Here is a 61,605-nt window from a genome sequence, read left to right on the forward strand (position 1 = left end):
CAAATTCTCAGTGTGTGTTTTTCAGTTTATTTCATCTCAGTGTGTCTTTTTGAAATCTCAGTGTGTAATTTTCAATTCTCAGTGTGTGTTTTTCATTTTTCGTAATCTCAGTGCGTTTTTATGAAATCTCAGTGTGTAATTCCTTATTCTCAGTGTGTGTTTTTCATTTTTCGTAATCTCAGTGCGTTTTTATGAAATATCAGTGTGTAATTCCTTATTCTCAGTGTGTGTTTTTAGTTTTTTAATCTCAGTGTGTTTTTTTTTTGAATTCTCAGTGTGTAAAATTTTCGAAAAATGTTTTAAACATAGTTTTGACGAGAACGGCTTGCCATAACATGGTGCACATATGGAATTACAAATGTAGCAAACTCTAATGTCTAAGCGTATCAGTTTATTTAGGAAGTAGTTAAATGATATGTGTTTGAACGTGACACTTGGCGAAAGACTATTATAGTATCAGACGTTTGAATGAACGGATTGGGTTGGACCAAGTTAAAGGGAACTTTTTATTGCAAATTTTTCAAGATCCAGATTATTTGTTTTCAAAGATAACGTAACCAAGCAATCCGAGTTGACTATGTATTAATTATTTATTCACCAAATGCAAACAAACAGACAATCATCAACAATAGATGTCGCAAGGGATCATGTACGTCAGGAAACTATTCCTGTCATACTCGACACAGAAATTCATTTTTTTTATCTTTACCGGATTTATACATTGTTTTACATCCCACGCCATTTTATTCTCTTCCACGCTGCCAACAGAATGATGGCGTTAGGGTTTACTACTACATTAAAATACAAACGAATTACAGATAGATAGCTTAGGCCGATACCCGAACATAATACTTTAAAATCAAATCATTATAGTGCTTTGCAATCAATGAAAACTCATAGAAATAATTATACCCTTAATACATAAGAACAATTCTATCTTTTTTTTTTTTTATTGCAGGTCAACCCGGTAGCACCACTGGAGAAAATATGTTTACTTAGTTGTGGTATACCTACTGGATATGGTACTGCTGTTAACACAGCCCCGGTAATATATCATTGTTTAACTAAATGCATTCAAATTTATACAAAAGTACAATAAAAATCAACTAATTTATTTACTCATTTGGTAAACATCAGAATTTGGAATGAGGTAAAAGGTTGTTGGTTTATTTTTCATTTTTACTATACCTTATGCATTAAAGACACACTTACGCAGATCTACTTTTTTTTTAAATTTAAGTTTCTGACGTCAGACACGCGAAGCAATGAACGTGTTTTTTTAATTTGATAGATGCCTTTGTGCGTTTTTGTAAAATTGTTTGTTTTAAAATTGCAACACAGTGATGAATGTTGTACCCCTATTTTGACTATTTTATTTATTATGTCTATTTTGTTCATGCATCGTTGTAAATATAACAGAATTTGATGAGACTGTCGTACAAGTGAGAGGTTTAGCGCTATAAAACCAGGTTCAATCCACCATTTTCTACATTTGAAAATGCCTGTACCAAGTCAGGAATATGACAGTTGTTGTCCATTCGTTTGATGTGTTTTGTCATTTGATTTTGCCATGTGATAAGGGACTTACCGATTGAATTTTCCTCAGAGTTCAATATTTTTGTGTTTTTACTTTTTTCCCACAGATATAACAAATGACCTACAAAAAGATCAATTGACTGACGTATCATCTACTTAAACAAATATCTTGTCTATTTACATTAGGTAAAACAAGGATCCGTCTGTGCTGTCTGGGGACTAGGATGTATTGGATTGGCAACTGTTATGGGCTGTAAGACTGCAGGAGCCGCCCGTGTCATCGGAATAGATATCAATGCAGATAAGTTTGAATTATGTATGTTGTTTTTAAAATATAAGAACAAAAATTAATCAGAAATTAGATATGTCATAACATCAGAAAAATAATGCTGTATACAAAAAAAAAAATAAAAAAAATACCAGGTGTTATTTCTAAGATTCATAATGGTAAATGTAAATATCAAAATGTATTGAATACTCCGGGAAAATAAAAAAACACTTAAAACAAACTTTTTAAAAAGTTGATACAATTATATCAATTTAATGCTAAGATTTGTTTCGCAGCTAAAAAGTTTGGAGTTACAGAATCACTCAATCCTTTGGACTACGATAAACCAATCAACGAGGTACTTAAAGAAAAGACCAACGGAGGGTTAGACTTTGCCTTCGAATGTGTTGGGACCACTAAAACAATGGTTAGTTGTGTGATCATTTCACTAATTGGGAGTTAGACTTTGCCTTCGAATGTGTTCGGAGCACTTAAACATTTGTCTACAGATAATTTAAATTTCTAAAGCTAACGAAAATTCCTATACTAAGTATTCTATCTAAGTGGAAGCATCCTCGCCCAGTACAAAGAATTTTTATATCATATTAACATATGATCTCAATTTGCCATTCTTGTATTATCACCATCTGATTTGGATTTAGGCGGACAAGGGGTCCTTGTATCCAGATAGAGAGCATCTGACCATCGTTATCATAATCAATCATATCACATGCATTTACTCATTGGTTATTCCAGATATTTAAAGAATAGCTAGAAGTATTTTTAAAATTATGACCAAATCATTGTGTTTTAGGAGCAAGCATTTATGTCCTTGCATAAAGGTTGGGGTAAACTGTTAGTAGTCGGATTGGCCCCCGATGGAGATACCATTAAAGTACCACCTTTTGAACTGTTATATGGAAAGACTATTACTGGCGCACTGTATGGAGGTAACTTTTGATTTATTTTGACAACTTTTTAATTACAGAAACTGTAAGAATTTGTATTCGTTGACGTAAAATATAGGGTACACGCGCTAGCGCCGGTAGTGAATGACATCTATCGCGAGAGCAACCTGAATAACATTAACTACTAGTATATCGTTTTGTTTGAAGCATGCGTTTTCTTTTAAACTCGGCAAAGTGGTTCCTTTAGTATAATAGAATCTTCGAAACACCACTGCAATAAAACGTGTACTATCAATATGTATAACAGTGGGTTAAAAGAGTTATTAATAAAACCAAACAAATCCTTGTGATATACACATGGAAAAAAGTATTGCAACACCTTGATTTTTTATAATTCGAAAAATCAGTCTCTTATTTTGGATGGAATATGATAAAATATTTGTAAAATAATATTGAAACGTAGTTAATGATGACATTGGCATTAAAACGAACAAAAAATTAATGAAAAAAAAAGTTTTATCTAACCAAAATTCTTAAAACAAAATGAAGTGTTTTTGGTACAAAAAAATGCATTTTACAACTTTTGCTGTAGTCGAACTTTACAATGTCAGACATTTCAAAATTAATCTTTAGATGATTGTTCACATCATGGTTGATCGTTATACGCCAAAGATTCCTGCCATATGTCGACTAATTTGTTGCTAAGGTAGCAGCAACCATTCTTGACGAAGGGTATTGTTTATTTCATGACGTGCACTTTACGGCCAATAGTGTACCATATTTGCTCGATATGGTTCAAATTCGGACTACGATTGGGCCAAGGAAGATAAACCGAATTCCATTGGAACAATGGATCTGCCTCCACGACGCTAATTTCGAACTTTGGCGAGCTCTGCGCTATATTGGATACGCGAATCTGTGTGTCTGTTCGTAGGCAAAGGTCCCCGAAATTGTATTATCGCACGATAACCAGTAGCGATGAGCCAATCTCGAACAGTTCTTGTTTAAAGGCTCCTGTATGGTCATCACTCTCTTTTTATGATTGTATTGTTTGCAATGGGTTTCCTTCTGACCAACCTTCATTATGCTTGATTTTCACTAGCAGATGTTATAGGGGGTCTTCTTGACCTCGGAAGGTCTTTAACATCGTTTCTTGGCTGATTTTTATTCTCAAAACGACTTATAGTGGAATGGTGATGACCAACAATACGTGCAATTGTGACAGCGACATACCTGCTTCCCTCATGCTGATTATCTGCCATCTTGCTGCAGTTATGAGTTGTGGATGACCAATTACAAGGTCTCATTCACATAAATTTATAAACTTGGTTATTTTAAGTGTTGAAAACAATGAGAATAAAAACAGCTGTTTTAGTGTTTACGAGTACAGTAGCTGCATGTGCAGATAAGAACTGATAGAGTCGATATTTATTGATTAAACTCAGGTGATATTTAAATAATGTTTAATTAGTTCTATTTTAACAAATTATTTAACAAAAAAATTAAAAGTGTTTTTTTAATTTGAATTTCAATTTGGTGTTGCAATACTTTTTTCTATGTGTATATATTTATGCCCGCGTCACACTGTCCCGATTTTTATATACGATGGACACCCGAATGCGAAAATTGTAAGTTCGTACGAAGTTGGTCCCGATCTCGTTAAAATACCAAAAAGTGACCGAAGCAAGTACGATGAATAACGGAGTCTATACGATGGTGCCGAAATTATATACGATAGCAAAAGATGGATATACGAAGGTTAACCGAAGACGGGTATTTAAAATTCATATCTCAGCCGAAGCCTACACGATGGATCACGAAGGCTACACAATGGATTACGAAGGCTACACGATGGATTACGATGATGGCACGATGGCCATACGATGTCTAAAAGACGTCGTGTACAGCTTACGATCAGTGGCGTAGCCAGGCTACTTTTGAGTGTACGCCCTAACCTCGGCGAGAAGTTTGAAGGCCCCAATCGAATCCAAGTTCTAACATCTACTAGTAGTGGGTTCGAGGGGAAGCACTTTTCTGACATAAAAAAAACCCAATCAATAGCAAGTTGAACATACTTTAGAGACAATCTTTTTAATCTTTTATGTTTAAATTAATGCATTGACCATTGTGTTGATTTAGAATCCAATGGTCATTGGTGTTAGAGAAAATATCCAAACCAGTTACTTTAAAATAACGTTTATAAGGAACCGTAGCGCAAAGCAGTAACTCAAACAAAACCCCTTTTGTGCAAATGACGTTAATGAATATGAAATGATTAATTTTTATAGATGTTCAGGTGCATTATGAAAATTCATAAAGGGTTCCGTGGGACTGTGGTGTTTGTCTGGATTACCGCTTCCTAGCGAAAATTGAATCCATTTATCAGCCCATTGCAGGGGTTTAAATAATCAAAAATTTTCTGTAGATTTTTTTCGTGAGATGGAATATGACAATATCAGAAAAATTATTACAAATTTATCATGTAAAAAATAATAATCACAGACCGTCGATTAATTGCTAAAAGGTAAGTCCGTATGTCAATGGAAAAAGATATATATAACTTTATATTCTTAAAATTTTGCTTCATACATTAATTTCTTTGCTTATTTTGTATGTCACAAACTTTATGGTTAAAGTTATATGGCAATAATTTAATTTTGGATGTAACGCGTCTTCTGATTGGCTGACGTTATTTTGTTATCAGCCCATAGACATAATTTAGTCATGTGACCGTGACGTTATCAACGTTTCTTTTTATGGTTTTCTACGGTTTAAAATGGAATTTAGAATTAAATTATAAGAAATGATTGAAATATTTTTTCTGTCTATTCGAAATAACATTAAAAATGTGGTGCCTGTAATAGCTGCTCTTCTTGTTCCATTTGAATTAATAGAAACAACGCTGTCGCCTTTCTTGTTCTCATAGAATATGATATGAGCTCCATGTTTTGTGAATGTCTTTCTTAACTGTCGTATTAGACTGACCAGTGCATATCGCGCATGGCACTTTAAATGTATTTTAGAGCGAAAATTAACTTACATTTAGCTGGATTTATTGCCGTCGTAGGTCCATCTTGTCGCCTTCGTACTTTTATTCGATGGCAACACGACGGGATTACGAGGTCTTCATGAAGTCGTGTTGTCATCGTAAGACCTTCGGGTAGCTTCGTGATTCATTCGTGTAGACATCGTAATGTCAAAACTGCCCGATGGAAACGATGGAAACACGAATGCAATACGATGTTCAAAGATGCATTCCCGGTGATACGAACTCAATACGAACCATCAACATCGGACGTACCTTCGGGGATTTTTTAACATGTTAAAAAATTTAGAACCCTTCCCGAAGTTGTCCCCGAAGGCTAGAAAAAGTGGCCGATGGTTCTACGATGGTTAAAGATGGCACTACGAATAGCCCGATCTGGATACGATCAGTCCCGATTTTGAAAATTTCCATAATCGTGTTGCCATCGGCGTAAAAATCGGGACAGTGTGACGCGGGCATTATCGGAGAGCATCTGTGAACTGTGAGAACATTTTTCTTTTTTTCTTATGCTAACGTTTGCAATATAAAGTTTGAAATAATATGTATGTTTTAATAGATCACAGACGTGCAAAGCAAGTCCCTGAGCTTGTAAACAAATACATGAGAGGGGAAATCTTAATTGATGAGTTTATTACCCACACTATGCCTCTTGATAGAATAAATGAAGCTTTTGACCTCCAGAGAGACGGAAAGAGGTAAAACTTTACGATCAGATAATGAAAACTCCGATTTTGAAAGGAAATATACTTCTACCCTTTGTTTATAAAATAAGGAGGTGTTGTCTGCATATACAACATTTTACACAACTAAAGTCGTAAAGCATCAATTTATGTTTTCAAAAACGACATAAAATAAATCAATCAATCTAAATTCAAAAGTGCACATTAATATTTGGCCTTGTACTAAAATTTCGATTTATAAATTTATTTCTCTCTCCTCTAAAATGTGAACAATTAATAATGTAATGAAATTCATCTCCAATATCTAGCTTACATAAATTACACTTTCTTTTTCCCTTTCTATATTGTACCATCTTCCAAGTTCGACTGGAAGTTTATGGTTACATATTCTAAATTTACATAATGTCAAAAAATCTTTTTCGTCTAAAATATTAAAATATTCCTCAAAACACAATAAATTCTTAAAAATACGATAATTCAAGGCTTTGGAACAGTTTTGAATAGTCTCATTACAGCTATAACCATATCAATAACTAAATAAGCTATATGAAACTCATGTTTCAACATATGCTTACCTTTATCAGAATTGGAGCAAATGGAAACATTTCCCGAAAATGAAATAAAAATATTTTGTAGCAAATACAAAACGCAGCATGGAACAATTTATGTGCTTTAAATATGTCACTATTTCGACATAAGTCATACTTCAAATGATGATTCGATAAAGCGAGAACAAAGTAAGGTCTACAAATAACAACACAAAATGCAAGTCGAGCAAGACAAAAAAAAAATCACTGAAAATGCATGTGAAGCGTTGTTACAATGTGTTTTCTCTGGTTTTTTTTCCAATTTTATTCCATTAGACATTGTTAAGCATTATAATATGTCACTTTTTTTATTTTCAGTCTCAGATCTGTAGTTACAATGTAGAAGCAGTTTACCAACACAATGACGCTGTGAACTTATATATATAGACGATGTATTACTGATTTCATATATATGTGTGTTGAGTTAGAATTAGCAAAAGAACTTGTAGTGCAGCTCAAATTCATTTTCATTATCGAAACTCACTCTACGAATACCAGTTTTGGATTTATCCCAAAGTGTTGCATTTTATAAGAAACTACCGGGTAGTTGTTTTCTTTAACTCAATTTACTTTTGACATAAAATCATGGATCACAAGAATTTTAAACTTAAGAGTCAATCAAAGAGTCAAAATTAAAGCTATATATGTGGCATTGTAAGCTTTATACTAGTATTAATGTTATATATTCGTATATTATACATGATTTATTTGTAATAAAGTTAGTTGTGTAGCTTTTAGTAATGCGGAAAATTAATAAATACGAAATGAGAACTCTATCTATAACAAACTCTTATACACAGTAACACGAAGGAACCAAAAATCAGCTCAACTCAACCTATAAGGAGATGTGGAATATGACTGCAATTTAGACTATATCATGTGGTATGCCGACCCATTCAAGTTCAAATAAAGTGGATGTATGCAATTATAGGCAACAGTACCGCCTTCAACAATTAGAAACCCCCTCACTGTATAGTTAGCCATTATAATTAACCCGAGGTGAAAAGTATGAAACAATTCAATTGAGAATAAGAAAATGGAAACTAGCATCATTTTATGTTTCAACCATTCATTGGCTTCCATTGAGCTAGTGACCCCGGCCAGATACCTTTTTTTTTTACAAAGAACAAAATTGTTGGAGAAATATAACATTTACAATTTTTATTCAAGCGTACAAGATAAAGATGGTTCCATGATTTTATTTCTAATCTCTGTATGTGCAAGTACTACCGAAAGCATTAGCCAAACTTTGTTTCAATCGAAATTTAGACAAAGAGATGCCCCAGCTCTAGCTCCACTTTAAAGTAACTGTATTATAACAAAGTAAAAGTCAATGTAGGACTTATTTTGGGATATTATAATGTCTTTTGGACACAATTAATGCCGCCGCAGATGCAAAGTGATATTATAAAATAAACAATGTTACGCATGGAAGCACATAGGTCTATATATAGTTCACTGTAGGATGAGTTATCCTGAAACGCAAAACCCTGACAACATGACCACCTTCGATATATGGGTCATTTTCAAAAAATGTCGAATTTTGAAATTGAAAAATTTATTAAAAGTTACTTATTCAAACAACCCTCTACATAAGCAAATCAAAACAAACAGTACTTTAAGAACAACATATTAAAGATGCAATCTTAATGATGTCATACAAGAATATCTAGAAACATTTTTTGGTCGGTGGTACAATATTTTGTCTATCCTGTTACTATTTTCAAAAGAAATTTTGGGTTATTAAGAAAAGGTTTAGATAAAATGTTAAGCTTGTTTTACGTTACCAATTAGATGGTTTTCAAGAGAATAAACTTCTATATATATTCATTCTGTAAAATAATAGATTATTTGCCAATTTTCTAGGTTGTACTTAAAAATGGCTCTAAAAATTGGTTTTCAAAGGTTGTAAAAATTACCACCAGTAATGCAAGTCTAAGATAGCAATTTATATTGTTCGGCCTTTTTCACCCTTTCAAATAAACCCAACATCAAGTAAATCCCTCATAAGTTAATTTACTTTTCTCTTTATTTCTTTGGTAACAGGAACGTACGTTTCTGATATATCACTATATACAAGTCTATCCTGTTACCTTTTTGTCTATCCTGTTACCGATATCAGTATTGCACCTGCAAATGATTAATTGGGAAGATTAAGACGTTATAACCTTAAGATGTGTTCAAACAATGAAATATTTCATTCGTTTTCCACCTACGTGCTAAGATAAAAAATTTAACGACGTTTTTGTCTATAATTGTCTATCCTGTTACTGTAACCATAGCAACCATAGTAACAGGATAGACAAAACAGGATAGACAAATTTCTTCGTTTTTGATTGCTGTTGTGAAATAACTACTCCCTTTGGTGAAGTGATTATGGTTTTCTATTGTGAATTTGGTTTCCAACACGTTATTGCACTTTTTACAACCATACTGTTAGTGTAATTAATCAAAATGGTTGGTAACAGCATAGACATGAAAAAAAGTACGCTCTATTTTTTTCACTAAATGTCTTGAAATTTCTTTTCTCTGCACTGTCGTTCAAGAAACGGGGCGTTTTAAATGTAAAGATTACTTTGCATTTTTGAAATTAACACTGACTGATTCAACATTCATAGGGAGAATAATTTAACGACTGATTTAAGTAGCGGTAACAGGATAGACATGAACCTCCTGTACGCTGATTGAATTTAGTTTGTAGATAATCTGTTACATACAATGATAAAGAAGCTACGATTTTTCGTTAGAATTATAATTAACGGTCTTAAAAAGTCCCTTTTGCAGATATCAAGGCGATCAGAAAATCGGAAAAAAATCATTTGAAATGTGTTTTTCTGCCAATGTACGCACACAAATACCCCCAAAATCGGACTTAAATGCAGTTTAATCTTATCAAAATAGATGTAAGGTGTGTTAATTATTAATGTTCTGAATCACAAATACGACAAGCTTTCAATTAAACCATTACAACTGAAATTTCCATTAGAAATACAAATTTTAGCATGGGTGTACTGAAAATTCGACATTTTTTGAAAATGACCCGTATATTTGCCCAATCATGTACAGCCAGCAAAGCGAAACTTTCTAGCATTAAAACTGTAGGAGTTATCTGGAATAACTATATATACTCACAGCTGGACGGAAGGGCAAAAAACAATTTGCTCCCCAAATTTCAGATGCAGGGACATGAAAACAATTTGAACGTACAATGAAAATACACATATCTTAACAGTTCATTCAGACAAAATTTATATTTTGTAAAAAACAGTCTTTCTCATCCGTTAGTTTTTTCCGTTGGAATTGTTTTACATTGTCATTTCGGGGCCTTTTATAACTGACTATTGCGGTATGGGCTTTGTTCATTATTGTAGTCCGTACAGTGACCTTTAGTTGTTAATTTCTGTGTCATTTTGGCCTCTTGTGGAGAGTTGTCTCATGGGCAATGATACCCTGCACATCTTTTTTTTTATACTTCTCGATGAAGATTTGTTAAACTGGCATCATGATGATGCTGAATTCATTTATTGACAACATGTGTGTGACGATAGATCAGTTTTGAGTTTTTCCGAATCTACGGTTCATCTTTTATCGTAACTTTTTTTTATATTATTCATAAAAGATTGGCTGTGATTGCTAACGCTAAAAAAAAATAAAACGATTGGAAAAAGCTACAAAGCACAATTCTTTAACTTCACATTTATCAAGAAAGATAATGTTCTACGTATACTGAATATCTAAAATTGAGAGGCCTTTTTCATTGCATCTTATTATAATAGATGTTTAAGCCGAAATTGCTCATGTGGCTTGTGTCTGAGGTCCCACAGCCCTAGCAAGTCCCACAAAGGACCAATCAGAGAAATCGATAATGTAAAGATCTATATAATAGATACAGTTAAATCTCAGTACAATGTCAATGCATCTTGGTTTACATCTAGAAATTGAAAGTGGGGTCGAAGTGTACGACATAGATGCTTTTGTTTTACCATCGTCGACTTTCCCTTTTCACTTATGCAGGAACATTATAGTTGCACTTACACCAGGATTATAAATGCAGTTTTTCATTTCTTATGGTTATTTTTTGATAAGAAAACAGTTGAAAAGGGATTCGTTATTTTAAAGTTAAGGACATCCCTTTAAAATCTGAAACTTGATAGATTCATCAACTGTCATTTTGTCCTTTATTTCACTTGTGTCTCTTTCCTCATCAATAAAATATATATACATGTATCCATAATGCACATTGACTGTAAAACTTGCTCAGGTCAGCAAATGTCTATTTCTCCTTCCTTATACAAGGGCTGGGGCAATACCTTTTTGTGTTAACCTGTTATGGCCCTTTTCAAAGTGTAACAGTTGTTTACTGTTATCTGAGATCAATTTAAGCTGTTAACTGTTTTCAATCCACTTTGTTAACTGTTATCAGCATTTTTGCATTTTTTGTTAACTGTTTTTGCCAAAATCAAGGTGTTGTTAACATGTTAACGGACCCCCTCTTACACTTAAATACATGCTCATACAATGCAAACTGAAAGTCCTAACCCATGTTCTTACATGTAGTATACCCCTATCAAGAGAGCCTTCTTACAGAATTATTAATTCTTAAACTTAAGGTACTGAATAATTTCACTGTTAACTGAACTTATGACTTAGCGACAAGTAAACATTTAGAATCTAAAAAGAAGGTGTAAAATTATCACCTATTATATAAGCTTTAATAAGACCACCTAACTGATTTGTTTAAAAAATTAAAAACTAACAATCAGTTTAAATCTCAAAATGTCATCATTATATAAACCACACTAAAAAAATGAAATATTGCACTATATGTCTCTTTTAACATGGAAAACTATATGAACAGTCTTTATATCATGTTTATAGTAATAAACAAGTTCTCTTCTGATGTAGACCAAAACATAAGCTGCTTGACAGGCGCTCAATATTTATCCATTATTGTTTTAAAAACTGGAATTTTGTACAGTCCACTATTAATTGTAATAGATTATCTTCGAAGTTAAATAATTCTTCCACTAGTATCTAGCATTAATCTTATCATCTAGTAGATTTCTTAGTAGTATAATCAATTTCCTTCTCACTCCTTCCAATGATTTACATTTTATTAGAAAGTGCATTAAGTCTTCAGATTGTTTGAAACACAGAGGGCATAAGAACTTGTTCTGTTTCCACTAAATTTAACTCGATCAGCTTGAAGAATGTAAGTTCAGCTTATTATTTTTGCTTTGACACAGGCTCTTTTAACAGATAACAGTTCTGACCCACTACTCTCCCAGATATTATGAACTACACCAACTTTAAAATTTTTAAAATTTAGAATTTTCATAGATACTTTTGTCCTAGCCTCAAGAATTAAGTTGTTTTTTCTATAGTCATTCACTGCGTTATAAACCAATACTTTTATAAATTGTGACTAGGATTGAGAGTTGTCTTATTGGCACTCATACCACATCTTCCTACATGTATATCTATGTATAGTTACACAATGTATTTCTGTTATTCTACCTAGTTTATGACATCGCTTTAAGATACTTATAAACATTACCATATATATTATTTAATACACTTGCTATGATGAACAAAATGGGTATCACAAATGTCCCACTGGTTAATAATCAATTTTTTACATAAATAAGACTGTTTGTTTTCTCGTTTGAATTGTTTTACATTGTGATTTAGGGGACTTTTATAGCTAACTAATGCAGTATGGGCTTTGCTTATTGTTTTAGGCCGTACAGTATCCTATAGTTGTTTATTTCTGTGTCATTTTGGCCTCTTGTGGAGAGTTGTCTCATTGGCAATCATACCACATCTTCTTTTTTTATATGTAATATTTTAATTTATGAATTTGGTGCGTCAGAAGCTCTTTTCTGGATTTATTTATGCAGTGTTCACAGATTTAATCTCAGTAGCATATACAGCTTGATTCTTGGAAATGACCATTTGATTTTCTAGGAGGGGGTGCATTGTAATAAGAGCTGAAAATAAATAACCTTGGCTGCATAAAAAATATGAAAATGAATATTCTGCAACACAACATGTATGAAACAGTTGTGTATGAAAGTTCTGTTATTGAAGGTGCTATGGAATTTCACATGTCAAGATGAAAGATGTAACTTCCATGCATGATTGTGTGTTTAATGTTCAGTGGAAAATATTTCATGCATATTCAGTAAAAGAATTAATCTACTAGTAATTCCGGATGTAGAATCTACAAACAGTTTTACCTGGAATAAGGAAGGGAAATTATGACCAACACTTGAAAAAGATTGTCCAAGAAAGCAGTAATATATTGTACATTGCATATATTACTCATTGTTTAAGGCAGTACCGTTGCCTATAACCATGATAACTGCTTTAGTACATCATTAATCATGTTAATTCATTTGAACTTTGTTGGATAAGTAAAACATTGGCAGCTCCTTTTTTGTATATTTTCTCTGATATACATCATGTACATGTACATGATATAACAATACTAGATATATTTTTTATTTGTATAATAATACACAAAAGAATCACAGACATTTTAACATGCATGTAGCAAAGAAGCTTTCTTTTCAAGCATCTCATCTTCCGATAGGAATGTCCAGTTAAGGCCAAGAAACGATGATACTTCCGAGGACAAAAACTCCTTTGTCATACCCCCTCTCTTCATGGAAGCAGGGAATGGTAGACAAACATTATAATTGAATAACAAATTATTTCCCGTTACACAAAGAGATTTAAGACAGTTTCCTTTCATAGCTAAACACCACACAGCTTCTGACGGTAAAGGCACACTTGAAATGAATGTTTGAAGTTTAACACACTGACTGGCAAAGTAATAATAATCACAAGGCAAACTCTCCATATCTTCATAAGGGTGGAGTGTCACATACTTCATTGAAAAGTGAGCATATGTTTCTAATGTCTGGCCATAGTAGGCTGCAATAGCTCGCAGAATGTCTCTGGACACACTCCCAACCATTCTGTTGAAAACTATTGATTTCACAAATGGGTTGGGCGGAAAATCTTTTACATAAATTCTTGTGTCTTGAAATATGAAATGTACATCAAGTTTTATATTGTCTTGCACAGCAAGGGATTCCCATGCTATTTCTTGGAAATCTCTGCCAACTTTACGATTGTCTTTAACTAGGTACAATTCCTTCAGATTTTGTTTTCCTAAACATCTCATTATGTCTGTTGTTACTGTACAGAATGTTGTCTTCAGGGTTTGTAAATTTTTAAAGTGAGTCAATATATTAATTGGAGTGACGTACGAAGAATCCATACTAAAATCCAAACCAGTTATCTGTTCTATTATCCCTATGTCAATGATACGGCTAAAAAAGTAACCTTTCATCTCCACTTCATCTGCTGATAATTCATCTAGACGGCACATACTCAAATGATGGAGCTTTTTACAGTTTGATACCAACTTTCCAAGACAACTGTAATAATATTCTAATATTGCTGGCGGACAATAAAACAAGACAGGAGAATGAAAAATTTGAATGTATTTTAAATTCACAGCATGCTCACCGATTTCATTGAAAATTTGAAGACCTCCACTAGTTTCAAAATCAATGAGACAACTTTGAAAATATTTTCCAAATTCTAAAATTAGATTTTTTTCATCACTGTATGTGGGTATTTCCTCGTAATAATTTTCAACTCCCATTCCGCCATTGTTTTCCAGACCTAAGATATTTTCTCTAAATATAAAGTTTGTCCATGAATTAGATGAATACAGATGCTGTGTCCAGTCTGGAACGACATTTTTACAGAAGGACAACTTCTCCCTCCAGTCTAGGTAGGATAAAATTTTACAGGCAACTATGGCTGGAAGTGTTTCTAAACACTCTTTTGTGGTAGTCATTTTACTGTCACCATGGCTCACTAAAATGAAAAAAAATAAAACAAATATTAATAAAAGGAGATATGGTGAAATACAAATGTATAAAACAAAAAAGGTCAATACATCATTTCAAAATTGATGATGGAAGTTTTAATCCACCTTTATTGGCTATACATATACAGATCTTGCACAGTTTGTTTCGGTTGCAAAGTTTCAATATCAATCATACAGAGTATATTAACGACCTCGACTGCCTATACAAAAATTTGTCGATATTAGAGTACAATAATAAAAAGTTAAACATGTAAAGGAGGTAGAGATGAAAAAGTTTATTTTCAACTACCCGGTATTTATTTTCTAATTGTACTAACATGACTAAGGTTGAAAAATAATGAAAAGTAATATTGTGATACATGTATGTACAAATGTATTCAATTTGTTTAGATTTAATCTTTTTTACAAAAATAAACATAAAGGAGTATACAAAATGTATATATTGAAAGGTGACAAAAAAGGGGAAGTAACTCAATTTGTTTGTGAAACAACTGAATTCCACAAACTATTTACGACTTAAAGCTAATTAGGTAATAGGTGTTAATTGTGTGTTTGACACCAAAGCTTTCAAGTGAAGTCATACACTGAATTTGCCGTATTATAGAGGAAAATCACTTAAAGTGTATACAATCAGTCTGAAGTCTAAAAATCTGGGTAAAAAACAGGTACTTTTTGGAAATGCAAGCTTATTTAACGACCCAGGTGTTTCCTCAGAGGGGTGCAAATTTTGGGTCACTTGACAGGTATGCTTTTATGGGTCAGACTTACATGTATCTGTATCAGGTAAACAAAATTGCCCCCTCTCCCATTTATGACTCATTTGAAGAAACAAACTATCATTTAAAAAATGTTTATTGGTTGGTTAGCACTTTCTAATACCACACTGCAATGAATTATATGGGGACGAAGTCCCCTTTTACGGTAGAAAAATAATTTTATAAAAATAAAAAAATCAGGAATTTTTCAATATACTAATAAACATATGCATGATGAACTCAAAATTGTTAACTTTTTTTCCAGATTTTTTTAAATCCCCGCATTTGCGCAGAAATTTACTTCCTTTTCCAGTCTTGTTTGGATGAGAGTTTGAATAAAATATATATTTATCAGTCTAGTAAAATATAGGATTGGCACTCAATACCAATTCATTTTTAATAATTGTTTGATATGAAAAAAACGTTAGCATTTCTTTGTTTACATTGAATATGACGTCATATATGCGCATTACTTTAATTATGTCACAACTAAATCTTTAACAACAGAACCAAAATCGAAAACGTTACGATATTTCTGTTTCTTTTAATAACATGTTTGAATTAAAAAAATAATTCATACAGACTTCGTCCCCATTCACAGGTTATACCTGCCTCATATTATTTATATATATATCACCCAGTATATAATTATATTATTTTCCAGATTGTTTCTTTTACAGGAGACTTCTATTTTTATCTCATTCAACTATGATCACTGAGATAAATTTCACAATTCCTTTTATCAGCAGTAGTAATGGACTTACCGTTCTAATCCTTCTATAAATGAAAGGTGAAAATAAAAATAAACGAGAGCTGTAAATGTACAGTGGAATCCATGTACACTCCCTATCATGATAATTGGAGATGTGTCACAAAACAAAGTAACTCAATTCTATTGCACAATTTGTGTCTTATACATGTATGCCAACTTGAGGGAGTGCTACATGTATGACACTTTTATAAAAATAAAACAAAATATATGATTATTGGAACAAAGAAAAGAGCAATGCAACATTACAATGAGAGTTGTTTAACTATTAACAATCAAGTGATACATGTATGTACAATCTTCCACTTGCGAAAGTCTTTTAGGCATTAAAATTGACCCTTCCCTCACATGGACAAACAAAATTGATGTGATCTGCTCAAAAATTTCATCTAGACTATATCTACTATTAAAGATTAAAAAATTTCTAAAACTAGACTGCAGAAAATTATTCTATAATAATGGTTATATCTTGCCACTAATTGATTATTGTTGTATAGTGTGGAGTAGTTGTAGCAGTGAGGGTTTAAAAAGGATATTAAAATTACAAAAGAGAGCTGCTAGATTAATACTAGAAATAGACCCTTTCGCTCCTTCTGCGCCCTTATTCAAACACTTAAACTGGATGACAGTTGAACAGAGAATATAATACCACAAGTTTGTGATGACATTTAAGTGCATTAAAAATGATGCCCCATCATATCTTACTAACAAGTTTCATTATGTTTCAGACAGAAATCCATACCCCTCGAGAAATGCTGTTCAAGGAAACCTCATACTCCCCAAACCAAAAACAGAATTGTTCAAAAAATCTTTTATGTATTCTGGACCATTCTTGTGGAATAATTTGCCAATACCGTTAAGAAATATATTACAAATGTTAATTCTTTCAAATACAAAATAACAGATCATTTATTGAAATCAATTGCAACCTAGCTGTAAAAATAATATTAAAAACTGATTATGTCATCACGTTTATTTTTTCATCACATTTTATCAAGTTGTATTGAACATTATTATCATACTTGACTTTTTATACTAATGTATGGAATGTATATGTTTGCATTTTGTTTGATTTTTCATGATGAGGGCCTAAGGGAAGATTAGTTATATAGCTAACTGTATAACCCTATTAAAATAAAGTATTGTTGTTGTTGTGCAGAGTCTGTTACATGTATTATGCCTTAAATTATGGTGAAGGAAGCCAATGTACTTTGAGAGAACCACCTGGCAGTTCAGCGGAACAGAAAAACCAAAGAGATATATCTGCAGATTGATCTCCAGGTCAGGGACAACTTTGACCAACCAAGGCCTCCAAAGTACCCATTCTAGTTTCTTCAACTCAAGTCTGGGTACTAGAGATTAGTATGAGATTACTCTGATGTCCAACGACTGTTTTGCCAGACAAGCTTGGGCCGTAGTACGTCAGAGCTCGTTCCACATGAAAAAGTGGATATTTGCCCATCTTAAATAGATGTGCTGTTTCGTTGCTTCTGGAGCCAACTGACCGCTTTGGAATTATATAAATCAGACACCAATTTGTTCAATTTTCATTTATCTCTTCATTTATGTAAGTTTCACCTACCTACCACCCTTTATTTTCTCATATTTAGACTTTTTAATATGGGACAAGCTCTGACATCCCAGGGCCCCAGCTTGTCTGGCAAAACAGCCGTTGGAAGACAGAGTAATCTCAAACTTAGTGTTATAAAATATTTTTTATAAATTCGTATAAATTTTGTCAATCACACATGAGCAACAAAATTGAAAATGGAAATGGGGAATGTGTCAAAGAGACAACATCCCGACCATAGAACAGACAACAGCAGAAGGTCACCAACAGGTCTTCAATGCAGCAAGAAATTCCCTCACCTGGAGGCATCCTTCAACAGGCTCCTAAACTAATATATATGCTAGTTCAGTGATAATGAACGCCATACTAAACTCCAAATAGTACACAAGAAACTAAAATTAAAAATAATACAAGACTACAAAGGCCAGAGGCTCCTGACTTGAGACAGGCGCAAAAATGCGGCGGGGTTAAACATGTTTATGAGATCTCAACCCTCTCCCTATACCTCTAGCCAATGTATAAAAGTAAACGCATAACAATATGCACATTCAGTATTAAAGCCTTGTTGACATTAAAGAGGAAGAAGAAGACTACAGAGATGTGTGTGGGAGGGTGAAAATCACTCTTGTGATGAACTGATATATTTAACACCCCGAGTTAGAATCGAACTCGAAACCTTCAGCAATGTAGCCATCGTTCTTAACAACTAGACCACAAACCCACACAAACGGATGAAGTCGAAAACCAAAAACAACTTCGCATATTGTCATTTTGACAGAATGTTTGACTTCTGTGGTGGACTTCATTTTCTAACTTTAGTATGTTAAATATGACATTAAAATTATGTTTTTTTAGAACAAATATGTGAATGAAAGAGTTCGTTATTATCTCTTACGAGTGAAAACAGCTTGACAATATTCTTTCCATTTCCATAACTTTACCGGAAGTATAAGAAAAAAATTCTAAGTCATTTACGGTTACGGACATTTACCAAATACGGGATTCGAAAAAATAAGGTGTCATGCCACCAAATTAAATCAACCAATTTGTTTCCTTTTGTACAGGTTCCTTAATATTTAAAAATATAGATAAACTCGATGATAACTTAAATTAATCATTCACAGTACAGAAGCAGATGACCTACATTGCCGGACGAAATTCTTAACTCCAAAACATATAAAAATCTTTTCAAGGACAAAAACTCCTATCAGAAGTGGACTTACAATTTTTACTGTGTTTTTTATTTGTAGATCTTGTCCAACTGATCAATTTATATGTTTCAAATTTGTCTCTATCTTCTATAACTCCAACAAAAACATGAAAATTAGTAAATTAATCTTTCAAGGGAAATAACTCCTACATAGAATCGACTGAAAATTTGGATCAATGACATGATGACTTATTTCTTGATTTAGTCCTACCATTTATAGTTTTACAATATCTATTAAACTTTTGAAGATAAAGTTTGAAAATTTCTAAGATTGGTAAAAATTGCCACAAAGGGTAATAATAGCACATATTTATCAATTATACTGTACTCTGAATATTTAGTTTCACACCATGTTCCATTTCAAGCTTTGGGGACCATATGTTGCTTGTCAGGTCAGGTCAAGGTCATTTGAAACATTTCTAAAAATAGATACACAAGGAATGAATGGAGTTTGGTTCCAAGACAGACGGACAGAAAGTCTGAAACAGAAAAAAATGTAAAAATTGTCATTTCAGGGGAAAACTCATATCAGCTAAAAGGAGTCAACTGAATATGTGAGATATGTGTTGACCATTATTGCTGTATTTTTTTCCCAAAAATTTTCACCAACCATGGTAAAAAGCATTTTAAGGGGCAATAACTCCTGTAAGGGTTTAACTGACAACTTCAGTCATCTTAATTTAGTTATAGACCTCATTTAAGAACAATTATTCATATAGAAATTGTCAGACAGTTTTAATGTAAATAGACAGAAGATAGATCTTATCAATGAGAATATTTTATGCCTGTCAGATTTATTTCCATCTTTAGTGGGTTTCAAAAATATAGACAAAATTTGCACTTTACCTCTATGTTCAGATCATTTGACACATGTTTTTAACCAGATAACCCAATGATGTTAATGTGGCCAAGTTTGGTTCCAATTTGTCCAGTTGATTCAGAGGATACGATTTTTGTAGAAGACAATGGACAACAGACACCAAGCATGAGAATATCCCACTTGACTGTTAGGGTCAGGTGAGCTAAACATACGATGAATAGGCAAATCGACAGTGACTATCACCTATCACAATGTACAGGCTACTTCAAAAACTTGACCAGTAAGTAGGCAACAATCAGTCAATCATAAATCCAGGGTTTGAAACATTGCCAATTAGGGCTATTCCATTAAAATGTATGTGGGAGGGTATGAAAGGGAGTTCAACTATTTAATGTGGGTCATTGGTTTTTTTTTTCAGTATGTAATCTATTCACATTATGCTAATTTATCTAAAATATGGTTCTTGGTTGTAGGGTTATCTTGAAATAAAATTGAGAATGGAAATGGGGAATGTGTCAAAGAGACAACAACCCGATCATAGAGCAGACAACAGCCGAAGCCCACCAAGTTCCTTTCTACATCCCCAAATAAATTTTAAGTGAATGAACCTTAGTGTAAGACTGCAAAATGTTAATAAATGACATATAAATAAGATTGAGATCCATTAAAAATAATTTATTTCTAATCAAGACTGTATAAATATATTTTTACATTTGAAATCAGCACAAGTCTGTGTAAAAGAAATGTATTATATGAAAACACATCTCATCAACATGTTTAACCCTGCCGCATTTTTGGGCCTGTCCCAAGTCAGGAGCCTCTGGCCTTTGTTAGTCTTGTATTATTTTTAATTTTAGTTTGTTGTGTATAATTTGGAGTATAGTATGGCGTTCATTATCACTGAACTAGTATATAAATTTGTTTAGGGGCCAGCTGAAGGACTCCTCCGGGTGTGGGAATTTCTCGATACATTGAAGACCTATTGGTGACATTCTGCTGTAGTTTGTTCTATGGTTGGGTTGTTGTCTCTTTGACAAATTCCCCATTTCCATTCTCATTTTTACATATAAATACAATCTTGTTTCACTTGATACAGTTTATTCCTGGCATCCCCTATAAATATTTTGAAAGTAAACTCATGTATGAGTTCAATCATAGTTTCCTCCATTAAGGCCATACAAATTGTCTCCATTTAAATAAGTTTTGAAAGTTATAGAACTGATCTAGCAATACACAGAATACTATGTTAAATATCCCAGTGCATCAAAAATAAAGGATTACTATCGTTGGTTAATATAAAATACTTTTAAAATACATGTAATATTTATTAAAAAGTTTAAAATGCAAAATAAAAGTTACAAAAGTTTAGAAATAAAATTTTATCTGAATTATGATTATTGCTGGAAAAAAACAACATTAAATTTTATTCAATTTGAAACTTTACATAACAGTAAAAATATATGAATAAACAAATAAAAAGATTATCAATCCTTTAAAAATCTGATATAATATTATGGCATAATTACACATTTTTAAAATGCAAGTAAAATTACAACTTTTTAGTTGTTTAAAAATATACAAAAAAGCTTACATTTTACATATGGCCCAAACTAGTTTCAGTTCTCTTGGAACATAGTAGATAATTCAACAAAACAAATCAAAAACATAACTAAAAAAATATATTATTATACATTTGCACCAAAAAGCCATTAAAATATTATTAAAAGTAATATATTTATTCCATGTTAAATGAGGTTAAAATGAAATATAAACTTTTAGTCATGCAATGGTTTTTACTTTAATTTTTTGGTATTGGTTTATCACAAACAATATTTATTTTTTTTAAACTCAAGTCTTATAATAATTAAGTTCGTGAAATAATCTTCATACAAAAAAATAAACTTCATAATTATGCATACACAATTTATGTCTGACATTGCCTTTTTATATTAAACACAAAGCCTCTTTGTAAAAAAATATGTCATATTTGCAACTTTATATTTAACAAGTGTATGATAGTTATCTTGTATAAGTTATAAAAACAGCAGTACTGATTTAACAGGATTTTCTTACAAACATGCTTTTCAAGAACTAGAAAAAATAATTTATCTGTTTTACATGAATATTTCAATAATTTCTTACCAAGGATTTAAACATGCCAATTTAAATTTAAAATACACCGTTATCCCTATCTGTCTATAATTACTGACATTCACAGATGTTTCCATAAAAATTTGGAAGACAAAACAATTAATGCAAACAAAAATGATGTAAATAGTTCAAAATTTTTCAGATTTCGAAATAGCTATAAGGTCTATTCTTAATAGTAAAACATTAACAAATGATGTAAGATTGATACATCTGATTTCATATTGCACAAATAAAGATAATGATCTCTGTTCTGACACGTCAAAATGTTATTGTAAATTTTCTATAGAGAGCACTGGAAGAACTGTCTTTGTTGAATCTAATTTTTCATTTCAATTTTAAATTAAAGGAGGCTCGCGGGTATAAAAGTTTCTGAAAAAAAATTAAACATTTTTTCTTTCATTACAAATTTTATTTTAAATTATTACTTTATTATCTGTTACTTTATCATATGGTACAAAAATCACTCAAACAAATTGATTCGTTTTGGCCCCAGATGACTTTTAAAATGTATATATCATTGAAAAAGCTCCAAATTATCTCCCTTAGGTGCAAAAATGCCATTTTTTGGCATAAAAATTGAAATATCTTTTTTTACTCATCAGTGACCTATATTTTTATCATTATTTTCAAAAAGATGTACTTAAACTAAACTATTGTAAAATTTGAGCAATTTCTGTAATTTAGTTCTTTTTTTATTTCATTACCTCCATTTCTCCTATTAGTTCAACAGAAAAAAAAGTACCTTTACAAAAATGTATGCTTCTTTCGAAGGCAGATTGTGAGCGTAAATGAATGGTCACCCCATTTTTTTATTTTATATTTCTGTTTAGTATAAGATAAAGTTCATTTATAGAAAAATATAGCAAAATCCTATATTAAGAAAAAAATTCAATTTAGACCCACGAGCCCCCTTAAACATGTTAAAGGGCACTAGCTACGAGATATATAAAAATCTAAAGTAAGATTTTTTTTGTTCAATCAATAATGAAAGTGAAATAGTGAAATAATAATTCGCTTTTAGCAGCCAAAATGGTTCAATTTTGTCAAATTAAGCAAAGAAACATTGATAATTACTAATTCACTTGCAAGTGAATAACTCGACCTCATTAAATCCGTATTCATGTGAACTTCAATTTAACCCCTAGCTAGAGATTGACAACGCATGCATTGTATGTGTACTGGTTATTTAAAGAAAAATAATGTCAACAATGAAAGTGAAACTACGGTAAATCATTTGATTACTGATTTGATCCATATGAAATCATTCTTATACGGCCTAAAAACAATGAGAAGCATATATTTTTAATCTATAAAATAAAATCAAACCAAGGATGATTCCAGGTGTTTTCAAATGGGTCCCTTGAACATCAAATTGGGAATTTTTATTCTAATTGGGAATTTTTTAAGCATAAAATCTAAGACGAAATAACATTATTTTCCTGTAAAAACGGAAAATGTATATTATTAAGATTAACTTGTAAACTGATGTTCATGTAAGTTGTACCATTTTGAATAATTCTGGATGGGCTACTGTTATTGCATGAATATCATTGAACATGATAGCTACCTAGGCCTATTACAAAAATATATATTTCAGCTAACATAAACCACTAAAAATAATCATTCGTCGGGTATTTTTTTTTCAACAGCATGTCATCTCTATAAATTAACCTTGATTCAAATGGATTTTAAATTGAACTGGTCAATTGTCGACTTCAGAAAAGCAATTACAAAAGTTCATATACATGTACTTAATTGATAAGATATTTAAAGCATTGAACCAGTGTTCCTTAAAATTATTTGAATCATCTTCAAAACTTTTGAAATAGTTCCATAATGATGACATCGTATTTCATGAATGGTCTATCATCAATATTATTTTCAAAAAAACGCTCAAACTTTGTCTTTTGAGGAAATAATTTCTTTTGCAAAACAAGTGTTCATCATATTATATAACCGGCTCTGCTGGGCGATCTGCTTTTACGAGATAGGTGCCCATTAAACTTTATCCATCAATGTTATATCAAAATTTGAATTTTCTCTCTGTCGAGGTCTGCTTTGACACACATTTTTATCAACCTGCTGGGCGATCTGCTTTTACAAGATCGAATACTCCTATAAGATATTAATCAATTGAATTCGGCTGATAAAATTATTTGCCACATTTTAACATAATTAAATCGTTGTTAATAAAATGGGGTCGTAAACAGCATTCTTATCCGGATTTTAAAACGTTTTGACAACAAACTTTGAAAAGTTATAGTTGCCTTAATCAGTGACAGAAACTTTTCCGGAAATATCGACTTTTATTTTATTGATATTTTTTTTTTTATATTGGGAATTCATTTTCATGTACATTTTTTTGGGGCCGCTAGCCGATTTAAGGGCCGCTAAGCGGCCCTAAACTATATAGTGGAATCATCCCTGCAAACAGACCTATATAAATCCAATTGCACGTGTTCGGTTAATCTATTCATATCTTTTTTATGTTTACATCGCTTATATGGTCATCTGAGGTCAAATCGATAGTTAATTAGATGGCGACTGGACTAAAATACACATGAAACGAACCTACATATTATCTACCCTATGCTCTGTAAACTGTTTATTTTAGACTTTTGGTAGTTTGGATAAATGTTTTACATTGTTATCAATCAAATATGAGAATTTGAGTCAAATTGGTGACCATGGATTTGACATCTAGTGCCCCTTTAAATAGTGTTTAGGACCAAAAAAAATGACCAAAAAACTTTATAAAAAAACGCTACTTTGGCATCTTATAAAACATAAAATGTTAGGGATTTCAATTTTGCACTAAAAGTCAATAGCTAACATAAATATATAGATACAATTATTGTTGTGTAAATAGTTAGAACCTATAATAAGTCGAAATTAAATATCACCATTAATTGCTTAATCGATCAAATATCACCATTAATTGCGTAGTCAATCAAATATCACCTCTAATTAATATATAACCCCTGAATAATAATATTTTGCTTAGTCAATCAAATTGAGATCTCTCATTGCTTCTTCTTTCAGTTTAAACTTCTGGACTTTCCCTGTAGCTGTCAGAGGAAATTCTTCAACAAATTTCACATACCTAGGTACTTTAAATCTAGCCATCTGAAATATATGTAATAAACATTACTATCATATTCAACTTTACACAATTTGTAATGTTAACAATTGTAAATTTGTTCCTCCTGTCTAATGTTCTTAATTGTATTCACTTAGTAGTAAATGTAATTTCAAAGATCATCATCATTTGGCAAGAAAAAATTCAACAATGAACAGGACTTTGGTTGGCCATTAAGATATAAATGTCAAGAAAATTGGTTTCAATGTTTACAACATAAACAATGTTTCAAATTTAAGCTTCTGAATGTCTTTTTTATCGCACAAAAATTGAAGTTTTCATTTCACTTTTTCTAGTAATGACATGGACTGTTGATACATCAGGCCTGTGCCTTTTATGACTCTTATCAATTAAAAGATGTGTTTATAGAACATCTAATCTAGCTATAAACATTGGGGTTCTAGCTCCAAAAGTAAATAAAGATTCAATAAATTTCATAATCTTTTCTGAAACAGACATAATTTACTGAAAGTAGAATATATTTACCCTGGTTTTGCAGTAGTCTTTAATGTTTTCTTCAGTACATGTATATCCTTCTTTAAACTCTATGAAAGCATATATTTCTTCTCCTAATCTCTCTACAGGAACACCCACAACCTAAAACAGACAACATATTATTAAACGTTCATATAGATTTTAAGATTAGGAGTTATATGTAGCAGCTGTTTATTAACATAGAACAAATGTTATTCAGGTATAAACTGTATAAATGGCCAACCAGGGTCCTCCTCATTGTTATTTTTGAAGGTCATGTGGTAATGTCAAGCTTATCTGACTGTTAATTGATGTTATTCCATCTCATTGGTGTTAACTAAAATTTTGTATTTTTCTGGTTTTTTTTTTCCATTTTGTCAAAAAGCAACATGAATAAGTCTTGAAATCAAGTTTTTTTTCTAACTCATCATGAAGCTGCAGCTAAGGAAAGCTGAAGTTTTAGTTCCTGAAAGATATTTGATAAAATTTGCGAGAGCAAGGGTTGAACAGACAGAGAGGTAAACCAGGATACTCCTACTTTGGAAATTATGAAAGAAAATAAAAGGATACAAAATGTAAAACAACAACTTATTTAGTCATTTGAACAGGTGAGCCAGAGAGGCAAAGTGATATTAGAATATGCAATCAATTTGCATTTACAATTAGACCTAGGATTTAAGCTAATCAAATGATCTATTTATAAAATATGGATGTAACTAGTTATATTATTAACAGAGTTGTTTAATGAATTACCTGGACATCTTTAACACAAGGGTGATGATATATAACCTGTTCTATTTCAAAGGCATACACATTTTCACCACCTCTAATGATCATATCTGTTATCCTCCCTACGACAGAACAGTAGCCGTCCTCATCCATGGTTGCAATATCTCTGTAATATAAAACACATTTGTCAATGAACCATTAGAAATTCAATGTGAACAGCATACTAAAAATTCTCTGAGGACAAAATATAAGCCTTTTTAAAAAAAAATATATTTCTCCTAAATTTCTGAATAGCAGGGATGGAAATTAATATTATTACAAAAGATGTCTAAAAATTGACCCTAATTTCATAGCCTAATCAAATTTAAAGTTTGAAATGTAGGTCATTGCTACTCAAATAATACTGACAAGGATCGTGCCATAATTGAGACCTAAGATATTGAGGATGGTAAATAATTGATATACTGTGGATTCATTATATTTCATTGGATACTTATTTTTGTGTATTATGTAAATGCAGGCGTAACCAGAAAGATTTCAGTGTTTCGACGAATTCAATCTTAATAAAGACTTGTTTTTTGAATGTGCCAAAATATGTAATCAAATGTCCATGAAAGTTTAATTTTTGATCATTCCATCTTTGATTAAAAAATCCATGAAATAAAGCCATATTGTTTCTGGTGCAATATTAAACAACTCTGTCTTAAAATGCTGCACAAAAATGTATAAGAGGTAGCAAGGTTATCATTAGGAAATAAAGTTGATGTGTATAGATGATTTGAAAAGTGACCTTGCAATGAATTTATTCCTTTTTATACCAGTATTTTGTTGTTTGGTAAACATAAAAAATTACTATTCAAAGACAAAGGATCAAATATGAGCATGATATCAATTCCTGAAATGGAACATTGGAATAAGTATAAAAACTAAAAATGTCTTGCTAACTTTTAAGCATCAGAAAATATAAATATTTCATATATACCCTGTATGGTACCATCTGTCCAGCTTGATAACATCAGCTGTTCTAGCCGGATTATTCCAGTATCCTAACATTGTTGTGTATCCACGTGTACATAACTCCCCAGGAGTATCACATGGTACAACATTACCATACTCATCTATAACTTTGGCCTAAAACATAAAATATAACCAGAATAACTATGAAGCTACAAAAACAACTAAAACAATCAATTTGCTCTCTAACATATTTGATTTTGACTAATTGCTTAAAGAATAAACAGGCCTTTGTTTTTCTTTTTTATAAAGTTTCACATTCAGCCATGAAGGGTCATTTCTATTGCTCATTTTTGAAGACAGTATAGAACCTATAGTCGCTTACATCCTCTGTTGGATATTTGTATCATTCACATTTATACCAAATCTCCCTATTATTATATTAAATATTGAGACAATTTATAATTTTGTCATTTCCATACAAATATCTAGATAACCAAGGTAAATAATGTACATTGGCATATGATTTATATAAATAAATAGCTAACATTATATGGTGTCAGTTTCAGACTACCAGATTTTGTTTACCAAATTTGATATCATCATGAAAATTCCTGACAAATGAGAATGATTAAGCAAAATATAATATGCATTTCAATACTGAAAATCCTCTTTAACTGCTTTGTAATGAGAACATGTGACTCATTGTTTAAATTTTTGTTCTGTTACATTTATTTTCATTCCAATTTCAAGATAAGATCAACTGAAAGGCTGTTTTGTTACTTATTATTCCATACTTGTATACACATGGCATCAATATTGTCAAATATTATTACCTCCACATGTGGGTGTGGTTTACCTATGGTTCCTACTTTTTTCTCTATATTGTCATCTCTAAAGTTCTGGAATGTGACAGGACTGTTCTCAGTTGTTCCATAGCAAACCTGTTTAATATGCAATATCAAATTAAACACTTTTTTACCACTGATAATTTTTTGCTAGCATTAGACATTAATGTAAGATTTGGTCATCCTAGGTCTGAGAACACAGTTATTTGGTAGTGCATTTCTCAATCATATTTTTACAGTGTGTTGTACGTCTTTTGGGAAAAATCATATCAAAATTATAGAAAACTTCTCTAACTCAAAATATGGACCATTTTATATTAAGGGGGTCTTGAAATCTTTTGACGGCTTCTGAAGTGCTAATTTTTAACCTTTTTCAGCTGGACTATACTACTTCACTTTAAAATTTATGACCCAAATTATTTTACATTATCATTTCACCCCCCTACTTGCTATACGAGGCATTAAACATGGAGAAATAAATTTGGAAGGGGTAAAAAAAATAATTGGCAAGTAACACACTGTCCACACGTAGGACTATATTCATGGAAAACGAAAATCAAAGGACGATAACTGTGGACTGACCATATCCAAGATTTAAACTTTAAAGGTGATTAAAGAATTGCTTCATTCTATCCATGTATTTAATTTTAACCTCATGAAAATATTATGCATTGAAATGACAGAAATACAGTAAACTACAGTGCAATCATTTACTTACAGTAACACCTGGCATTTCCATATTTCCAATCACCTCCTTCATAGTCTCAATAGGACAGGGGGCACCTGCCATGATACCAGTATACAATGATGATAAATTATACTTGTTTAAATCTGGATGGTTCACTATATCTATAAACATGGTGGGTACTCCATACACAGATGTACATCTAAAATTAATACATACATGTATAATAATCTCATATTCCTTAAATAAAAAGGGAATTTTAAACTACACTGAACACCTCGTTTTGTGCCAAGTTAATATACCTTATAGGAGGTTATTTTTGCAATTTTCATAGAATAAGGTTGACAAAATATTTTGGCCGTTATTATTTTGGCGGATTCAAAACTTTAATCAACACCTTCGCATGTGCCATTTTAAATTGGCGGTTTTTATATTCACGATAACAGGCAAACATTTGTGCCCCGTGAAAATAACTGACTATAGGCTTATTCTGTGCTTCCTTTGATTGTGGTCTCTTTATTTTAGGGCTATACTTTCTAGCATACTTTTCAATTCAAGTAAAATAAATTGAGAAATTATCCATGGGATACAGATGATGCCCCCACTTGCATATAGTTCTAAAATATAGTTTTTGAATCCTGACACAACTCACTCCATGGTTTGTAATTACTTATATTGTGCTAATACAATTAGTAAACAATTTAAAATTATCATAGAATGTTAATAGCATTTAATTTATAAAAATTCAATATTTTCAAACAATGTTGCTTAGAGGAACTGATATAAGACTAAAGAGTATTGTATATAATATTAATATATATTTGATAAGAATTAAACATTCACTAAAAAAAACCATTCCACTGCTAATCTGACATTAGAACTGAAAAGCAAAAAATCTAAACACTAGAATCTTTTAACCTCTGTATATGTAAAACGTTTAATCTACCTTTCTTTACTGATTGCTTCCAATGTATCTTTAGCATCAAATGCAGGTGATGGGAATACACAGGTTGCACCATGTGATGCCATTGTCAGACTTCCTATACCATACCAAAACAATGGTATAAAGGTACTGGAATGCAGATTCGAGTTTCCTACAAAAAAAATCTCATGAATTATAAGTATTTGTGTCAAATTGTCAAATTATTTATTCATTGGTTTGTAATATTTGTCTGATAATTTTATGTGTAGATTTATAATCATTCAAAAACAATCCTCAACTAAAAATGAAATAACATGTGTCATAAAATGCACACACACAGCTCCCTCTAATTCTTCACAAGCAGTATAGAAGCTATTTTTTAATGTGTATAAATTTTCTCTCAGGAGATGATTCTAATTGATACCAACCTTCTCATGATATCCTAATCTTCGACCAATGAAATAACTGTTGTTTAAAATGTTATGATGAGAAAGAGTGGCTCCTTTAGGTGATCCTGTGGTTCCCTAGGGAAAAAATAAAATCTAAAACATTAATGTTTCTATAAATAGACCTAGCTGCAGTCAAAGAGGTTTCTGGTACATGCAATGACTAAGCAATCATTATAATATTTCTATGTTACAGATGTAAATCAATATTACTGCAATGGCATTAAAAATATTACAACTAATTCAAATATTTCTTGTTCAAAACCATTACAATAAAAGGTAAAAAAAAAAATATATTAACAGAACTACTTCTTCAATATGTTCCTGACTAGAACCTAATTTGAATATACTGATACTGTATAAGATGGCAATTTTGTTGTTTTGTTTTTGTTTTTAAAATTTTAAGAAAGATGATGAAGAATAAAATTGAGAATAGAAATGGGGAATGTGACAATTAAACAACCAGACAAAAACAACAAGGCCACCAATGGGGCATCAACACAGTGAGAAGATCATGCACCCTGAGGCAGGCTTCAGTAGGTACTTAAATAAAATGTGTACTAGTTCAGTACATTTCTATATAGGACAATCTACATGTTTAAATTGAATCTCATCATAAAAAAGGTATAATGGCCAATAAAATTAAGATGGAAAACCCTTTGAGTCGGTAAAAAGCATGACAAACAAAACAATGTTCTACTTCAATCCTGAGTTCCCACAAAAATAAAGGAGTCCCAAAAGAGTTCTAAAGGTGGGGTACCGTACATGCAGGTTTTCTTTTTTTCTGCCAAATAGAAGATAACTTACAGATGTAAATTGTATATTGATTGGATCATCAAACTGTAATCTTTTCTGAAGGTCCATTATTTCTGCTTTACATTTACTAGTACCAGCTTCCAACACAGATGAGAATTTTAAGGTACCCCTGGGGAAAAAACACAAAAAAATTTTAAACGTATAACATGTATAAAATACTGAACATAAACATTCAAAGTAACCAATCCAACAAAAAAATTCAGAAGTAGTTGGTTCATTGGTTTGTGCCACTTTATATATCAAGGTAAAAATGGAATGAAATTAAACATTGAAATGGCTTACTCTTTTATTTGTTTGTCACATACTGTAGATTAAATTATTATGGTGGATTCCAATTTTCATGAATTGAAAAAACATGACATTTTTGTGGATATTTGATGGTTTTGCTTTTAAGTCTGTGAAAATGTGTACTTCATTGAAATTTAAATTGATGGTTCACCTTTACAAAACAAATTCACAAAATTTGGTATCTAAAGAATATAAATGAATCAATAGTATATTATAATATTCATGATATATATGCAGACATAAAGTGTGTATTTAAAATATATTTCTATTATAATATATTAAATTGATGGTTCACCTTTACAAAACAAATTCACAAAATTTGGTATCTAAAGAATATAAAGGAATCAATAGTATATTATAATATTCATGATATATATGAAGACATAAAGTGTGTATTTAAAATATATTTCTACATCCAATAATTAAATGCTAGAATAATGCATTTTTTTAAGTAGTTCTTTACAATTAAACCAAAAGCTCACTGTAAAGCAGATGATCTGCATTTAGTACCATATAATTTGAAAACTGTTTTACCTTGATTGTTTATTTCATGAAATATGTGACTGTACAATAAAAAACAAATAATTTTGCACATTCAAGTTCCGATTATAATTTAAGTGTGGTATATGTTCTTTTTATAGAACTAACAATTACTGTTTCATAATTTCATAATCTAGTGCATTTTTTGTCAAACTGATTAGTAAATAAACTCCCATAACAAATTTAAATGAAATTCAACCAATACCTTGAGATTATTTTCCTTTTAGAGGTATGCACAATGTAAATACCAACAGTCCTTTAGATTCTGTAATGGCAAATATATGATTAGGTAAAAAATAAAAAAAACTACTTACTGGTGTTTCTTCTCTCCTATCATTATAACAGTTTCTAAATCCGGTAACCTGAAATACAAACTTACATCTATCAACATCTATATTAATTATAAGTCTGACTAATTCAACAACAGATTTCATTGCCATATAAAATATTGATCATTTTTCTTTGGAAAGGTTATTGATGATCAACAAGACAAATCATAGTTTAATGTTATTACAAATGATTACTGCTGCATAACTTACCTATGAAATTATATTAACTTATGGTTTTGTATTTGTTAAAGACGTTTTCAGACATTTTCTAGGAAATTGAGACAATGATGGCATCTATATAGGAAGTTGTTTTTTCTTATTTAAACTGTCTAGTTGTCAGGTTGCCATTATTAATTGACAACTGATTTTAAAGAATAAAGCAAAACAAAATGTGATCTGTTGTAGATTGGATCATTCAAAATCATTTTGAATGGCCAGATATAAATGGTTTTTTTTTTCATGTCAACTACTACATCGTTTTAGTTCCCATATTTTTCAGTACATTTTGACCATGTAGGTAATTTGGTATTTTAACAGCACTGCTTGTACAATTACATCTGATATATATCATGTATATGTCACCTTTATTATGAGAAAACCGGTTTTTCAACCTCTATGTTTCCTACTACTTATGCATTGATTCAAAGGTCACCTCTCTGAATGACCTTGGTATTCAGGTTTAACTATATATACATGTAAAAAAACAAATCTTACGTTTGTTTAATATGATAAGGAGATTGATGGTATGGTGTGTAAATGTAAGATTAATACTAAATACATTATTTGATATACATTTGTATTTCCGGTACTAAAAGTAGATGAAAGATAGGTTCTATGAAAAACATAATATGATTAAAACACTCAAATATGTCACTCCCTCCCAAACATTTCTGCTACACAAAAAAATATTTTGCATTACACTCTCCATTGTAACCAAAATAATGTCCATCTTACATGACCTAAATGATTTTGTATTTTTACAGACAGCCCAAAATATCGAATAATTACCAGATGTTTAATATAAACACAGCTGACAGAAAAAGGAGGGTAGACAAACTGAGCATAACAATCAGTTTTTTAATTCAAAACAGCAAAACATCTAGACTTAGCATTTTTCACAACTTCTTGATTAATATGAAAAATGGACAACATTTGGGTGTCAGAAATTAAACAATATAAAATCATCAGTCACTGACTGATTGAGACAAACTTGGGAATCTTGTAACCTTAAGTTGGGACGATTGAAGCAAAGGTTATAATAGAACTTAGCTGTCTACAATCTCTTTTATCTATTGTTACATATATTTTGTGATATGAAGCCTAATAAAAATCTTTTAAAGATAAAATATATTCTAAAACGTTATAATATAATATATTTCAGAGTATATAATGTGTGTTATAACTTACAAGTGTGACCTATAAATATTATATACAGGGTACATATTTATAATTCAGCAATTTATAATTCATTTCTTGCAACATTTGTTCAACCACTAAAGTCAGATACACTATATTTTTATCAACTTTTTTCATCATACATTCTCAAAATTGTTTTGAATAGGAGTTATCTTTCTTTGTTCATTATTGACGGGGGAACAGATTTTGCATTTGCATATTTTAAAATCATTTTCAATAAACTTGTTTTCTTGGTCAAGTTTGGTTGCTAACATGAAACTGTGCCAGAAATTCCTTTTATAATGCCGTAATAGCAGGTCCTCAACTTCAACATATGTGCAATGCTTCTGTGAAGATTTAGGGAATGAGGGAGAAGTTGATAATATAAACTTCATAAATTTTGTGGAAAAAAGATTAAATTCGCCAAGTATTGAAAAGTAAGAAACAAATCTTAATAAAAAAAACATTTCCCTAATGACAGGTGCACAACTTAAACATCTGTGTAATCTTCCTGTGAAGTTTCAGGGATCAGGTTTAATAAATATAGGAACAGTTGCTTACACAAATTAGGTAACCACTTTTCTGCAGGCTAGACATTAGAGTTTACCATACTTTAAGCTGGTTATGGACTTCCGCCAATATAAAAATGATTATTTTGTCATTATGTGTATGATTAAAATCAATGAAAATTGCAACTTAGATTCCAATATCTTTTCTGTTCAAAAAAGTCTGTTTTACTATATCAAAATCTAAACACAACCTTATATAAAGAAATATACCTGTGACTTTTGACAAAGCCATCTTCACACCTGGCTAGTTCTGGTATCAAATGGAACAGGATTTCATAATAGTCATGACCTTTGAACTCTTCTGAAGCTATTATTGCTTTACAACCAGTCTAATTAAATGCAAAATTTCTTTTATAAATAAAAACACAACTGTTTATCATGTATAAAGCAATTAAATTGCAACAAGATAAAATAATCAAGAAACTTTGCAAATTGGTAATTATGATACTGGCCTTTAAATATTTGTATAAAATTATAAGCCCATTTGATTTTTTAAATGGAATTTTAATTTAGTTGACCTGAATAGAATCTTAAAATTTGAGCATATCTGTCATCACATTATTTGTCTTAACCCGAACAATGATTATATGAAAAAGATATAGCATGAAACATCAAATTGTTATGAACTTATTTATTAAAAGATATCTTAGAAAAAAATGGTTTTTTTACGCTATTCAGAAAGTATTGCAATATCTTTATAAATGTTAAAAATGCCACAAAATCAGCAATATTAAAAAATTATGCATTCATAATTTCAGGAGCAATTTGAATAACCTTTATTTTTTACCTAAAAAATCTAAACCAGACTCATTAAATTATAATACTAATTCAATATTCAGACATTTCCCACCTGTTGTAACACATATTCCATTTCATTGGCTATGTACATTGGATTTATATTGACCTGAAAAAAGAAATATTTCAATGCCAATTCAAACTTTTAGAATGATGATACATTGTATATTCTTTCAGTTGTTCATCAAGATCAATAATTTGATGTTTGATAAAGCATTATCATAACACAAGAAATAATTCAGTTAACTTTCATTCAATTGCAAGGAAGGACAAATAACCCCTAAAATTGACACCAGCGGTGTATAACCCTACTATTCACCTGCGTTTAACCTTTTGAGTTTCTTGATTTGAACATGAGTTATCTCCCATGCAAAATGTCACTGATGTAAATAAACAACATGATACACATTACAGGAAGCCCACCAAGAGAACAGAAAACAAAGATTTGGACAAACATTTAGTGCTGATGATGTATCTTTTATAGAAAGTCCCTTTCAGGGCCATCAATATTTTACAAAAAGGTTTTACCTTCGTTGTTAATATGAGAAATTTCAACGACAAATTTATTTTCGAACATTAACTTGTGTTTGTTACTATATACAGTAAGGTAAGTGATTTTTCAATAGTTTAAAAGGCTGTTCCTCTGTTAGTTCAGTATAATAAAACAAGAATGTGTCCATTGTACACGGATGCCCCACTCGCACTATAATTTTCCATGTTCAGTGGACCGTGAAATTGGGGTCAAAACTTTAATTTGGAATTAAAATTAGAAAGATCATATCACAGGGAACATGTGTACTAAGTTTCAAGTAGTTGTGACTCTAACTTCATCAAAAACTACCTTGACCAAAAACTTTAACCTGAACTTTGTACTTTCATTTTCTATGTTCAGTTGACCATGAAATTGGGGTCAAAACTATAATTTGGCATTAAAATTAGAAAGATCATATCATGGGGAACATGTGTACTAAGTTTCAAGTGGATTGGACTTCAACTTCATCAAAAACTACCTTGACCAAAAACTTTAACCTGAAGTCGGATGAACGAACGAACGAACGGACGAACGGACGGAGGCACAGACCAGAAAACATAATGCCCCTCTACTATCGCAGGTGGGGCATAATAAGTGTGGTAACTTAAAAGTGCTGCATGAGTATCCAAAATTGTCAACCCTAAAAAACTATTTTACTTCAAGCTGTGCCCTCTGTTGTTAGCAATTTTAGATGTTCACCTTTTCAATGGGACATAATTGTATATTGTCATTTTTCTTGTTTTTGATTTGGGTGACCAATAAAATTTGTATACATATTTAACATAAAATACCAGTATAATTCCAGCTCGAGCTGTGGCATACTGTGTAAGTATCCATTCTATAGAGTTTGGTCCCCATATTCCTACTCGGTCTCCTCGTTTAATGCCAAGCTCTAATAGTCCAGCTGCAAACTGGTCTGACTGAAAATAAAACAAAAACAAAACTAATCTATTAAACTGTGACTTATTTGATGCCAGTTTATCTCTCCTTGGTTTGCTATATCTACTTTTTTACTTTATAAATAATCAAAGTATTTAAATTTTATTTTTTATTTTAGTACAATGCAAGTTTCTATCAAACTTGAGGTAAGTGATTTAGATAATTATAGATACTACATTTTTTGTACTACATGTACTATGATATTACACTATCTTTATAAGCCAAAATATTTTCTTTCTCTTTTTAAAACCAAATTTAACATTGCAGAGTAATAAAAAAAATCTGCCCAAAACATGAAAAAGCTTGTGACCTATGTTAATTTTTTATATTTTGTGGCTCCTTGTTGAAGGCCTCACTTTGACTTTCAGATGAAGAACAGCAATAACAATATTATTCGTTTGCTTTTTGAGTGTATTATGCTATGCATTTACAAATTTTGTGACACTGTGTCATGGTTTGATACCATATATCCTTTGTTTTTTCTATCAAAAATGTGAAACTGTTTAATAATAAATGTATTAAAATACCTCTTCTAGGATTTGTTGGAAAGTTTTTCTTATATTGCCTTTACAAAATATTGCAGCTTCTTTGTCTGGTCTCAGTTCTGTCCAGTCCTGTAAAGCTTGGCCTATGGTAGATCCTAGTAAAGGTGTATCACTTGGGCCATGGGCATAACTCCATTTTTGTTTGTTGCCAGAAGAGGCTTGTGCATAGGATCTGAAATTCAAAAAAACTTGATTTAATTTTTAAATAAAACCTGTTGTGACAAGTTAACACATGTTTAGATTAAACTTTTCATATAAAAAACAAGACACACTGACTACCAATTCATTAATTGAAAATTTAGCTTTTCATGAAACATAGGGTGTTTTAAAGATCCAATCCTGTTCACTTTAGCATGCAAATAGGAAAAAGACAAGGGGCAATAAAGTCTAACATCATGAACATAGTGGCATTCGAGTTTCAAACTTTTCAAATTTAGTTCAAAAAAGTTTCAAAATGCCATATTTTAAGACTTTATAATATCATTTAGCTTTAGATATATACATATATGAGCAACAGCTTTATTCAATAAGATAGTTTGCTACAACAACAAAGAAGTAACTGTGTTATATATTTTTTAGGTTGAAGCTAAGTGTTAATATTAATTTTTAGGCCACACCAATTTGATTAATAGTTCTTTCGATTTTCCCGCTCCTGTTTTGGAGAAATTGACTTTTCAATAAAAAAAAATAATTACCGCTTCCGCAAATTTTTGGGCTGCATGCCGCTCCCAAATTAGATAATCCTTGACATTTTTTTTTCTTGTAGACGTTTTTCTTGTGCATATATTGCTCCAATCGATTCAAACGCACGTGTGATAAATCGATTTGTTAATAAAAGGTCAAAAATTGGGATGCCAACATGAAGTTGTGTCAGATCTTTGCATAGGAGATAGGACAAGTAGTTATTAAAAACACACAGTTATTTGAAATGGATTTCGTTTTATCTTTCGTTAGACCACCACGATCACAACAGTACTCATTAGAACCATTGTCATTCCCGATCATTCGTTTCAACAGACATAGTCCGAGATTAGTCTGACATACAACGGCTGTTTAGCCAGACAAGATATGGTGTTGTCCAACGGTCCCAGCTTGTCAGGCAAAACAGCCGTTGTTCTTCAGAGTAATCTCGGACTAGTATAGACATAGATAGAGCTTTCTGTCTTGGATGAAATTGATATTAAATTCACATGATTTAAAAAAAAAAATGACATATTAATTTTATTTTCAAATTGATGAAAACCTATATCCCCTCGTTAGTCTATTGACATGCACTCAGAACTCTTTTGTAATGGACAATTTAAGAGTTCCAATATTCGAGACCAAAGTGGTGGTGGCCTGCTAATAATAATAACGCATGTATTATTGGTGCAATCACTTCCAGTTTGAGATACATTTAGGTTTCAGGGGCAAAAGGAAAATGTATTTTGCCAAATCAGAATAATGCATGTGAATTTGGTTAAAGCCTAATAAGGACATAATGTGTTTTAAGGGAATGTTTCATTACGCTGAGATCAACATGCATAGCAATATAACTATTTTACATAAGATGTTGTTGAAATATTCACCTCACTCATTATGTTGATCCTTTTGAGAATAAATAGTTCCAACTAGATGCCAAGCAGCCAATAAACAATCACTTCTTTATATGAAAACAACTGTATCAAAGATATATAATATTTTTCTAGGGCATTTTTTTGAATACATGCACATATTTTAATTGTATTCTATACAATATATTTACCTAACTTACATAGTTCCTCTTGTTATACTTGATACGCTTTGCCTCCCTATTATATACACATGTGTGAATGTAAAAAAAAAAAAATTCACACAGAGCTTATTTGACGAAAAATTATACTAAACCAAATTTAAAAGCGAACCAGAAAGTTGGGTATGGTATAGACTGTACTACAGGCACAAATACATAAAATTTTATGCATAAGAGCATGTTTTTCCTCATTTTACTTCGAAGTTACCCAGTTTCAACATGTACATAAATTTCTAAATTGTACAATTTAAAAAAAAAATATACCGCTCCCTCCACTTGTAGAGCACCCGCCTCAACAAAACTCATTTTCAAGAATTTTTTACAATCAAAAAAATTTCGCTCGCTCGCCCCATATTTTTTGGAGCTTTCGTCCAAAGAACTATCTAAATCAAATTGGTGTGGCCTTACCAAAAACTATATGTGAAATTGCAAAAATCATAAATTTCATCATGTTTTCCAGGTCTTGGGAAAGGTGATGCAATTTATCTTTTTGCAATTTCACATATAGTATTGATGTGCACAGATTTGTCTGTAGTTAGAATTAAATTATGTTTTATAATATTTTTCTATTCCTTACAATGAACAGCTGATGAACCATAAGCAATTATAGGTCAACAAACAACTATCAACAATGAGCAAAACCCATTTGGAATAGTCAGTTATTAATTCCTGTATCATTCCATTATTAAAATTCCTGTATCATTTCATTTATAATTCAAATTCCTGTATCATTTCATTAATATAATTAAAATTCCTGTATCATTTCATTATTAAAATTCCTGTATCATTTCATTATTTTAAATTATTATAATGATTCTTGTAGGTATCTTAAGTTTTGTGACTTGGCAGTTATTTATAGGCAGCTATTTATAGAACAAATATCTTTTGCGTACCGGTTAACTGAAGTTGAACTGTTGAAGTTGAAGGACGTGGTATTTGATAACAACTTTTATTTTTTGGTTTCGCAGAGTTGTCATTTGTTTTGAGATGTTCTTTTCCAACGTTTAGTGCACTATAAACACAAACAAAACCTACCTGCAGCATTTCAATAAATTATTTAGAGATGTTAAACGAAATAATTTTCTTGTCTGCATATTTTCATTTCTTGAAATCGCCTGAGTTATCTTTTCCTTAAAAGTGTGGAGTCATATCGGATTTGAACTGTATATTTTCCGGATTTGAACTGTATATTTTCCGATTTTTAATCCCAAGACCTCGTAGAGTGAATTCTTGACGGCATGTTGATAGTTTGTACTGAAGTTTGCTTGCTGGTGTTAGTTTTAACTGTACTTAAATTGATTTTTTTCTCAATATATTAGTACAAAATTTTACATAGTAGTCAAATAAAAGACTGACTTAGAAAAAAGAAGTATGAAACTGACTGGCATTTTATAAAATAATTAATCATGCAGTATAATTTTTGTTCATAAGGACAGTCAAGAATACGGAAGCGTATAAATTGGCGCCACACATATTTTTTCTATATTTCTACAGGCTTTGTTTGTGATATAAATCAAGGATTTGTACTATACAAATCCTTGTATAAATGAAACAAATGAAGTAAAAATAGAGATTTGAGAAGAATGAAGCGATGAACTCATAAAGAATATTCGGGAAAATAAATAAAGAAAATAGAAATAATGGTAAAAATAATAATTTGAAAGGATATCAAAAGAAATGAAATACTCCCCATCAAAACCATCATATAATGCAAACATCGACGTACCAACAGTATATAGTTTTAGTTTGATATGAATTGCCACTATCAACGCCCCGGACTATACGCTACTAAAACTATACCGTAGATTTACATAATAGTTGTTATATTTACAAATTCTAATCAATTCTTTATTTATTTACTTCAAAGTTTAGTATCTTTCGCCTCTCTTATAATCTTGTATGCTATGTTTTTACAATCATTTCTAATCATGCTTAGTTTTCTCTTTGCTTGAATCTAATACTAGCTTATCAATCATGATAAACTTAGGCCTATATATACATTCTTCTTACTATTACCATTTTAAAATAATGGCTTCATTTGTGTTTGTATAATTAACACATATTTGTGTGTATTGTTATGTCTTTTTGTAAACCATACCAACTCTTAAAAGGATTACATCTTTATTCTTTATTATTTCAGAAGTAAGAAATCACACAAAAGTTATTTGACCCCTATTTGAATACATGTCTTAATATTGTGAAAATATTCACATATTACATATTGAAAAATAATTCAGAAATCAATAAAAGGGTAATACTGGACAATAATCGGAATACCATTTTCCATAAAAATCAATTATGAAAGTCTTGTACTCAAGTTGCCATCCCATGTATAACACACAGTGATAGCATACACATGAGAAGTAATGAGTTGTCAGGTATAATCAGGATTGGAATCGTTGCAAACATTTACTCGGTGTAATATATGATGCTTCATCCATAATTTTAAGTGAACATGAATGTTAAAATACGCAATGAACATACCAGACTAATAAAACGAATCATATTGAATGCTCAGTATTTCCTTTTGATGATGCTTAGTTTATTTCTCCTGTTTCTTTCTTTTCTCCGATTTTTATGAAACTGGATCTAATACACACATATCTTCCGGAATCAGACGAACTCGACGAAAATGAGTTTTGTCGGATATAACATAGAAAAAAGAAAATCGAATAGTGATAGATAAGAGCATTATCGATATCAGACTTATAAAATAATGTACTCCAGATGCTCGTTTCGTCTATAAAAAACTCATCACTGACGCTCGAATAAAAAACCCGTAGAAAAAGCCAAAGTAAAAAACTAAGGGGAGGGACCTTGAGTACCATACATTCCAAACAATTTGACCAAATACAGCTTCTGATAGATATTTGAAAAAATCATGACGAGTTTGGTATGTTTTCTATGTTCTATGATTTATAGAAACGTAATCGAACTAACGAGAAAGGTATCGCAATGTTACATTTTATGGAAAACGATACTTACAATTCTGAATCGCTATCCTTTCTGTCACCTTTATTTCGTTATAAAATTAATTAAAAATAAATTGTCTTGAAACGGACTAGAGTCTTGTCAAGAACACACTATATTCACAAAAAAAATGTTTTTCCTGTGGTTTTTTTCCTAGCTCGACTTTTTATCATATTCATTATTCATTATGATGTTTCGTCAAAGTTCCTTTTAATTTTTGTCACATATAACTATTATGATAGGATTTTATCAACCATCTATAAAATGTTGTATCATATTAATTCAATGAATTTCCTTTCAATTCTACCGGAGGAATGAAACTATTTTAAAGAAACCTACAATGGAAAATTGAGTAATGATGTTGGCACTCATACCACATCCTACACCCATATACCACAGAAGCCTACGTATGGGTTCTTTGTTTTTAAAGTATATTTGTACTATACTGATAATGCTTATATTTGTTCACACATCGTTGTCAATATAATGTAATTTGATGCGACTGTGTTACAAGTGAGAGGTTAAGCTAGCGATAAAACTAGATTTTATCCACTATTTTCTACATAAGAAAATGCCTGTTCTAAGTCAGGAATGTGAAAATTGTTATCCATTCGTTTGATGTGTTTGAGCTTTTGATTTTGAAATTTGATTAGGGACTTTCCGTTTTGAGTTTTCCTAGGACTTCAGTATTTTGTGATTTTACTTTGTACTAAACTGACAGAGTTTAATTTTGAAAGCTGATAAGTTGTTCCATGGAGTCTGTAGTTAAATGTTTATCGATTTTAACTAACAATGAGGGTCTTGTGTGGTAGACTTCTGCTACTTTAGTTAACAGTGGTTGTCGTTGGTTCATGTCTTTCATATTTGTTTTTCTAAAACTGTTTTGAATTTGGCCGTTTGTTTTCTTAATTGAATTGTCACACATTCTTTATGTTTATGCCTTTCATAATTATGCGACTATACGATATAGGGTTTCCTCATATTTGAAGACCGTAATTTGTCGAGAGAGGAAATCAACAAATGAAATACCACGTCATGTCGCATTGACTGAGGTATATAAACTCCATGCTACATTTCTGTACTTAAGGAATGGAGATTGGGGATAAGAAATATAGCTATACAAATTCTTAGCATGAAAAAGCTCATTTTTTGAAGAAAAAAAAATATAGATATAATATAATGAAGCGTCAATATGACAAGTAAACAAAATAATGCTGAAATGCTGACAGTCGTACAAGTGACATGTTTAGCGCTATAAAACCAGATTCAATCTACCATTTTCTACATTTGAAAATGCCTGTACCAAGTCAGGATTATGATAGTTGTTGTCCATTCGTTTTATTTGTTTTATCATTTGATTTTGTTATTTGATTAGGGACTTTCTGTTTTGAATTTTCCTCGGAGTTCAGTATTTTTGTGATTATACTTTTCATTATGTTTGTGTAGCAAATACAAATGGAGAATGAGTTTCCTGGAATATATTCACAGAAATATTGTTAAAACGTTTATTGCTAAAAATATGAAATACTAAAACGAAACCAATTTTTCTTTTTAATATAAAAAAAAATCGTATACGCATAACGCAGATGTTACACGTAGGCGAGGACACACGCTTGTGGGAAAGACAGAAAAATAAAATTGAAAGATTTGAATTCACTTATATAAAGATTTCTATATTTATCATTTTCAACTTATTTATATGTCTACTGTTAGATTTATTTATATGTCTACTGTTAGATGGGATTCCATCCTCCTTTAATGGTCCGGAGTAACTTTGACCTCTACTTATTTGTGAATAATATCTCTGGTGTAATTCTAAAGTCATTAACATAATAAATGCAGTGTCACTTAACTATAGGAATGTTCATATATTATGATAATCACTTAACGTTCCTTATACACCATATTTACTAGTAGGTGATCCATATGATGACATTTTAGCACTACAGCATAACATTGAAATACAACAACCACAACAGAGGAGAAAAAAGAGTCCCATAATTATGTATGTACCAGTAATTAACCAAAAGGAGAAATAAAATAATGTTGGTTGACAGTAATCTTCACTCGATTCATCTGTAGAGAACTTTTTATACGTCGAATAAACCCAGACATTTCCTGCAAAAAAATATGAATAACAAAATAAAAATTATCTGAACAGAAATTTTATTTATCGTAGAATTCCATACATTATTTGCAAAACAAAGTAAATAACCAATTAAACATATTCTAATGCGAAGTTGAAATAATTATGTCGTATACACCCAGATTTGTCATGAAAAACAATATGATCAATCAATATTCATGAAGAAGATGCTTACCATTATCTCATAGAATGTCATTAACAAAATCACTAAACATTTTAGTCGATGATCTAACATAAATGAATGCACAAATTGATATTGAAAACTACTTTATTTTGAACAAAATTGTATAGAAACCATATTATTTTCTATTCAGTGTAATGTACAATTTTTTTGTCATAAGACACCAGCAATAACAGTTTTTTTTTACCGGAAGAAGCAGATTATCTCCAATTTTGTATTGAAAATGTATAAAAACATATGTATATAACAATCATATCATATTTAGTTTGCTTTAGTTAACTGATAATAATACAAATAAAACAATATTCAAAGATCCAATTACAGTGAAGAAATGGTAACCTTTTATTAGAAGTTAAAATGAAAAAGATTGCTTTTACCAGGATCGCTTCTTAATTTCCGGGCACGGTAAAAATGATTTCCGTTTAAGATAGGTTTCCTACAGGTATAACCAAACATAAAAACCAAACATTTATATCTATGGTTGTATTCAGTAAAGGTTTTTAAGTAATTTGTGATACCGAAATCCCTGACTTAATATAGTTTACCAGTAATGCATAGATCACGTCCATTAAAATCCAAAAAACACAACAGACACGGGCATATCGAACGAGTTGTGACATATAAAGACCGTAAGATGGTTCCATAGGAACATCACCATCCAGAAAAAAAGAAAATTAACAATAGGGAACGAAAATTCGTCTCTTTTGTCGTAAGTTATAGTGTGAAGTGTCCCGTGTAAAATTGAATGATCTAAATCTAGGAAAGGACAGTTAGTACGTATACATTTGATTTATCTAAAGTAAGTTCTTTTGGGTAAATTTCGGCAATATACTCAGAAAAGTCTTGGTTGTCTAACGAAAAAGTATCATCAAAGTAAAGGTAAGTGTTGTTGAATTGATCAATTAAACACAATTTAGATGGGTTTTTACTGAGTGTGGTCATAAACTGTGATTGATAAAAGTACAAGAACATTTTGTTTGTATATATAGATATGTATATAGTAAGGAGAGGACTTATTATAAGTTGAAATCATTGCGTCAAATGCTATTGATTGAATACTCATTAGTTGGTAATAATTTTGCTGTAATTAAAAATGCATTTGTCCCATTATATTTTTCCAAATGTATCTTTCCTTTTCCGCTGTTCATTTAACAGTTGACATATAAGTAATTTTGATATTTTATTTCGAAAGGCCCTTTTTAGAATATTAATTAATATTGTCCAATAATAATTTGTATTTCAAATTTTGATACACTGTATATATAGATTACGTGTATAGATATATATTATACTTCAAACATACCTGCTATAAACCATGCAAACAGAAAACAACCAATGACACCATCACATGCACTTTTAGGTTTGCTTTCTTCCTGTTCTCCCTCATTTTTCCTTGCTCTGCAATTGTCTACCAAACTCGACACAGCTTTCACAATGGAAAAAGCTCCAAATACGATGAGGTATATAGGAATATATTTCTGTTTCGGACAGTCATTTAGGTAAAGTCCTCCTAAATAGAAAAAAAGAAATCACGATTTTGGATCTTTTTAGTTAATATTAAACTCTGTTTCCAAAGCTTATGTAAAAAACTTCAAGAATGTAATTTTTGAAAATGAAGAATTGCCTGTTGGCTGGATATTTTGTGTTGATTTATAACTCAAGTGTTCTAGTGTTGTTTTTTGGGGGGTGATTTACACTGTGAATTATAATAAGAGATTGTTAAATAAAAAAAAAAATATTGGTATCTGCTGAACGTATACAATTAAATTGAAATCGACGATAATAAGATTAGAATGTCATTGCAACCCTATGATGATAACTGCTTCGCTTAAATATAATGATGCCTGCTACGCTAAAATTGCCTAAAATATCAATCAAGAGAAAAGTTCGGTCGTCCATCAAGAGATAAAGTATTTAATGTGTATGGCATATAAGGAATATATACTTAAAAGACACTATTGACCTTGAAAGACACATTTGACTTTGAAAGTCTCAATATCGATATCCGGTAGTTAAGAAAAGACAAAAAATTAACCAAAGTAGATATATACACCATTAAGCATTTTCAAAATCTAGAGTTTCTGCTCTTTGCATGAGAGTTACAATTCTTTTTTTGCTACAATTATTGACATTTTTGTCATCCAAAAAACCGACAAATTACCTATTACTATGGCTGCTATTGGCACTGCTAAGGACACAACTAATAATACTGTAGCAATCACTGAAACGAAAGATAAACCAATGAAGTGAGAATTTTAATTTATTTATATAAAAAAAAATGCCACGGATTAGTAAATCTTACAAATAAAATACATATCAGACACAAACCAAATAGACGAGGGAGTTAAGAAAATGTTTATTAAACGTCTTCACTGCGTCTGATGCATATTATTCGACATATGACCAACTTTGCTTGAGGGAGAAGAAACAGTAGTTTAAAAAATAAATCAAAGGGAATAATCATTATGTTAGAATATACTGGTATATTGACGAAGCCTTCTGGATTCTTGATCGTCAGTGACTAACAGTCTACGATTAGTGTTGATGAAATTCATAACATTGTTTCTAACCTGTCAGCTTCTTAATGAGGAAATGGGATAAATAAGTTGGATAAAACATTGATCAATGAAAAGTTTATTGTATTTTAAAATGCAGTAATAAAAAACGTTAAGAATACAAATACAATGGTCAAGAATATGTCGCTTTTACTTGGCAACCAATATTGAATCTTCATATAGAATCCGAGAATGCCTTTGGGTTTGTTTCAAAAGAGATGCATAAGAGTAACATGAATATAAAATTATTATTTAATAAGTGATAAATCAACGAAACAATGACTTGGACAATTCAACCCTTTTAACCATCTATTCACAATAATCACATCAACGGATTATCCAACCAGTTAATCCATATTTTGCGCACCTGCGCATATAATGGAGAAAAAAAGAAACTACCAATACGTAAATTTATTGCGTTATCAAAATTCTTTAATACAATAGCATCATAAATGTAGTATTTTTCACATAAATTATTTGTGAAAAGTAAAATAACAAAAATACCAAACTCCGAGGAAAATTATAAACGGAAAGTTCCTAATCAAATGGTAAAACCAAAAGCTCAAACGTATCAAACGAATGGATTCCTGACTTTGTACAGGCATGTTCTTATGTAGAAAATTGAGGATTAAACCTGAATTAGAAGTTATTATGACTGAATTATAGTTAACCAATAAATATTATACTGACCAGAGTTACACACAATTCCTATTGATTTTCGGGCGAAATCAACATTCCCATCAGAAGTTACCTTTGCCTGAGCTATTTTACCAAATAAGGAGTCATATGATGGCGGCTGGTCCATTTTCTAATATGTATACGAGATGAGATGAGATGAAATCAAAATCTGGAAAGGAGAATGAACTAATTATCTTTATCTATATTATATATAAATTCATTATTTACATTTATTGTATATCATGGTACTTAACTTTATCGAATGAAATGTTTGACATAGATCTTTAATACAAGAGATATGTAGCTTATCCAAATCTGCTGACACCACGCACCCCTACAGATTTTACTGAATATTCAACATTTTCCAACTAAATAGGAATCTCTCGGATACTGTATAATACTTTATCTAAACAAAATCTTCTATATGCTTATAGGGAAGAAATCAATTTATTTTGATATATTTTTTTAATAATTTACATTTTACCAATGTAGGAAAATGCAGTTGAAAGTAGATGTAATATTATATGCCGCAAAGAATATATGCCAAATTAGTTCAGACAGTCGTGAACGGTACTTTTGGTATGAGAGTATTTGAGATAGTTATTTTATGTGTAATAATGACTTGTAAAGATTGGAATACTATAAACTATTGTATAAATAATGTTGAGCGTTGTTGGTTTGTAGTTTTAAAGTGTTTTCTTAATCATAACTAATATTACTACACAGGTTAAACACTTGACTTTCAACAAATCTTATTCATAAAATCTCGTTCCATAATTATTTGATTTGATCTGAGCTGCCCTATCTTCCGTTTTAATGTGTTTTAATGTGTTTTCATGTATTTTACTCTATCAGTTGACAGAGTAAATTATAATACCAATTAACAAGATTTTATATAATAAACAACATTTTGTCAAAAATTCTTTCTCGTCAGTTCATCACGACAGCCGTTAACGAAATGCCAAAGTTTGAAGTAGAAAGTATCAAAAGTTGTAAAGCAAGGAATCCAATTACTGTTAACATTTGAAAGCCAAATCAAATTTAGGAATAAATACGTATCGAGAGGTTAAGTAAGAATTAAACTAATACAGCGTTTAATCCAGACTAAAAAAATCAGTTATTGATTATAGAGAAACACCTTATTAGTGCAAAAGCACTGATGAAAGAGCGTCCAATACTTTTGGTGACTTACAAAACATCAAAAGTGGTATTGGCTAACGAGAAGTTGTTCAGTGACAAAAGAACTAAATGGCAATAAAAAAAACATCAGTCTAAGAAATATTGACAATACCGTAATCAGAAGACAAAACCATCAGTCGTAGAAATGCAGGTAATGTCATGACCAGATATAAAACTACCAGTCGTAGAAATACAGACAATGCCGTGACCAGAATAGAAAAAAACATCAGCTGTAGAAATACAGACATTATCGTGACCAGAAGGAAAAACCATCGGTCGTAGAAATACAGACAAAACAGTGATCAAAAGATATGAAAAATAATCATAAAAAGCCGGGCACATCTCAAATTGTTCACAAGTGAAGCTTATAGTTATGCTTATGTTGAAATTTAATTAAAGTCAGCAATAAATGTATCATGCCATAGAAATATTGGTAGAAGCAACACGATAATTATGAAATGAAAAGTACACAAAACAACATAAAAAATGCAACAACAGCATGAACCCAAAGTATACAAAACGGGTTTAGCCTCTTATTATGGATGGATAACTTGAAGTATATACACAGTGCATACAATACAAATAACAAAGTGTGAACGTATACACAATCAAAAGAATTATGTAATTAATATGGGCTTCGATCATTCTTTATCTGATTAATAAACATCAACATTTTTATATCTTTTATCTCGTAAAGCCAAAACGAAAACCAAATGACAGCAATTATTATAATTCACGGCTCCGACGACGGAACTTGATTATATTATTCTGCACAGAAATAGATGTAATAGATGATTTTATAAAATATCTGGCATTCAATCTTCCCTAAAATTTAACAAAAGTATTTATCTATTTACGTACGAAAGTAAATATTTATATAGATATTCAGCAAACAAATGATCGAACTGTTTGACAAATTCATATGAATGGAAGGATTAAATTATCGATTCAACTTTAAAGTGAAGGAACGATTTAAACAGGTTAAATGACATTAACATGATTAAAACATCACTACTTGACAATATATTAATGATGGAAAAGTTTGAGATTTGCTTATTTCCTTTGTTTTAATACCTTTACAAATACAAAGACTAAATAATGCAATACTGATGTTAAAACCTGTACATCTTTCGGATAAAGTTTCTTGGTTTGCCCGTTTCTGGTGAACGTTTTGTTCTGTCAACCGTTGCTTTGATTAATTATTTAGTTAAAGAATATAAAAAAGTTAGAGAAATATATAAAGTCGAGTAAAATAGGGACAATACAAAGGCAAGTAACGAAAAATACACAGGCGAGTTAAATCAAAACAAAAAGAACAGTGTAATTACAAAAACCCCTTAATTATGCATAATAACGAACCGTTGAAATATATAGAAAACATATGAACCATATTCCGTTTTGTACAAATAAGAATAAATATGTTATAAGTTAGAAATACAAACAATAGGATTGTTAAAACAACAACAACATATAAATAACAAAACTATAGACAGTAATTAATACAAACATGTATGAAGATCTGTCTCATTGGCACACAAACCACATCTTCGTATATCTATGTAGCACAAAAAAGTAAATAATTATTACAATACTAATTGACAACATGCTTGCTGTATACAGTCATCATTTCAGTTATCATATCTATATATACATATATTTCACTTATACTGTTAACAGTATCATTCAATATATCACATACTTCTGAACAAAATATGAAATCAAATATGTTTTCATTCCTCATTCAATTAGACAGAGGACAATATGAGAAATTTCATAAAACGTTTTGATCCTAAGGTTTTTAAGTACTATATGTCAAATAGTATTGTAATAATTATTAACTTTTTTAACGCTACATGTTTGTATTAATATCTGTCAATAGTTTTGTTATTTATATGTATTTTATAACAAACAAAAGGACATTTTGTTTTTTTACGTACTGGTTCCCATATTACTAACTAACTAACTATCTAACTAACTAACTAATTAATTAACTAACTAACTAACTAACTAACTAACTAACTAACTAACTAACTCACTAACTCACTCACTCACTCACTCACTCACTCACTCACTCACTCACTCACTCACTCACTAATAACAAACAATAGACAAAATACCCACATCAATATTATGCAATTATTCCCCTGATGAATTTCTAATCAAAATACATTTGTCTACATATAAAAGAAATCTTTTGAGAACATCAGTCTCCGAACAGTTCATTAAATATCTAAATTTATCAAAATTATCAAAATTAAAAAAAAAACATGGTATAATATTAACCATGTCATTATTAAACTTTTTCATTTCGTATTTATAGAGGTTGCATTCACATATAAAATGAAACTCATCTTCAATTTTGTTATCAAAACAATTTTTACATATTTTTTTATCCAAAGGCGTATCTGCCTTTTTCGATGTTCTAATTGTGGTTAGAAATTTTTAATTTACAAAACTGTCTAATATATTGTTTTGAGATATTCAACTTTGTATAAGTCTCAGGTTTATATTCCTTTTTATGATTTATGTTATCTGACAGAGACATAACTAGGGATTGTTACCAGTATGGAAACACAGTGTATTGGCGGAAATTTAATTCTGAGGAAGATCTAAAGATAAGTAAAAGGGTACTACAGAACTTTCCTAGAAGTTGATACATATACATGTTGAAAATATGCCGCACTGCCCTATATCATGACCTTTGAATAAAATAGTAGTGCATATCAACTTTTCGTTCTAGGATATAATATTTTATGAAACTTCATACTGATAGTAAAAGTGGCATAGTTTTAAGTCACAAAGGGAGTTCATATGGAAAATTGCATTTTCTATATTTACAGAATTGCAACCCTATAAATGTCATGATAAAATGAAATTCATCCTCCAAATCTTTATGGCATAAGGAGCGTATTCTATTTTCTAAGGCTGATTTAGTGTATCGACAACGTTTAATAGCTATATAACTATTAATTCTTCCTATTTTGGTATATTTTTGTAACACTTTTAACTAATTCATTAACAGGTACATTTCAAGTTTATTATTTACTGTGGATTCATTTATTTTCGTGTGTACCAATTTTCGTGGATTACGAGAAACTTGCATGTTCGTGGATATTTAATTAAGTGGTTTTGCCGAAGTCTACATATAAGCCTATAGGAAATTTGTTATTCGTTGAACATTTAATTTCGTGGTTCACCTGTACCCACGAAAGCATGTAATGAATTTACAGTACTTCACATTTTCAGGTTCAAGTTTTTTTTCTAATTAATCGAATTATTATCATTAAAAAGACAATTTTCCTAAATGTAATGGAGTTTCATGGAGATTCATATAAGAGGTGAAAGTAATCGTTTTTAGAAAAGGTACATAGATTTTCACAAACATGAGTGAAATTCAATTAAGATAATTAATGTAACATTTTAATTTTTGAAGCAAACCCTTTGTTTAATTACTTGTCAACTTTATAAACATTATATACAAAAACTCTTTTTCATTTGAGTTTAAAATATTAAAACAAAATCCTACAGAAGACTTAAGGGTACATCCACGATTCAGATAATACAGCTTTATTTCCTACCTTTGAACTTACATTAAGTAGATTTTGGAAATTTGATTTGGAGTTTTATCGATTACTTTGAAACATATTGAGATTCGCGGGATTTGTGGTTCTCCACAATATTTGGTGTGACCATATCTCACTACAATATAGTGATATGGGGCTGACACAAGAACTAAAAAGCTTCATATTGGATCTTATCAGAATAAAGCTTTTTTTAATACAAATAAAGGCAACAGTAGTAAACCGCTGTTCAAAATTCATAAATCGATAGAGAAAAAACAAATCCGGGTTACAAACTAAAACTGAGGGAAACGTATCAAATATAAGAGAACTACGACACAACAGAGACACAACACCGAAATGTAACACACACAGAAACGAACTATAATGTAAAAATACCTTTAAATCCTTTTTACAAAGGAGATTTACAGCATTAGTTAAAATTCCTGATAACTTGAATAATATACATAAGGAGTTGTATTATGAGCAACATTCAATTAATTCATTATTCAAAAATAAATTATCAAATTATATGTGAATTTACTGTTTTTCCCAGTGTTCAAAGCTAAAAATAGGAAGGTAATTTCGGAACGGAACACACAATCAGTTAAAAAAACTTAGTGAAATAGTCCTACAATCAGATGTAATTTTTTTTATTCGAGCTGCACTGATGTGTCTTACGCGCGTCTGAAGCAAATACAAAATTGCAATCCTTGTATCTATGATGAGTTTATTTACATACACTGGGTATTGGTGGAGTTTGTATTGCCTGAGAGTATCACCAGTCAAGTAGTCCGCAATTGTTTGTTAACATGAGCTATCATTGATATAGTCATAATTTTAAACTAACTGTTTACAAAACTTTGAATTTGTGGAAAACTAATACATTTTTACCTCAGGAAAAGGTTACCGTAGCTATATTTGGCAACATGTTTAGGAATATTTGGTCCTCAATGCTCTTCAACGTCGTACTTTATTTGACCATTTTAATTTATTTTGATTCGAGCGTCGACGATGAGTCTTTTGCAGACAAAACGCGCATCTGGCGCATATACAAAATTGCAATCTTGGTATCTATGATGAGTTTATTTGTACAGGAGACGCACGTCTGACGTACACAATTTCAATCATGGTACATACGATAAATCTATTCACTGTAATTAAATTTGTTAAAGTAAACACTGAGTAAAAAAACCATATTTACAAGGAATCTCGCATTACATTCCAAAGCACAAAAAAAAAGTGAAAATTTATGCACTATAGTAGTTGATTCATAAACTCGAATAGAATGAAATAAATGTTTTCAACACTGACCTTTTTTGTTCTGATTCTTATGTGTAGGACAGTTCTTATGAATGCATTGGATATTTAATTTTTTATTAACCTTACAGTCTTAATATATGTGCATGTGTTAAACCCAATATATGAATATTGATATTTCTTATCGTACTTCCCACCTACAACTAAAACCAAATATTTAGATAACGGATTAACTTTACATCATCTTAAATCTCGGTCCAATTCATATAATGTATTGTTTATACGTGTAAATCATTTACAAATGATTACCTTGCCATACTTTTGATTATAATATCTTAATGACTTTTATGTGATAACCCACGTTTTCAAAACTTCTTTATTCTTTAGTCGATCACAACAGACAATCACGAAATGCAAAAGCTGGAAGTACAAAAGTATCAAAATGACTATTTACATTCAGAAGCTAAATTAAATCAACGGAATAAATATGTATCGAGAGGATAAATCAAACATTTAACTAATGCAGCATTTACTCTTGACCTTAAACAATTAATTATTGATATTTTAAGCACTGATTACAGAGCTTATAACCTGTAGTTACTTACAAAATACCAGCCGTGGTATTGGCTTTGGAAAAGTTATTTAGTTAAAACGACACCAAATGCCTATCAGCAAGAGTGCACACGCTTAAATGTCTCGCCTGTTTTTTTTTTTTTTATTAACGTTTGATATTATGTTGATAGTCCTAAATATAAAGCTTTACTACAACTATCTCATAAACTTAAAATGATAAAATGGTCAAGGGCGTAAAAATCAAACAAGAAATAGATGAACACCTTACAATCATTCAGTACACTACATATAGTTGACCAACAGCTTATAGTTTCTTAGAAACAGACCTAATCACGAAAACTAAACATTGACCAATGAACCATGAAAATGAGGTCAGATGAACCATGTCAGTCAGACATGTTCAGCTTACAATCCTTCCTTTCAACAAATATAGTTGACCTATTGCTTATACTAGTAGGTTAAGAAAAACCGTCCAAAACACAAAAACTGAAAACTGAGCAATGAACCCTGAAAATGAGGTCATGGTCATATAAAACCTGCGAGACTAACATGTACATCATAAAATATTTCCATACACCAAATATAGTTGACCTACATACTACATATAGCAGAAGAAAAAAAGACCAAAACTCAAAAACTTCACTTTGACCGCTGAACCATGAAAATGAGGTCAAGGTCAGATGGCAACTGCCATTTGGACATGTACACCTTACAATCATTCCATACACCAAATATAGTAGACCTCTTGCATACAGTATGACAAAAACAGACCAAAACACAAAAACTTAACTATAACCACTGAACCATTAAAATGAGGTCAAAATCAGATGACACCTGCCAGATAGACATGTACACCTTACAATACTTCAATACACCAAATATGGTATGCCTATTGCTTATTGTATCCAAGATATGGACTTGACCACCAAAACTTTGTTCACTGATCCGTGAAATAATTTCGAGGTCAAGTGAAAACTGTCTGGCTGGGATGATGACCTTGCAAAGGACGCACATACCAAATATAGTTATCCTTTTACTCATAATAAGAAAGAAATTAACATTACAAAAATTCTTAACTTTTTTGTCAAGTAGTCACTGAACCATGAAAATGAGGCCAAGAACAATGGACGTGTGACAGACAGAACATTCGTAACATAAGGCATCTATATACAAAGTATTAAGCATCCAGGTCTTACACCTTCAAAAATATAAAGCTTTTTTTTTAGAAGTTAGTTAACGCCGCCGCCGCCATATCACTATCCCTATGTCGAGCTTTCTGCAACTAAAGTCGCAGGCTCGACAAAAACTACTAGTCGTAAAAAAACAGACAATACAGTGACCGCAAGATAAAACCATCAGTCGTAAAAATACAGATAAAGCCGTGACCAGAAGATAAATCCGTCAGTCGTAGAAATACAACCAATACCTTGACCAGAAGATAAAACCATCAATCGTAGAAGTACAGACAACATCGTGACAAAAAAATAAAATCATTGGTTGTAGATATACAGATAAAACATTGACCGAAAGATAAAACCATTAGTCGAAGAAATACAGACAAGACCGTGACAAGAAGATAAAACCATCAGTCGTAGAAATACAGACAATAGAGATTTACGGAAAGTCTCAGATCCGACTGTTGACACCGACTCTTACAGGTAAAATGAAGGGGGTCATCTCAAAATAGACAAAAATACGAAATAATTAGTTTTTCAAGAAAAATTTTGCAAGTAACAATTTAACAAGATTTTACACAAAGATTTAAGTAATGAAATAAGGGTTGTCTTCTGTCAACAAATCCTGCACAAGTCTCCACAATCAGTCTGAGTTTTTGTATTGGATGCCTCCACAACGTACCCATCACTTTATAATTTTTCAGGTCACCCATGGCATGTTCAACAAGAATTCAATATTCTGCAATAACTCTGTTAAATTTTCTACTCTTGCGTTTCTGGTGATCTGGTTTTCTAGTAATTTGTTGTCGGGTAAATGGCGTAATTACGGGATGTCGATTTGTATAGATTTTATCTCCCAACAGCACACATTCTTCTGGAAAATTTAGCGGTGCATTGGCAACAATTTGTCTCATCATCCTATACTGCTGCGCATCATTTTGGTGGTCTAAAAATCCGCTTCCAACATAGCAAATGCTTCCCTCGTTGTCAACTATCACTTGAGTATGTATGGAGTTGTAGTGACGATGACCGGAATGATATAGTTCTTGCGGCTCGATTTGTGGCCTGTATATCTCTATAGAAGAGCCGTCGATTGTACCTACGGCAGCAGGGAGTTTAGGCCAAAAACCTCGTTTTCCTCTCCATTCGTTCAAAGCCGGCCACTGCATAAACGACTCCAAGGCTCTTTGAAATATTGGCTAGCACGCATGAATTTCTGCTTTAACTGTGGCAACACTTACATTAAAAATTAACGCGAGAACATGGTATGATGGATACGTCCAAAGCCACATAATGTACAACATGACCCGATTCTTCTGTGATAGTGTGTGGGGTCTCCCAGTATATTGTGTAAATGAGTCCTTTGGCATCTGCAGTTATTTCCGTGATTTTTTTGCGACGGAAAAACACAACGATTCTTAGCTTAACATTTCAAAAGGTAATTGTCTGCTGCGTAGTAAAACATGTCAACCATCCAGAACACAATATTGTGACTCAGGGCGGACCATGCTACGTGCTCTTCAAAAAAAAGGGGGTGATAAAAATTTTGCCAAACATTTCCGTTATTTTAATAATATTTATCCACATCTGATGCAAAGAACAAAACTTGGTAGACCCCTCCCCCCCCCCCAAAAAAAAGCAACACACACACACACACCGATATCTATCTTAAAGATTACTCCCTAACCTTAAGGTTCCATTTATTTTTGTATCTGTGAAACAGGAAAATGTTTACACCAGAAAGCAGGATATGTTTTCTCTTTTTTGTAAATCTTTTCTTCTGAGACGACCCCTGTAATTTTTGCTGCCAGAATCGGAGTCAACAGTCGGATCCGAGACTTTCCGTAAATCTTTAATACATTGACCAGAAGATAAAACCATCAGTCGTAGAAATACAGACAATACATTGACCAGAAGATACAAACATTAGTCGTAGAAATACAGACAGTACATTGACAAGAAGATATTACCATCAGTCGTAGAAATACAGACAATACAGTGACAGAAGATCAAATCATCGGTCGTATAATGAAGACAACCGTGACCAGCAGATTAAACAATCAGTCGTATAAATACAGACAAAACCGTGACCATAGGTTAAAAATATCGGTCGTATACATACAGAAAAACCGTTGCTAGAAGATTGAACCTCCTGTCTTTGGAATACAGACAGTACCGTGACCAGAAGATAAAACCATCAGTTGTAAAATACAAAAAAAAAGCCGTAACCAGAAGATATAACCGTAACCAGAAGATAAAAACCATCGGTGGTATAAATACAGACAATACAATCCTAGCAAATTATACCAGCAGTCGTAGAGAAAGACAGACAATACCATGATGAGCAACTAACAAAAGATGTAAGACATTTAGAAACAAAATACAGAGCAAAAAGTACCTCATCACAAAAACCAATCGAAAACTTTAAATTGTTAAAATTCGACTCTGTCGTCATGCTTATGTTGAAATCTAATTCGCCTTTTCAGAATCCAAGTCTATTTATAACATCATTATTTGTACAATTTAAATAACGGTATGCCATTGGTTGAATATATTTCTATGATTGTTTTGAACATTTTAAACCAATCAAAAAGATTTGATGTACGTTCTTGGATATATTACCCATAATGCATTTGAACTTTAGTCGGTAATGAATTTATCATGCTATAGAAATATTGGTAGAAGTAACACGGTCATTTAAAAAAGCACAAACACAACAACGACACATAATGCAAAAGCAGCACAGCATGAACCCTAAGTATACAAAATGGATTTATCCTCTAATTATGGACAGATAACTTGTACTAGATATACAGTGCATACTTTACATATAGACAATTTTGAACGTTGACACAATCAAAAGTGTTATGTCATTAAGATTGGTTTTCGACAGGATTTGATCCGATAAATAAATAAGGAAATACAGAGCTCAAATTTTATATCTTTTATCTCGTAAAAACATTTTTTTTACAGCAGTTACAATTCACAGTTCCGACGAAAGAACTGGTTTAATAATTACGCAAAGAAATAGATGTAATATATATTAGAAAATAAGAGCTTATTCAACATTCCATAAAATTTTAATGAGTGTTTACTTATTTGTATACGAAAGTAAATGTTTAAACCGATATTTAGCAAACAAAAGATCGAGGTTTTTTGAAATTTTCATATAAATGGATGAGTTAAATTTTCGATTCACATCCAACATGGAACCTTCAAGTGACGGAAAGATATATTAAACCAGGTTAACAGACTGATAACCAACACTACTTGATAAAAAAAATTGAATAACAAGTTGATTGATTGCTTTTTTCTTTGTGTTTACATCCGATTCAATAAAATGACTAAATATTTCAACAATGTAATAGAGTATTTATATTTTCTTGCCGTAAACTTTCTCGGTTTGCACACTTCTGATGAAAGTAAATATCAGAAAAGCGCTTTGGAAGGGCTAAAAAGAAAGAATTATGTCTTTAAATCGTTGCTGTCATTTATTTATTAGTTACAGAATAAGATTAAAGGTAAGATAATTATACAGTCGAGAAATATACACAGACAAGAAAAGAAAAACATAGACAACTGAGTAAAATCATAACCCACAGAATAGTGTATTAAAAAGAACTCACACTAGGGGTTGTTTATCAACCTATGACTACCCATGCATTTCTCGTAGGTCGGTATGAAAAACAATCGCTGAAAATTCAGAAATACCTGGATAATACGAATCCTTTAAAACAAGGGATACATGTACCATATCCTGGAACGCATTGTTTGTTTTGTCTACTGTTCAAAGCTTTTATAAGGAATTAAACTTCGAAGAGAACACACAATCAGTAAAACGACGCGAAACAATTAATGAAATATTCCTTCATCTAACAAGTACAATAACTAATACCATTGTTTTTATATGCTTTATCACAGAAGTAAATTCGTGTTTTGCCAAGGCGTTGTCAGTTTTTTTCTTCTAATAGATAACAATATAATTATTTTCGTAAAACAGTAAAAACCTTGAGATACAAAGCCATATTTTCATACAAGGATTTTTGAATTATTATTATAAGCACAAATATGACCATTTATGCATAATATCAGATGATAAACTGAGATTTCTAACTTCGAACTGAATTAAAATGATTAGTTTTCAACACTGACCTTTTTCTTCTGATTTGTGGGTTTATGACTATTCGTATGTATATGTATTGATTTTTGCATACCTTACAGTTAAATACATGTACATGAGTGTATTGAAATATTAATTGTTATTAGTAGTACTTAAATGTTAAATACACTTAACATAATCGCAATTTTCGTTTAGATTTCCAACTTACATTTAATACCATATATTTAGATAACAGATTAACATTACAACGTCATATATATTTCTGTTAGATTCATATATCAACTCAAAATGTATCGTTATATATACTATTTATAAATGATTGCCTTGTCATACTTTAATTATAACTTCTTAAATAAATTGATTATATTAACATAATTCATATATATTTGTTTTGCCACAAACACCATGTTTCGTTTAGATGAAAACCTAAAAGGTTTCAACAGACGAAGAAATTGATGATGAATTATTGAAATAAATTTATAAAACATATTTAAGCTAGTTGTTCTTGTTGGCATCAAGGAGTTACTTCCCTTTCAAAACAAAAAAGAAATCTACAAGGTTTTAACAGACGAAACATAGATACAGTCATGTAAAGAATAACTGAAATAAATTCATAAAACAAATTTAAAGCTAACAAGTTGTTATTGTGGGCATTTGTTTCCTATATAGACAAATAGAAGTAGCATCTTAATTCTAAGAATTGCAGACTTTGAAATCGCTTTTAATGGTCGCTTGTCAAAATGCCACATGTGAATTCGACGATAGTCCGTAAGATAAATTCGTTACACGGTGTGCTAATGACCTAATACGATATATATTGGGTCAGTAAATTCCATATTGGGATAGGGCGCCCTAAAAAATACATGGTTAGTTACCATGTTGGGTTAGCAACCATATGGGGGCTAGTAAGGAGTGACTTCCCTTTCAAACAAAAAAGAAATCTTATTAAGGGAGTTCGCTTCTCAGTTTCAAAGTAATTAACTTTTTAAAAGACTAGTTTATATTGATAGGGGATTAATAAAGGAATCCATAGAGCAAAAAAAATATATAGGTAGCCGTGCTCATTTTCGATATATTAGCCATTGAAATTTTGGCGGGAAAATATTCTCTCTTGACTTTCCATAGCTTTATCATTAACAAGTTAAAGTCCTCAAAAACTATTAAAAAGAAATTAAAATTTTAAAAGACTTCAACAGACAGCTTAAAACTATACATGTAAAAGAATTATAAAAAGAAAAATGGGGGTCATCGGGCAAAATTTGTTAATGCATTCCAATGGATAAAACCAGAGGATTCCGAAAATCTCACCAAAATTCCAAAATATGACAAGCCAGCTTCCTTAATATTTAAACAGACGAAGAAACTGATAATGAATGATTGAAATACATTAGGAAAACAAATTTATCGGGCCTATTATAACTGACTATGCGGTATGGGCTTTGCTCATTGTTGAAGGCCGTACGGTGACCTATAGTTGTTAATGTTTGTGTCATTTTTGGTCTTTTGTGGATAGTTGTCTTATTGGCAATCATACCACATCTTCTTTTTTATATTAAAGCTAACAAGTTGTGATTGTTGACATTTTTTTTTGTATAGGCAAATGGAAGCAGGTTCCTAAACATGTTAAAACTAAGTATTGAAGACTTAATCACTTTGATAGGCCGATAGTCTAAATACCACATGTGAAGACAGTCGGTAAGATAAATTCGTTACACTGTGTGCTTGTGACCTAATACGATATATATGTCGTCAGTAAATTCAATATTGAGATTCGAGCTTTGTTCACACCTCATATGGAATTTTGACCATAAAAATTATATATTAAGTAACTAACACACCATGTAACTAATTTTACATGTGTTGTTAGCGACCTTATACGATATGAATAGGGTCAGTAAATTCCATATGGGGTGTGAGCGAAGTTCAAATCCCCAAATGAAATTTATCGACCCCATATGTATCGTATTAGGTCAGTAGCACACTATTTAACGAATTGTTCTTACTGGCTATCTTTTAAAACATGTTGTAATTAGACTAGTACACTTTTTTCGTCTGTTGAAACATTTAAGATTTTTCCTGAACACAGTGTTGTTTTTAAAAAAGGCGTAACACCAGTTCTAACTATATATTGAAATAAACCCCTTAACCTATATAGAACCGTACTAACCTAATATGGAATAAACAAGGTCTCCACGCGGTTGCTTTTAACCAATCATATCCCTAGAAATGTATAGGAGGTACGATAATAATGTGTACACATTTTTCTATCGTTTTTAACCTTTA

At 31.2% G+C, this 61,605-nt stretch overlaps 3 protein-coding genes and 1 pseudogene across 5 annotated transcripts in view; 1 reads left to right on the plus strand and 3 right to left on the minus strand.

The window, feature by feature from the left end:
• The window catches only part of LOC143085650 (alcohol dehydrogenase class-3-like), a 17,159-nt gene extending 9,397 nt beyond the window's left edge, over nt 1-7,762 (plus strand). The window contains exons 6-11 of the mRNA XM_076262130.1: nt 959-1,045; nt 1,723-1,852; nt 2,101-2,231; nt 2,619-2,754; nt 6,315-6,453; nt 7,344-7,762. Coding sequence (XP_076118245.1) covers nt 959-1,045; nt 1,723-1,852; nt 2,101-2,231; nt 2,619-2,754; nt 6,315-6,453; nt 7,344-7,368 — 648 coding nt within the window. The 3' untranslated portion in view covers nt 7,369-7,762. The remainder of the gene's footprint in view (nt 1-958; nt 1,046-1,722; nt 1,853-2,100; nt 2,232-2,618; nt 2,755-6,314; nt 6,454-7,343) is intronic.
• A 5,745-nt stretch (nt 7,763-13,507) lies between these two features.
• Nucleotides 13,508-19,004, minus strand: LOC143085652 (uncharacterized). The gene is made up of 2 exons (XM_076262131.1): nt 18,924-19,004; nt 13,508-14,921 (listed from the first exon to the last, which is right to left on the minus strand). Exon 2 carries the CDS (start codon nt 14,899-14,901, stop codon nt 13,567-13,569), a length of 1,335 nt encoding a protein of 444 aa, XP_076118246.1. The 5' UTR covers nt 14,902-14,921; nt 18,924-19,004; the 3' UTR covers nt 13,508-13,566.
• Nucleotides 19,005-24,642: 5,638 nt separating this feature from the next.
• On the minus strand, nt 24,643-40,106 carry LOC143085651 (medium-chain acyl-CoA ligase ACSF2, mitochondrial-like; annotated as a pseudogene).
• A 3,327-nt stretch (nt 40,107-43,433) lies between these two features.
• LOC143085653 (transmembrane protein 272-like) lies at nt 43,434-59,419 on the minus strand. 3 transcript variants are annotated; one of them, XM_076262132.1, is made up of 5 exons: nt 59,355-59,419; nt 47,468-47,624; nt 46,384-46,443; nt 45,526-45,732; nt 43,434-44,013 (listed from the first exon to the last, which is right to left on the minus strand). In XM_076262132.1, the coding sequence occupies exons 2-5, from the start codon at nt 47,580-47,582 to the stop codon at nt 43,790-43,792; spliced, it is 606 nt and encodes a 201-aa protein (XP_076118247.1). In that variant the 5' UTR covers nt 47,583-47,624; nt 59,355-59,419; the 3' UTR covers nt 43,434-43,789. The 3 variants fall into 3 exon arrangements, with proteins under 3 accessions (XP_076118247.1, XP_076118248.1, XP_076118249.1); XM_076262133.1 differs by lacking the exon at nt 59,355-59,419 and adding an exon at nt 53,509-53,570; XM_076262134.1 differs by lacking the exon at nt 59,355-59,419 and adding an exon at nt 50,142-50,170.
• Between the last annotated feature and the right edge of the window lie 2,186 nt (nt 59,420-61,605).

Source organism: Mytilus galloprovincialis, chromosome 8, assembly GCF_965363235.1.
Source record: "Mytilus galloprovincialis chromosome 8, xbMytGall1.hap1.1, whole genome shotgun sequence".
Classification (NCBI taxonomy): Eukaryota; Metazoa; Mollusca; class Bivalvia; order Mytilida; family Mytilidae; genus Mytilus; species Mytilus galloprovincialis.

What these genes read in the sequence shown, in the direction of transcription:
- LOC143085652 (XM_076262131.1), bottom strand. Translation starts at nt 14,901, where the DNA reads ATGACTACCACAAAAGAGTGTTTAGAAACACTTCCAGCCATAGTTGCC.
- LOC143085653 (XM_076262132.1), bottom strand. Translation starts at nt 47,582, where the DNA reads ATGGACCAGCCGCCATCATATGACTCCTTATTTGGTAAAATAGCTCAG. An exon ending in AGGAATTGTGTGTAACTCTG is followed by an intron (nt 46,444 to 47,467) that starts GTCAGTATAATA and finishes CTTTCGTTTCAG; the next exon opens with TGATTGCTACAGTATTATTA. An exon ending in AATAGCAGCCATAGTAATAG is followed by an intron (nt 45,733 to 46,383) that starts GTAATTTGTCGG and finishes TTTTCTATTTAG; the next exon opens with GAGGACTTTACCTAAATGAC.